This window comes from Schistocerca americana, chromosome 2, assembly GCF_021461395.2.
Source record: "Schistocerca americana isolate TAMUIC-IGC-003095 chromosome 2, iqSchAmer2.1, whole genome shotgun sequence".
Lineage (NCBI taxonomy): Eukaryota > Metazoa > Arthropoda > Insecta > Orthoptera > Acrididae > Schistocerca > Schistocerca americana.
The window spans coordinates 707,860,770-707,932,858 of NC_060120.1; the positions used below are offsets into that span (position 1 = coordinate 707,860,770).

The 72,089-nt window shown below is 44.2% G+C and overlaps 1 non-coding gene and 1 pseudogene across 1 annotated transcript; both read left to right on the forward strand.

The window, feature by feature from the left end:
- The first annotated feature begins 13,950 nt into the window (after window positions 1-13,950).
- Window positions 13,951-14,068, forward strand: LOC124597450 (annotated as a pseudogene).
- A 30,842-nt stretch (window positions 14,069-44,910) lies between these two features.
- Trnas-uga lies at window positions 44,911-44,985 on the forward strand. Its single transcript has one exon. It is a non-coding gene; the product is annotated as a tRNA-Ser (tRNA).
- The last annotated feature ends 27,104 nt before the right edge of the window (window positions 44,986-72,089 follow it).

The following is a 72,089-nucleotide window of genomic DNA, read 5'->3' on the forward strand; positions in this document are numbered from 1 at the left end:
GTCTCCCTACAAAAATTAACTCGGTGCAACAAAGGCATCTTCCCTGCAGATTAAAATAATTGTCGAAGAACTCCGAGTATAGACCCTAAAAGAGAATCAGAAGAATCTGAAGACTTACGGGTCAAACAGCTTGTATGAAGACAAGAATAAAACGCTTTGTCGTTTTTGCAAAGAGATCTAGTTGCAACAAGAAAATGAGATGACTCGGTAAAGTGTTTAAAGTGTGAGTGGTGGCCCCTAAAGAGGGTACAGGGTGAATTAAAGATAACTTGCTTGAGAGTCGATGTGTCCCATGCCTCAGACGGAAATTATAACATTGCCCGTTTGTTCTCCACAGAGTACCTGTTTTTACCCCAAGATATGGGGTTTAACCGTATTGCACAGTGCCGAGTTATATTAAATGTAATTTAAACCGTGTAAAATAAGCTCTCACAGTTCATATATGTTAATGCTTTACTTATCTTTAACTAAAATACATTTGAAATCCCAACAATGGAGATTGTCATTATCTTGCTTTATCCTTAGCTACTTGGCTATATCCCAACTTCTTCTACATCTGTTTGATGATTCAAGCACGAACATTCAGCTGTCGAGACCGTGACTCTTTAGAGGCGTACCTGTGTCTGTTACAACTGCTGTATTGTGCGTTGTATGCCGAATAAGTGTGATGATTTACGTAACACCAACACAGCCTTAAAATGAATAATTTGAAAGTGATGGTAATGTTATAAACAGAGTGAGTGAGATTTTATGTGAACGTGTATTTTATGAGCGTATAATTTTAGATATCTTCCCTTCATTTTTTAAATTATTTTAGGAAGGATCTAACGGCGCTGTAGAATCCTTCCGTCCCTCTCACCCCCCCCCCCCCCCTCCTCTCTCTCTCTCTCTCTCTCCTTCCCTCTCTCTCTCACTCTCTCTCCTTCCCTCTCTCTCTCACTCTCTCTCTCTCTCTCTCTCTCTCTCTCTCTCTCTCTGGCACACGCGCACGCACATGCACGCGTGCTGTTTGTATGGCCATCTTCCGCAGCAGTTGCTATAATCAATTATTACTGGTTTCTCCGTCTTAATCTTACTGCAAATAATTAAAGAGAATTTACACCAGATGCTTTTCGCTTTTATTTATGAAGCATTCTCCGTGGCCATTCTGGAAATGTGAATACATATGATCGTACGTCTTGGTAGTATTTCTTTATAAAGTTGGTGTGCAATTTATTTATCGTGCTTCTGTCTCTTGTTTACATACTCTCCGAACCATTCTTACTTCCTTCATTGTTAGGGGAGGCTGAGGTCGAAAGAAACTTCGTTGCGCTTTTACACTTCCAGTTTTGTGCCCTTTTTTTAAAGCACTTTTTCTTACGCTATCAAATAAGTCAAAAAACTGCCAGGTAAAAAGCACAACAAAGTTTCTTTCGACCTCAGCCTCCGCTAATGACGAAGGAAAAAGAAGTGGTTTGCAGAATATGTGAGAAAGAGACAGAAACACCGTAAGTAAATTATACTCCAGCTTTATAAATAAATACCATTTTTAATCTGTGACAACCAAATTGTACTTATGTATCCGCATTTTCAGAGTGACCACAGAAGACATTTCGTAAATAAAAGTGAAAAATGTCTGGTTTAAAACTCTCCTTCATTAACTGCCGTAAACTTAAGACGGAGAAACTAATAATAGAGTTTTTAGGCATTTACACCTGGCCTTTCATGTGTCCTTTGAACCAGACACCACCCCTCCTCTCATCTTTGATATCCTACACTTCTTCAATTGCCCAAATTGTCAATACAATGTAGTTTGATTTTTGCTTTCGTTTAACATCTTCTAGTCATTCGACGTGGGTGAGAGGACTGCTCCTTCAGATACCTATGCTGTGGAACCTCAAGATTTATGGACCTAATATCTCGTTGCAGAAATTCTGATGACTGTATGCGCGCCTTCCCCCCCCCCCTCCCCCCTCCCCCCCCCCCCCCCCCCCCATTTTTCAAGCTATCGATCAGCGCAATCGCGTCGTTATCATGGGCGTTCAAGAGGACAATGGCAGGGAAATCTTTGCGTAAAGGAGTTCGTGCTGGTTGTGTGGAGGATATTCCCTACATGCAAAACGATCTCCCTATATCGGGAGAATGAAGTAATCATCGGTACTATTGCGACTGCACACACGTATGTTTACTGTATCAGTACATAGGTTCATTATTTTAGATATGGTTCGTTCGACGTTAAGATGAAAATTTGAGAAAACCATTGTTGATTCGTGTTACACTCCGGATGGTTAGTATGTATTCTACCTCTCATGGAGCTCCTTTTCCACGAATCACAGCTGAAAATTAAATATTTTTGAATACAGTTTGAGTAATGTTCCTTAGGCCCGACCGGCTAGCCGTGCGGTCCTATTCTTGAACACCGGTTAAATGTTTCAAATTGCTCTGAGCACTATGGGACTCAACATCTGAGGTCATCAGTCCCCTAGAACTTAGAACTATGTAAACCTAACTAACCTAAGGACACCACACACATCCATGCCCGAGGCAGGATTCGAACCTGCAACCGTAGCGGTCGCGCGGTTCCAGACTGTAGCGCCTAGAACCGCTCGGCCACACCGGCCGGCGAACACCGACTAATTTTTGTTTACTAAGGCTTGAGAAACAATTAAACGGAAGAACCGAGTCCGCGTTGTTTGTGATTATTACGAAATTAAGTCCTCGTTTAGCGAAATTTTTCACGTTTCCAAGCGGGCGCCAGCACGGCGAACACACAGTTCCTCTTTGGCACGGTAAGTGCGAAAACTGCCTCAACAGCTTCAAATAGTATTGTGTGCAATGTTCTTATCGTAAAGAAGCGAAGTTGGTGCCCACTGTATACGCTCTCCTCTTGCTGGCAATCTATTGCAGTACGCGTTTGCGAGACACTTAACGAGAGACACTAATGCTTTAGCACGGCCTAGTCTCGTTAAAGTACGACCGAACAGGCCACGAAAGGCACTCGCAAAGTAAGTGCCACTCCAGCGAGTTGCTGTGTTATGTATGTAAGTTCGTGATTTTCACTTTTCTTGTTTTACGCACCTAAGTTACAATATCTTAGAGGATGTGCCTGACACTAGCTCCATGGCCACGATTACACTGGGATCATTTCATGATGCTCCTAACGCCGAAGAGGTAGAAACGTGTTCTCATTGTAATTCATGTGTATCGACGTAGCCATGCGGGGTATGAGACACGTAATTTACTTATTTTCCAGTATCCAGAGTAGCGGATATACTGACATGGAACGTTAGTCACGAGGGGGAGGAGGGCTTTAAAATTTGTTTTTCTAGTAACATTTGTATTTCGAAGTTGTTATCTGAAGACTATATGGCCCGTATTCAATTTTCACCTTCTCTGCTGCAGTATACCTGATCTGATGGTACCGAAGGCATGAACAGTCCGGACGCAATGGTCTTTAAGATCAAGCAAGCACTCATTGATGTAAAGAGGATCATTGACATAACCCCAGGAGAAGAAACCGAGGAGACGTGTGGGACCATGGACTGTTCATCGTTCCAGCCCGTGTACTGTGGAGGAGTCCCATCCACACCACTCGGCACTTCCAGTTCCTAGTGTGGCGACTACTTTGCTGCTGAAGACAGACGCTACTTTGCTGCTGAAGACAGACGCACGGTCGAAAGTATTCAACCTTTGGGAAGGCGTTTCCTGTTCGTATGACTAGCTGTGCTGATGCTCTGATTACCATATTTGGGAACACAAAAAATAGTTCAAATGGCTCTGAGCCCTATGAGACTTAACATCTGTGGTCATCAGTCCCCTAGAACTTAGAACTACTTAAACCTAACTAACCTAAGGACATCACACACATCCATGCCCGAGGCAGGATTCGAACCTGCGACCGTAGCGGTCACGGGGTTCCAGACTAAAGCGCCTAGAACCGCATGGCCACACCGGCCGGCTTTGGGATCACAGATGGTCCGTTAATGAGGTTATACACCAGTCCGCATCAGACATTCACATTAGAATATCCTAAACGCATCCTCAGTCATCATTTAGATATTGTAAACTCAGCGTTTGGACGTCCTTTGTTAGTACACGACCCCGAAATGTGAGTTTTGACTTTATTAGAGCGCCGAATGAAAGATTTTCTGAAAAAAATCTTTGATCATATCATATGTTTCAAAACGTTCTGTGTAAATTTATGTTGCCGTGTGTGGTCTGTTGGCTGCAGATCGTGCGATTTCTGCATCCTTTATATATACAGGCTGAGCCCCAGTTTCCTGGGTCCAGAAACTTCCTGTTCCCTACTTTTACAACCTTTGTGTGTTGCTGGATCTGTCGTGTACTTGAGCAAACTCTCTTTGCATCAGAATGGGGACGAAATGACTCTGTAAACCACAACAGAATTTGGGCTTCCTCATAGAAGATCGCCATCTTAGTAACTTGTACGTTTCTGGCTCATCTACTCGTGCAGACAGGAAATAAACAAACTAGAAGATACACGTCAGATCCCTGAGCTACATGTGTTGGTTTCAGATCCGTATCCCCATTAATTTTGAGTCTAGAAAAGAATTACAGTACCAGCAGGGCATCGAGTTCTTTACAACTTTGACGTGAAAAGATTGTTCGAAACCAGACGGAACAGAGTAAGGGAAGTTATATTTCTTGAATAAATTGGTTTAGTTAACTTCGCAATTAACTTCTGTTAGGTACTGTTTAGAGATGAGACAGAGAGTGACTTCTTGTACTCTGTGTGATAGCCTTTCGCCTTGACCCTTTCGCAGCGATACTCTACCCTCAGCGCCAGCACTCACTCCGTCTCCAAACGCTGGATATTGTGCATGTTAAAATGAAATTGGCCTACAGTCCTTTTTATTTTCGACCCAGCTGGTATTAATCACTGTACGGTGCTACTGGCGTGAATGAAACGGCACAATGGCAGGCTGTATGGCAGCGAAATACGAGCAGCTGTGTGTTGGGCGCTACTCTATCATTTACTCATAATCAGATAATCGGGACAAGGCCTCCACTGTCGCAATGCCTCCACTGACGAGAGAAAAAAGAGAGTAGTTGCGGGCACACGGGTCATTAATAAATGGAATATGTGCGAGCAAGAATTTGCGAACCGCCCTAGCCGGCCTCATGGGAGTCGTACTCAGTCGGGGAACTCCGGCAGTCTTCGGCGGCGGCCGCGTAACTTCGGTAGACGTCGGACGCCGCCGCAAGCCCTCGGCGTCTCGGCGAACATGCAGCCGGCCGGCTGTCAGTCAGTGTCGTGATGGCTTGCGTGGCGTGCAGATCGTGCGCGGAACTGCGCCAGCAGGTGGCGGCGCGGGAGGCCGAGCTGGCGGCTCGCGAACGCCGGCTCGCAGCCCTCGAGCGGGAGCTGGACGCACGCGATGCCGAGTTGCGTCGTCTGCACAACGAGATCGACAAGTTCCGGCAGGTGGTGCCGCTGTCGCAGCCCCAGAGGCGCCAGCAGCGGCAAGCCATCAGTGCAGAACCGCCCCAGGGCGAGGAGATGCCCCCGCTCCCGCGGCCTGTGCCCAAGAGCCCCCGGTGAGTCACCATCCCACGAATCAGCCAGTCCGACGCTTGCACATGCACCTCTGCGGCAGTCTCCCGTTCTAGAAACCGAGGCGTGCTCGACAATTCTGTCGCAGCAAACACAGGCAGGTCCGAAAAGACTATGGTGCAACGACTGCGCTTGCTAAACAAAGGCATGACTCCTCAAAACGAATTGCGTTCACCGCATAAGAGGAACGTCTAAAACGACTGCGATCGACAGTATCTACCTCCTCTTCCCCTTTCCTTCAATAAACGCAAGACGAAGTCATTACTAGCGGAATTACACTCTGGCGTCCTCACAGTCCTCGAACGATGGAGCTTTTTTGAGGGTGCGCAGTAGCTAGCCTCTCGTAGTGCGCCCAGTATCTACTGGTGTGTATGTACAACAACAGACGCCCGCAGTTGTAGCAGCCGGTCGGCGTGACGCGCCACTGGCCACGGGCGTGATCCGGTGCCGCTCCACTGCACTCCACGCCATCGTGGCCAACACCGGGATCACCGCCGCCAAGCCGGCCGCCGGTAAACAACTGCAGTCCTCACCCACGATAAACCCGCTGTCTCGACACGCTACGGGATTCACCGTTGGTAGGAAAGCGGCAGCGATTTCCTTAAAGGCTAAGAGAGAAGCTAATAATAGAGTGAGACTGCACTAAAAATGCCTCATTAGAATATAGTCCCCACGCGTCATCTGGCGGATGGGAAATTTATTCGTCCTAAGCGTCCAAGAGCGGACTACGTTACTTGTGGAGTCAAAAGCGACGCGATGCGGAGGATGCCCAGAAAATTAAATCCAACTGATGTACTGCCTGTGGTCTTTCGTCTCCGATCTCCAGCGCCCATAAGCTCCTTCGGAATTTCCGTCGGTATTTATTTAATGATTTTTCTAACGTGTCGCCAACATGACTGGATGGCATTATCAAAGATACACTCCTCGTCGCAGGTGCCAGTCAGTCACCAGCTACGAAGAGTGAATCTTTGATAGTACCAGCCTCTTGTGCTGGGGAAACGCCAGTAAATTCATGGAACAGACGTCGGCCAAAGACCCCAAGGCGAAATCCAATAGATAATACGTCAAAAAGTGTCCAAGGAAGGCTAAACAATTTTAAATACAACTGTTGTTGAACATTGTAGGTTCTGTCAATTTTTAACCCAATTGCTAGAACATCTCTCTGGTCTCTTTCTTGGAAATTTTATTTCCCAACGTTCTTCTTTTACAATTTTGTTTTTGGTCGAGCCCCACGTATTGCAATGCTCGTCTTACTGTGAAGCAAAAGGCTATCATGTTAATAGAACACTATTTCTGAACTGCCTTTATTTACAAATACCTGCTTCTTCTTTGGTATCTTTTCGGGAGACCATACTTTTAAAAGTGAATAATGTCGCTAGTAACAATGCGCAAGAATTTTTGAGAATTTCATTGCACTACAATAAAGCTATGTGTAACCTTAGTCTCTGTCATGGCGTGTGATACTGACAAGGAGCAAAAATTCTTCACTTAAATATGATATCGCAGAATGACGAGCATTACAGCCGCAGTAAGGACATGGGCTCACCTAGCTGTCGATACGACGTCCGCAGATCTTTTTCCACGAGTTCCTGTACATTAGCATCATTCCCGTCACTAAATGATTTAGTTAGTCTGGACTGTCCCCGAAGCTGAAAATACATAAAGAATAATCTTAATACGCTATCAGTGTGGACACTATTCCTCAACATTAAAGTCATTTGCTCGAAGTACTGATCTCGTTTTGAAACCTACAGAAAGTACTGTACCGCCAAAAGACTTAGTTTCCCTTCCTTTCCCCATTCTGGACTCCGTTGATACAAAATAGCCAACAGGTGAGACTAAATCGATACGAGTAAATATGGACCGATCTAAGCGTGCACACAAACAGCCCCTGGCCCATCCACACTTATTCCAAATATTTTCTGTCACCCTTCTTACTTTCAGGACTACCGTAGTACTTCCGGTTTCTCATTAATGACAAATATCCCTGCTCACAATCGTAAGTTCGCCGTAACACGGCACTCACGTACGTACAATATGAAAACACTCAGGGTTGACCAGTCAGTCGTTCAGGGCAATTTCCTCATAAATTAAAGTAGCTTTTTTCCTCTGGACAGTCAAACGTAGCAAAAAAGTTGGAAAATTTCATGAACACGAATACTGTAACTTCCTTCGGGAGATACTCTGACTGGGCTAACCGGGCACAGCTTTACTTCTGCCAGTACCTCTTTACTGTGGGAACCCGAATATTGCTTCGAGTACCTCTGCGCCATATCAGGCGTACTAATATTCTACTAGTTGACATTCCATTCGTCTAGCGTGACGATCAGCTAATTCGTTCATCGACAGGGGCCTACAGTTAGATGTGGAACCACGGTGCAAGCTGTATCACCCCCAAACGTGTTACTTCATGTATCATAGTCTTTCAGATTGATAACTGACTCTCCTGGACAGCCGCGCGAATTGGAACGTCACATTCGTGGTGGCGCGCCAGCTAGTTATCGATGAGGGCCAGGGTGCCAACCAGCCTGGAAGTGGTTTTTAGGCGTTTTCCCACGTATGACTAGGTGAATACCAGGCTCGTACCCGCGTCCCGCCCCAGTTACACGACTTGCACACGTTACGAACACGTTCACACATTTTCACATGGGATAAAACTAACAACAACAAGAACTACTATTACTACTACTACTACTACTACTACTACTAGAAGTAGTATTGCAAGAGTGGTAAGCTGTAAAACCACTTCATCCTATTAGGGGGAGAAATGAAAGGGAGGAACCTTCAGTTTCGACAGGGAAGTCTAATCCCTCGACTGACTGACAGCAGTCTCACCAAATTAAAATCAATAATCTCCAAACTCTTGTTTGCACGTGGGATAAAGAGCTTCCCCTCAATTCCATCTTTTCTCGTCCTTAGCTGCACAGCGGGTGACCGGAATCCGGATCGACATCATCAACGGCATTACGAAATCGTCCTGGAAAGTATTGCCTCCGACTTTTTATGTGAAAACTCGTACAGGTTTTTGAATATAACAAACTGTATTAACATTCTGCATCTTTATTCTTCATATCTACACAATTTATTCCTCAATACAATGCATATTTCGGCGAATAAGACGACCTTCAGATACGAAGTATAAATTTTCGTCAAAGATATATGGTTGTACCATATGCTCGTCCAATAAGACGATACCCAAACTATTCAACTGTCTGCAAATTTAGTTTAGAACAGTGATCATCTGGATAATAATACGTTCACTCTTTTGGGTAATGACCGTGAGTGTGTATGAAAGTGTCGTATTGGTTATTCATTCTTGCGCACACACCTGCTCTGTACTACTAAATATTTGCTACTGTCGCACACGTCATAAAGCAAAAGCCTCCTTCAGCATTATTACGGTTTTGTGTAAAGAAGCACGTGCCGAATAACGAACTCATATGAACAGCTAACAAGTGTTGTTGTAGGTTGTGTTGTATGCTCAGATAGTTGCACTGTAAGTGTAATCGGTGCAAAATTTGTAAATTGTATGTCTAATGCTGGAACCAACAAAAAGAAGTAAATTCAAAGCAAGATTGAAGTTACAGGTTAAAGAATCGAACAACTGTGCTACAGCAAGGGCTTTCGATATAACAGAGAAGATGGTAAGAATTGGTCAAAGAATGAAGATCCTATTTTTAGAAAATGCTTATGAAAAGGTGTTCTGTGAGGAGAGTAGTAGCTTGCTGGCCAGAATTAGAAAATAGCGTTGCAGAATGCGTACAAGAATAGAGGCAGAATTGTTATGTTGTTACAAGAAATATGATTCGGGCTTATGCACTGAAGCGGGCACGAACAAATTCAGAGCAGGGCAAAGAATTTAAAGCAACAGTAGATTTGTGCAGTCGTTTCACGAGCAGCAAAAATCTGGTAATATGGCAGAAAACAAAAACTGCGCAGAAATTACCGAAAGATCTTGACCATAAAGTTATGAGTTTTCGTAAGTTTGTTATTCGTATGAGGCAAATATACAACTTTCCACTATCTCGTTTCAGAAACACGGATGAAACACCGATGAACTTTGACATGATAAATAACAGAACTCTGGAAACAAAAAGGTGTAAAAACTCTTGAAGTCAAAAGTGCAGGCCGTGAAAAGACCAGGTTTACAGCAGTATTAACATGTACGAGAGGCGGAACGAAGTTGAAACCTGTGGTCATTTTCAAGCGGAAAACCGTTCCTAAAATAATTTCCAGGGAATTTTTTTTTTTGGGAAAAGGTTTAGATGGACGAGAATGGTGTAAAATTGTGGATGGAAAATGTGTGGCAGGGTCGATCACGTGCTCTACAAAATCAACCAAGTTTGGTCTTGTGGGCTCGTTCGCAGTCACATAACTGAGAATACCAAAAATCACAAAGCATGAAGCAACATAAGATTGCTGTAATACTGCGTGGTTGACTTCGATGCAAAACCCTTTATACGTCCATCTGAATAAACGATTCAAAGACCACATGCGTGAACAATGGAACAGTTGGATGATAAGTGGCGAAAAGCCGTATACGAAAGGCAAGTGGCTGCATCACTTGATGTTCTGTGTGACTTTGTGATCAAATCATGGGAAAAAGTGAAAGTGGAAACAGTGATAAAATCCTCCAAGATGTGTGGGACTTCCAATGCTGTGGACAACACTGAGGACCATTTGCTGTGGGACGCTGATGACGAAGAGTAAATGATTCATAAGGTGCAGAATGGGACCCATAAGACGAGCTTCTCAACAACGGAAGTGACGATGTACTTGCGGAGCTGCTTTCCTTAGATGATTTTGTGAGGATTTCGCAACGTTTTAATGCATTGGTGAGTGATTTATTTTTAATGATTTAAGTTTACGTATATTTCAGTCCATGTCTTATATCTGTCGTATAAGACGACCCCGATTTTGGGTGCTTTTTTTCATGTTTCGACTATCGTCTTTTTCTGTCGAAACATACCGTAGTCACCGTGGCGCGGAACCGTTTCTCCCGACGAGAGACCAGTTCGAGGATACTATCACAACAGAATGTTTGACTTCGTTGACGGAGTGACAACCTCACCTCTACTTGCACCGCCTCATCACTATCAAGGTGAAGTCCTCGAAGATGTTCTTTAAGTTTTGGAAACACCTTGAGGTTCGCACCACGTTTCCTTCATTACGTTCACGAACAATCGAACTTCGCACGTTACTGATGTCGATACAATCGTCACCTTGCACTTCATTATACTATGCACTTCAATTGGAGGCACGTTTTCTGCTGTTAGAATCTCTTTTACAGCATTATCACGCACCAACATAGTTACGTTACGCACTACAATTCGAACCCCTCTAGCGGCAGAGGGTGCAAATATGTAGACATGAAGAATAAAGACGTAGAATATCAATAGCGTTTGTTTTATTTAATAAGCCTTAATAGTCTCCACATAAAAAATTCGGCCTTATTACTTTTCAGCACGCCTTGATGCATTTCCCTATAATCTTTTTGTATTTTTTTAGATATTACATCAAAGACTTTACACAGTGTTTCAAATGTATCGAGGTTATCAAGCAGCCGTGTTACGGCCTATGTTAGTACCTGTCTTCCATTGGTTTCCGCTGCCTCACAACTAGGAGAACTCGCAGATATTATAAGCTCAGGTGTCCCTAAACGGGCGCCGCAGCCACACCGTCCCGAATCCCGTTTTCCTGTCCTGTTTAAAAGGAGATTAAATGGCTTGTGGCCTGTTACAAGGTGTACTAGACCGTTAGTCGCACTGAAATGTTTAATTTTTAGCCTTTCCCTTGTTCTTGTTGTACAATTAGTCTTCATCCCACAGACTGATTTAATGCAGCTCTCCATGCTGCTCTGTCTTCCGCAAGCCTCTTCTTCTGCGAATAACTGCTGCAACTTACATCTTTCTGAATCTGCTCGCTGTGTTCATCTCTTGGTACCCCTCTCCCGTTTGTACCCCCGCCCCCTCTCATTTCCCTCCAATATTAAACTCGTGATCCCTTGAAGTTTTAGAATGTGTCATATCAACCGATTCCTTCTTTTAGTCCGGTACCACCATAAATTGCTTTTCTCCCCAGTTGCATTCAGTACCTTCTCATTAGTTAAGTGATCTACTCATCTAATCTTCAGCATTCTTCTATAGCACCACACTTCAAAAGCTTCAATTCTCTTCTTGTCTAAACTATTTATCGTCCATATTTGACTTTCATACTATGCTACCCTCCATGCAAACACTTTCAGACGTTCTAGGCAAATGCCGGGATGATTCCTTTGAAAGCCGGGATGGTTCCTTTGAAAGGGAAAGGCCGACTTCCTCCCCCATCCTTCCCCAATCCGATGCCCTCGCTGTTTGGTCTCTCCCCCCAGACAACCCAACCCAACACTTTCAGAAAAAACCTTTTAACATTTAAATCTATATTCAATATAAACAAATTTCTCTTCTTCAGAAACGCTTTTCTTGTCATTGCCAGTCTACATTTCGGCCACCGGCCAAAATAGCAAAACTAATCTACTACTTTAAGTGTGTTGTTTCCTAGTCTAATTCCCTCAGCGTTACCTGATTTAATTCGACTACATTCCATTACCCTTGTTTTTGCTTTTGTTATTCATTTTATATCGTCCTTTCAAGACGCTGTCTAATCCGTTCAGCTACTCTTCCAAGTCCTTTGCTGCCTCTGATTGAATTCTAATGCCATCGGCAAATCTGAAAGTTTTATTTATTCTCCCTGGAATTAAATTCGTACACTCAATTTTTCTTTGTTTTCCTTTACTGCTTGCTCATTATCCAGATTGAATAACTTCGGGGATAAGCTACAACCCACAATTGTGACAACTAAAAATTTGGAACATGTTTCATAGTAAGTGATATTACTGTACATGTACACACTAAAGGACTGCGTTTTCTATTTACATGAATTAATTTTTGGATTTAATCAAGTATAATCCCTGTGTGCTTACACAAAATTTAAGACACACTCAATAACCCGGCACCTCCGCTAATCAGACACCCCTAAGTGCAAGGAATGGCCGGATTAGCAAGAGCTTAGAATAGACACACAAAAACAGTACTACAAAATTTTTCACATAAACGCATCAAATTTATTGGCATGAATTAATCCTAGCCAATTTCGTAACATTTATCCAATTTCACCCCCAGCTCGCTAAAGGTTCAATTCTCTGCCCTGGGTCTTCTTTTAACAAGTCCACACTCACTAATTCACAAAGAGCACTGATGACCTCGCTGTTTAGCGCCTTAAAACACGAACCATTATCATTCTAATCGGCAACACTCGCCAAGAAAAATGGGAAAGTACCTGAGCAGAATCAGATGTGCGCACACGGTTACGGACTTTGGAACGCTTGGTCAGCTTTCCGTACCGGGAAAGTAACCTCGTTGACCTCGAAGGATCACTAATTCCAGACTTCCGAAATGATAACCACAAACTCCGCACCAGAAGACCCACGATGTGCCACCTCCGCCCCACAAGAGCTACAGTCAGAATTCTCGATTTCGTGAGCTCCAAACCACTGCACGAAATTATTATATATTTAGTCGTTTCAGAATCAGAATGTAGGCATAATCATTGATCATTTCCTGCTCCCTCTACTACATCTTCCGCATAGTGCTGCTTCCTGCAACAACTTTAAGAAGTTTCGTGTGTTTTTTTTTACAACAGCTGTTGATAAACATATGTCGTCACGGGAATTATTCGCCCTTGACATGAGCCTGTTCGAGGATTACACCCATGACCTACATGCTGAAGAAAGTCTCTCTCCCACGGAACCACGCAGTCGTAAACAATAGCCTCAGCAAGAGCTCACCACACGGCTAGGGAATGAGATGTTAACGCTATACAGCAGCAGTAAAAGTGGAAATAAAGGGTTTTCTTCATCTCCTTGAGTTGGCTGTTACTGGCAAAGCGGAGCTATGGCCTCATCTTTACAGATTCCTCTGGTACTAAAGACGGGACGCAGGCAATATTACACCAAGCGCATCTTCACCTCCAGCTAGACTTTTTTTTTTATTTATCTGGACACCAGATGTAGTCTACGTGGCAAATGTATGAGGCTAGTGATTAGGATGCTAGAACATTGCTTTACTGATCCCTAAAACGAAATTACAACCTTCTCGTGACGTCCTTGGCCAGTTGGGGCACATTTTGTGCGTATGTCAAGACAAATCTGGAAGACGCCACAAGTGCAGCAATTCCCATCTGCACAATTATTACCTAACACTCGACTTGATATTTAGGCACTGAGTTGTGCTATACAGAATCGCCGGAATACATACTCAATTTATGTTTTGAGTATACAAAGTTGATTTTGATCTTCGGCGATTATTGGATAAGAATATCTAGCGCGCTGCAGATATTACGTATCTATTATACGTTGAGGCAACGGCCTTGCCGCAGTGGATACACCGGTTCCCGTGAGATCACCGAAGTTAAGCGCTGTCGGGCGTGGTCGGCACTTGGATGGGTGACCATCCAGGCCGCCACGCGCTGTTGCCATTTTTCGGGGTGCACTCAGCCTCGTGATGCCAATTGAGGAGCTACTCGACCGAATGGTAGCGGCTTCTGTCAAGAATACCATCATAACGACCAGGAGAGCGGTGTGCTGACCCCACGCCCCTCCTATCCGCATCCTTAATGAGGATGACATGGAGGTCGGATGGTCCCGGTAGGCCACTCGTGGCCTGAAGACGGAGTGCTTTAACTATACGTTGTGTGGCACGCACTGGCGGTGCCCTTACTAGAAGAATGGGATTATCTTACTATGAAGGACACTGACACCACCATTAACGGCGTCGCATATCGCTGTGTGAGCTGCGATGTTGCAAGGAGTAATCACACCCCGCACTGATGACAATTCTGATATACTAAACAGACGCATCTATTCTTCTGGGCTTCATAGAAGTTGCACATTCTTTCCCTGGAACTATGTCCCCATGTTCTATATGCACCGTTTTGTAAATTCTGCCAATCGAGGTGGAGCAGTGGTCGTACATTGGATTGGATTTGCATTCTGGAGGACGCGCTGCATATCCCATTAGGCCATCCAGATTTGTTTTTCCATAAATCGCATGAGGGAAATGCCGGAATGGCTCATATGGTTAGAACACGGCTGATTTCGCTCACTAACCTTCGCCAATCAGAGTTTTTAGTCCGCCGCGCTTAAGATCTCGTCCTCGACGGGACGCTGAACTCTAAGCCTCCCCCCCCCCCCCTTCCTTTATCGTGTGTTCTACAGTTCGGTTAACTATCACCACACTAGTCACCAGACGTCTTGTCCTTATATTTGTGATTTTTCTATTTTATTTCCGTTCTGTTCTGATAAATCGTTTAGTCCCTCTGGTGTGTATAGCGTGGAAATGACCGCAGACACTCTTCCATACTTTTTATGGGACTCAGGTTCTACATCTAATGACAAATATAACTGTCTTTAATCGATTTAAAGATACTACTACCTGTAACCGAGAATTCAGAAATTGTAAATACAGTAAAAATGCTCAGAACGCCATGACACCTTCTCGCAAGCATTCCATTGCAGCAACCGTGTTTCGAACAGATGTCGCTGCTCATTTCTTCGCACATATTCTGGTGTTTCCGTCTTACAGTAAAACGTAGACTTTCCTCCGAAGCCTCTACTCACACTTCAAGTAAAACTGTATTTTACACATTCGCCTGCCTCGATAAATGAACAGTTTATAGAAGTGTTATTCAGACAAATGCAATTAGAAATCAGTGAGGATATAGAGTTTATCAAAGACATTCGTGTCTGAAGTAATCTCTAGCGCGATGATAACCTTTCTTCGTTTGAAATGTTGACCGCTAGAGACTTGAGAGTCGCTTCAGTGACTTTCTGAATACGGTGTTCAACGGATCATATTGCGCGACCTTCTCTCTTATTTGATGAAGCAAGTCAGTCCCTACGTGATGAACGTAACACGAAAACATTCTTTTGGGTTTAATGTTTTCGCTAACCCGTTATGCTAACGTCTCTCTCTACTAATTAAATGCCCTCGAATTTGGTCATCAGTTAGTCGACATGGCGCAGTTATAATACGCTGAAGTAATACTGCCAGAAGGATTTAGTTAATTTTGATATTAGCTGCGCCCATATAGCATCCTCTTTCCCAATCCGAAATAATTGTGGCAGTTTCTCTTTGCTATTAGTACGCAGTGGGGAGGGGGAGTTATGTAGGCTGCCCGTCGGCGAATCTTATAAAATTTCGTATGCATGTTATCGTATTTTTACTGCTTGTACTTGGAACTTTCTGAGGCGTAGTTTGCAGACCAATTTGGCATTTACCCAAGCGAAAACAACTTAAAAAAAAAACCACTCGGCCTTGCCTGTGTACCAGACCAACGGACGTTCCTCCTGCGCGCGGATTCGATCAGGGTGTAGGTTCGCTTCCCTGTCTCGTAAGCTAGTCCACTGCGCAATACATTACACAAGCATGTCACGGGGATTCCCCTTCTTCTTTTTAAAAATACCCATTGTTGTACTATTGACAGCTGTACTATGTGACTTCGCGTGACATCACCACTTCCACAGCCTGGGGTAGTGGTAGATACTACGGCTGTCGCTATAAACACTTAAGATCGTACAGCTAGGTTCCAAAGATAAGAGTATATATATATATATATATATATATATATATATATATATATATATATATTAAATCCAATGTTTGACTGACCTAAACATATCGAACTACGCAAGTTATACTGACGTTAGCTAAAACCTCTAAAGAATACTCGCACTGATGTAAAATGAACACAAAGGTGGTATATACCAATAACTTTACATTACATTGTACATGTTTTTTGTATAGTTAAATATGTTTAGGTCAGTCAAACGAATTTATACTCGTATCTTTAGACTCTAAAACAATCAGTATATCCTTAAGTTGTATTTATTGTTCTGTATCCATGTCAAATTAAAGCTTTCCAACTTCGTGTTTTTCGTATTGATAAACAATCTTTGAGTGTCACGCATTTCGCTGATGTGTGTGAAATGTCTGTTCAGTGTTCAGTTGTCACGATGCACCAGAAAGTAGAAAGCCGGTTCACAACAAAATATAAAATAAACATTATTACGGAACATTATTGCTGTGTGTTTCAATCTTTTAATGTATCTATGTTCCTCCAAGCACTGAGAGAACATTTCATAAATGTTAATTAACCTGTTAATAAAATTCATCTACTGTCTTTCCCAAAGCGTTTTTTACTTTGCGTGTATTTCTTTTCGAAGTCGCAGCTTCATTTTTAAGGAGTCAGTTGTTGTGTAAGGAGCTCCAATGAGACCCTGATGATGAAGCCGTGATTTCCGAACGTAAATCCGCAATCTGCAAAGTAAAAACGCTAATGGAAAGACAGTAGACAGCAATAATAGCGACCACAAAAATTAATTAACCTTATTTCGTTGGCCAAAGCGATGCTGGCGACTCCTATTAAAACAATTTCACCCGCAGAACAATGTATGAGTTTGACCGAGATCCGCCAATACAATAAAAAGACTCATTAATAGACCGAGGCTTGGTTACGTAGCGTAGCGAAGTCCTATGCGTCTCGCTTCGCTTGGAGCACGTGGATGGAGCCCAAGGTCGATCTTTCCACTTTGCCAGGTGAGAGAGAGAGAGAGAGAGAGAGAGAGAGAGAGAGAGCGAGAGCGAGAGCGGAGAAAGAGAAAGAACATCACAGTGTTTGTGATTGTGCTACGGGAAATAACCTTCATCACTCCTTACCCCTGCTACCTTGTCGGATGTATTCACTCTTGCGAAAGTAAACGTGGTATGGTGGATCAATTAATATTTCTGATGCAGTTGAGAGCTGAATCGACTCGGGCTGCTACTACACGTAATCACGCTACGGGTTGCAGAACGGTCGCTAAGAATTGCGTTGTCGGGTCTGGCAGAGAAACTGTGAAGAATGCCCGTCTAGAGAGTGGTGAGCCGAGGAAAGCCATGAACCACACACACACACACACATACACAAGCGCTTGCGCGATACTTTTTGCTCGCGTTGCTGGTCGTGACGTCACATCGGCGTGGGCGGCGGCATCTGTGTCAGCGTCTGCCCTGTGGCGCTACGCTTTGTAGAATTCGCACATCGAGCCAGCACAGGTATCAGACAATGCGAGAGGCGTTTTGCAAACTGTGCGAAGCAGTGCTGTCCGGGATAACAAAAGGTATCCACTTCTGTTAAGTTCAATCCGAAAGCGTCAAGTATGTGCTGAGAAAGCTCTACGTTGCTACAACATTTTAAGTTTCTGTATTTTACTAATATCGGCGTCGGGCCGTTGTCGGATTTTCTCCGTGAAGAGCTAAGTGTGATTTTCGTGCAGCCCATTGAAGAATAGCTTGCTATGAGAACGTGGCCTTAAATAGTTAAACGTTTCTATGTCGTCAGGTTCTGTCAATTGTTGGTGAACTGAGTTTTGCAGCATTATCGTCGTTTTGGCCAGTGTTCATTCATACAATTCCGTTGAATTTCTCTTCTAAAACTGTACTAGTGGACTAAATCCCTGAATGACCATTGTTCCACTATGCCTATAGCCATTTATACGGTATTAGCATTTCTGTAGGATTTTTAATCACGTCCTCGTATGATCAGCCTGATTAAGTTTCTTATTTGATCAGTATATGATTTTATAGTATTCTGCGAGTTGAAGATTATCTTGCTTAAGATTATCTCTGATTTAGTCTTTGAGAAAGCCTAGGCTAATTTCTGCTACCAAAACTTTTCCCACTGTGGTGATGTTGACTCTGCCATTACTCCGAAGTTGACAAATAGTTCAGGTGAATTCTGTCAGTTCCCCTGCACCTACATCAATGTCGGTTAACTAATAGAATTCTGTTTTTTGACTATGCTGTAGTGACGATGTAGAGATTAACTTTAATATAATAAGTGATACGAAAAAGCAGCAGTTACCATCTTTTGCAGAAGAAAACAAGCCTCACAAGAAGAAATGTAGCGAATTTTCATATTGCAGACATGGTTCTGTATTTATGTATAGGATGTTCATAAATTATCTTTGCAACTTCAGACTTTAATACCTTTAAAACCATAGTAGATATTGACAAATGGTTTTCAACTTGTGATAAGATAACTCATAAATTTTTGTTTCATCGTTTGTACACATCAACTTTTACACCCTCAGCGGCACGGATAATGTGTATTCGGAATTACATTTCTCTCCACGTAAGATTCAAGACGTTCAAGATGTTCAAATGTATACCGTCAAGTCCTATAGATTTCTAGCCTTAGTCCGGTACACTATATCCTTTACAAAACCCCATGGGAAGAAGTCTCGTTGTAAAGATAATTTATGGACACATTATTTTATTGCATATATTTCTTGACTAAGAAAAACTTGATACCAAAACCCGAAGTGAAAAATTTTGTTCCCGGGTTCGATTCCCGGCGGGGTCAGGGATTTTCTCTGCCTCGTGATGACTGGGTGTTGTGTGATGTCCTTAGGTTAGTTAGGTTTAAGTAGTTCTAAGTTCTAGGGGACTGATGACCGTAGATGTTACGTCCCATAGTGCTCAGAGTCATTTTTTTGAAAATTTTTGGAGTTCAACTTGTAACCTACAGTCTTGTTAAATTAGGATTGCACAGAAATATGTATCCTGAAACATACCCTAAAAATCTGCCCTCTTCGGAGTAAAGTTTACACCCAAAAAATATAATGAATGTATCTGACAACAATTTTTCAAATGAATAGAATAAGAGAAGGATGGGTATAGACTACCTTGCCCAACGTTACCATAGCGGTCGTAAACAAACATCTGCATGGATTCTATGATAGTACTAATGTATGATAAGCTTATAGTATGAATTGAAAACGTATAATTGAGCTTGTAGGCAAGTTAAGTGCAGTGAGCATCCTTGGTTCAATCTGTTAATCCAATCAATCTGTTATACAAAATAATCATCTCCTATGTAAAGTGATAAACCGCCAGCTCTCTCTGCAACTCTAGCTGACTACTCGCCTTTGGTGTGCAAAACATGCAGAGAAATTACTGAAGCGTACTGCAGTTTTAAGAATCGTGTATATTGATTGTAATAGTGACTCAGTAGTACTGGTATTTCAGGTGAAGGCAGAAAATCTATAACATTATGAGAGGCAGCTCGATGCAGATTACAAAGTGAAAATTGTCGTAAAAATATTAGAATCTTCAAACATTGACAAGGGATCACGAATAAACCAGGAAAACTGTGATTCAAGATAGTATAATTTCACACAAAGCGCAATGAAGTACCCAATCGTTCGTGCATGAAACCCACAGTAAAATACATTACCACAAAGGAAAACTTCAAAGTCCTGAAAACAGTTCGGTAGACGAGATGTGATGATAAATGAATGGCCCTAGTATTCGGATCGACTAATGTTACCTCGAAACTGTGCCATGCAACACGAACTGGACACCACACCGAAAAACGAACGTCAAGTTTGACAATAGATAAATGCACGCTAAAGATGTGGTAATGCTGTGAATGTTGATACACCAAACGGCACAATGCAAGCTAGAATCTCGACACACATTTGTGACGCGAGATCTGAGAACGATCAACAGAAAGCGATTTCATTTCTGCTTAATACGTTACTCGTGCATAGCAGCCCCTCTGCATTCCGAAACACGCCGAGCGGAATCCAAAGCAAGACTAGACTTCCCTCTGTCCGTTTAACCCGCAAATTTCCAGTTGAACAGGCAGATGGCTGCTTCTTGAGGACAGCGATCTTGGAGTGCTCGACCAAATTATGTCTATAGCACCTCCTTGTCCGCACTCGCATCAGACCTCCTCCATCCCTCACTGGGGCGGCTCATTTGGGAGAAACTGTTGATCAAAACAAAATGGTTCAAATGGCTCTGAGCACTATGGGACTCAACTGCTGAGGTCATTAGTCCCCTAGAACTTACAACTAGTTAAACCTAACTAACCTAAGGACATCACACACATCCATGCCCGAGGCAGGATTCGAACCTGCGACCGTAGCGGTCTCGCGGTTCCAGACTACAGGGACAGAACCGCGCGGCCACTTCGGCCGGCTGATCAAAACACAAGAATCCGCAAAAAGTATGGTGGTGAATGGGAGAAGCTAACTTTAAATTTTAAATTTGTTAGTTCAGGAGCTAAAAGATGAAATGTTCGACTCGGAACTTCTATTGTATAACTTTCGTATCCCTATGTTCGTGTATCATTCTAATTGTATAATGCTTCTGCATAATATCATGAATGTAGAATTGAAGGTCTAATAGTGATTATTGTTTAATCTCTAAGCTATGTAGGCAGGATATTTAACACCAACGCAATATGACTTTACTGGTTTCTGAATATGAAATGTGCTAGTACATATATAATGTGGATATATAATGAACCAGAAATTTCTGAAAGCAATATTCTCAATGCAATAGGGAGTTTGACGTAGCATCTGTGACTGTCAATTTTCCAACAATCAAGACTGCGATATTAATTGACGTATAGAACAACTATGTACAGTTACTGACACGAGTCTGAATCTATACAGTAATGTTTAAATGTTCACTGTTCCCTGAATAGTCTGAATAAAATGTTGTCTTGGCGCTAATGTCAATGCTTATCTGCGCAGCAAAGATAACGGAGCTCAACTCTACTCTGCCATCCTACCTGTAATGTAACGTTCCGCTGCGTCCTGAAATAAACACGCGACTTTTGCTAAAACCACCTTATTAAATCACGCAATGTGCAATGCGTTACGCAGGCGAGCATGTTATGAATCACGCAACAGTGCAATGCGTGTAAGCATGACAGTTCTCAGCAGGTTTTTAATCAACAAACGGAAATATGAAGATCCGGCATTAATTAAATAAAAAACTCTGTTTCAATTAAACTACAGTATTTTAACTGAGAACGCATGAACTATCAGCAGCTTTAGTATTTGCTAATATGTGCACGTCTCTTATTAAATTCTGTTGCCACTGAAAACCACTAGACATGAGTAGTAACAGCTAGCACATGTGTTAAATATATTTAGAAAAATCTTATTTCTGCATTGAGTGCATTCAAAAGGTTGAAGAGTGATGTAATAATTACCTGAGTTCATGCACGGTAATCACAAAATAGCGACCCAGACAATGTTATGTTAACAGGGAACTAAATTTCTACGTTATAACTCGCGAAATGAAAGTCTTCCCCAGCCACATCGTTCAAACGGTTGTAATTGCAGCAAACAGAAATTCACTGGCGGAAATTACCTCATTCAGCGTACTCTGAGAAGGAGAAAAATAAAACTCCTCACCATTACTGACAACAGTACAACCCCTAGCAAAGCACACTCCCAAGCCGAAGCAAGACAGCCACACAAGCGTCATCGTCTATCCACGACAACAATAATTCTGGAAGTCCAAAGAGATACCTGTCGCACATGTACTCAGGAACCAAGCTCCCAGTGCCAAAGATCACAGAACTACTGCCACTTCCCCTCACAAGGCCACCTTAGAAAGTTGGCGTCGCACGGTATTTCAAACTTCAATAACTTATTAAAGTTAGTGGAGTCAAAACATAGAAGGCTCAACGGATTGAGAATTAGCTGGCTCTGCTTCGTTGGAGAGCAAGGATACGGGGATAACCTTTTTTCGACGATCGGAACTGAGGCATCAAATGTGAAACTTCTGTCTTCCAAAGACAATGGATATGGGCTGATTAAAGATTAACGATGGGTAATGTTTTGAAATAGAGCTACAACGCGTGAGCCTACAGCACCTTCACTTCACAGGGTACATCAATAGAGACCTGAACCAGAGATAACTACTATCGACATAAAAACATACAAATGATGTTTAAACCAGTTTGCTAATTAATCAGGGACCACCTGCAAGTGCTTTCCACTTTCGAGACTGGACAGGGTGCCAATTTCTCACAGAATTTTCGTGTTTCCTTAGCCTGGAGGCCACAGCAAGCACTTTAGAAACTTCTGTCTAGAGGTGGCCGCTAGCAACGGGCAGGTAATACATTGTCCGTGGGACATGTGCCATATTTACCAGCAAGCTTCATTGGGTGTGGCAGAGGAGTCTTGAAAACCAGAGGGACTGTAGCAAACGTGTAACCTAGTGATAAAGGTACCCTCACCCGATCAGTGGAGTCCAGTAGTAGCTTTATTTGTTACCAAAATCGCGGAGATACCGGTATTTTCCGCGGAGCTGGATGCGGCGCGGAAAGTCCCCGCGGACAGAGAGGTAGAAAGCCCGGTTGGGCTGGCCCCGCCGAATCTGTCGGAGTCTGCTTTATGGCGCCCTGTACCGCGCAGTCCGCTTTCGCTGGTCCACACACCTCGCACTGCCTGAACTTTCATTGAGCGCCGTCGCCGAATATCGCCCGCGCTGCCTACACACTTCAAGCAGCGGCGCGCCTCATTCTCTGTGTTGACACGAGAGAGAACGACGTCCCAATGTGCCCTCTTTCGCTAATGGCGGTGCTTCTTTGACGACTGCCGTTGCTATGGCAACGTACTTTATTACAGATGACTCCCATTGGGCTGCTCAGTCCCCCGCTGAAGACTATTTAAGCCGTCGTCGCACGGACTGTGCATTCGAATGACAAAGTTGAGTTTTTGACGCCATAGCGTGAAAAAACCAGGCTGCGGAGCCTATCCGAACGTGAAAGGCAATGTCAAATATTCTCTGTCTACCTATCTATCTAGTACTACAGAGTTGGGAGACGCCATATTGGATTTCAGTTGAAGCCCATATTATAACTTACATCCTATGAATTCAAACCGTTTCAAAACACCAGCACATTTAAGATCTCTCGCAAAACGCGTCGTTATTGGTATGATTTATTGTAATAAAAGACGAGGAACGTCATATTGGTGGTTAAAGATATTTCTTATTTAGAAGTTTTCACATTATAAGTTGCGTGTTATAAAAGTATGTTATTTCAAGGCACTGGCCCAATGAAATCAATCAAAAACGCTTCATTTTTGATAGGGTTCATTATAATGAAATGTTAGTTTATAACATATCGACGATTAAATCTTCAGGAGAGTAACAAACAACAAAAGGTCATGCATTGTGTAAGTTCTGCATATTATAATGAACAGAAACGCGGCTTATGAATTGCTGTGTGTGGTTTGCAGCTGGTTCGTATCTTGCTAAAACCAGAATATTTTTAATTACCTTTGCGTTTTCTACAAGATTCTGGGACTTTTCCTATTAACTTAATAGTATAATGTTTTGTAATGTTCGATGCTATGTAAATATAAGTGCCATGAGAGGTCACATTACTTACCGTAAGATATTTTGCACCCTTGTTTCAAGTCTAGTATTTCACAAATTCTAAAGACTCTGCTGCTGAACAGTCAGTGATAAAGTAATAATGACCGTAGCATTTTACTAAAAAGTAGTATGATGAAATATTTTTTTTGTTATGAAGAAGACTGTTATAAATTTGTATCGCACTATTGTAATGAGATTTCTATAAGCTGATGGCCTTACTGACTGGACATGGAACATCCTTCTTGCCTTATGACAAGTTCATGGAGATCAAAGTTTTTATTTATGTATACTACGTAACCATCATAAGGACAAGGAAGAAAATGTGCGTTTTAATAGAGCAAACGTAGGTGTTTTACACGCGTCCATTTCGTAAACAGTGCATGTTATTTGAGAGCCAGATATCTGCCACTGGAAAGCGCTGCAGTTGTGTACCGTATACACAAGCACGATCGTTTCTGAGCACTCACCAGTACGGTGGAATGGAAGTCACCAAGATGTACGTTGAATACCACTACCGGGTGACGATGGTTTTACGAAGTTTCGAGCGTACAGAATAGGTTCACGGATGTGGGGATGACTCGAAGATTTTTTAAGTAGTAGAACCCAGCGTAATGTCCTGGACGGAGGATGTTCATTGCAGATACAGGCACCGTCAGGAGTGCCCGGGGAAGTGTGACAGAACCATTCTTATGCTCTATATACATAAATGATCTGACAGATAAGGAGCTGGCCGTTGTGACCGAGCGATTCTAGGAGCTTCAGTCCGGAACCGCGCTGCTGCTACGGTCGCAGGTTCGAATCCTGCCCCGGGCAAGGATGTGTGTAATGTCCTGAGGTTAGTTAGGTTTAAGTAGTTCTAAGTCTAGGGGACTGATGACCTCAGATGTTAATTCCGATAATGCTTAGAGCCATTTGAACCATTTTTGACAGATAAGGTGGACAGCAACCTGTGTCTGTTTGCTGATGGCGTTGTAGTATAGGGCAAAATGTCTTCGTTCAGTGACTGAAGGAGGATGCTGGATGACTTGTACAGAATTTCTGTCGGCCCTAAATGTGGAAAAATCTAAGTTAATGCGGATGAGCAGGGAAAAATTCTTGCCGTGTTTGACTAATTTAATAGTTGTGTACTCCTTGACAGAGTCAAGTTGATACACTATGTGATCAAAAGTATCCGGACATCTGGCTGAAAATGACTTAAAAGTTCGTGGCGCCCACGATCGGTAATTCTGGCCTTGAGTATGGTGTTGGCCCAGCCTTAGCCTTGATGATAGCTACTACTCTCGCAGGCATGCGTTCAATGAGGTCCTGGAAGGTTTCTAGGGGAATGGCAGCCCATTGTGCTGCACTGAGGCGAGGTATCGATGTCTGTCGGTGAGGCCTGGCACGAAGTCGGCGTTCCAAAACATGCCAAAGGTGTTCTATAGGATTCAGGTCAGGACTCTGTGCAGACCAGTCCATTACAGGGATGTTATTGTCGTGAAACCTCTCCGCCACAGGCCGTGCATTATGGACAGATGCTCGATCGTGTTGAGAGATGCAATCACCATCCCCGAATTTCTCTTCAACAGTGGGAAGCAAGAAGGTGCTTCAAACATCAATGTAGGCCTGTGCTGTGATAGTGCAACGCAAAGCAACAAAACGTGCATGCCCCCTCCATGAAAAACACGACCACACCATAGCACCCCGAATTTTACTGTTGGCACTACACACACTGGCAGATGACGTTCACCGTGCATTCGTCATACCCAAAACCCGCTATCGGATCACCGCATTGTGTAACGTGATTCGTCACTCCAGACAACGTTTCTCCATTGTTCAATCGTCCAATGTTGAAGCTCCTTACACGAAGCGATGCGTCGTTTGGCATTTACCGGCGTGATGTGTGGCAACCGCTCGACCATGAAATCCAAGCTTTCTCATCTCCCGCCTAACTGTCATAGTACTTGCAGTTGCTCCTGATGCAGTTTGGAATTCCTGTTTGATGATCTGGATAGATGTCTGCGTATTACACATTACGACCCTCTTCAACTGTCGGCAATCTCTGTCACTCAACAGACGAGGTAGGCCTATACGCTTTTGTGCTGTACGTATTCCTTCACGTTTCCGCTTGACATCGAAAACAGTAGACCTAGGAATGTTGAGCAGTGTGGAAATCTCGATTACAGATGAATGACACAAGTAATACCCAACGGTAGGTGGCAGTACAATGCGCCTAATATGAAAAACGTATGTTTTTGGGGGTGTCCGGATACTTTTGATCACATAGTGTATATATTTAAGAGTAACGTTCCAAAGCACTATGAAATGGAAAGGGCGTGCAAGACTGGTGTTAGAGAAGGCGAATGGTGAACTTCGACTTATTAGCAGCATTTATGGGAAAGTGTACTTAATCAATAAAGAAGACCGCGTACGGTTCGCTTGTGCAACCCCGCGTTCGGCAGGACGACTGTTGAAATACGCGTCCGCCCATCCAGATTTAGGTTTTTCCTGGGTTCCTTAAATCGCTCCAACAAAATGCTGAGATTTTCGTATGAAAGAGCACGGACGATTTTGTTCCACATCCGTGAAACAATCCGAGCTTGTACTCCGTCTCTGAAGACTTCTTCGTCGACGGGACACTAAACTCTAATCCTCGTTCCTTCCACCTTGTGAAACTTGAGTACCGCCGAGGTGCGGTTATAGGAAGATATCGAGGCAGCTCAGAGGCAGGTTCGCTCAACACGCCAGTGTTACGCAAGCGGGAATCTCTGAAGGGAAGACGACGTTCTTTTCGCGAAAACTATTGAGAATTCCATTTGCGAGTGGAGCGGGACAGGGAAGGAGCAGCAGTAGTACAAGATACCCACTCTACGCACTGTATCGTCGCTTGCAAAGTACGTATGTTGACGGAGATTCTCGTTTCTGCTATTGTTTATAAACTGTTTTTATACCAGTTGTATTCATGATTATTCGTCGCAAGTTTTTTGTTTGGTGGTGGCTGGAGAAGTTGATGGCTTGTCCTCATGCACGACTGCTACCGCTTGAAAAAGGCGTATTAGCCGGAACCGAACAGTAGTGGAAAAGAAACAATTCTATTCGATGGCGGAAATGTTGTCATTTCAGAAATGTCGTACCACTCTCAAGCTCCCATTCCACTATACACAGTGTACCCGTTGGCTACTTAACTCACGACGTTGGCACACAGTCTAGTTATCAGAAATTTTACGCCACTGCCTGGCGAAAAATGTTTCTTCTTGAACAGACTAGGCCATGGAAGGGACAGTGACGATATTGTAAACGAAATTTTGTTTATTGTATTTTCCAGTCTTAAAGTAAGTACCTTAATGTTGTACAGTTAGTAAGTGTTATACTTGTGCGACCGCTTGAGCTCGTTATTCTTACCATTCTTCATTCTGGTCAACGTGGACCTTCTCCCCGAGGAGCAATACGCTGATACGTAACTCGTGGAACCTTTTTCTTGCGCCGCGATAGGTATTGTAAATTCAAATGTTTTGAACCGGTGCTGCGGAACGAGCACCGTGTGTGCGGGGCCCCCTCTTTTTTCTGTTTATTCCTGGTGACATCTCGCAAGACCTGTGAGCAGAGACAAGTTCCAGTTGTCCATCTGTCGGCTTCTTGTCTGCTGAAACAAAGGGACCAGCCAGATAGTTGTGGCGCTGTGTCACAGCTGCAGAGTTCTGTTTCGATTCTCTGTACAGCCATGGCGTCACACATCTTTCCAGTTATTCTTGTTTTATTTTTCTGGGCATTTACGAGACAGTTCTGCGCTGTTGCTTGACAGTTGCCGTCCCTCCACAAACGAAAAATTCGCGCCGATGCTTAACTGTTGCTCCACGTCACACCGGGCACTCCGGACCACTTGTTCATTCAAGTCACATCGCCATGTTGTATAACTACGGTCTACATGAATTTCAGATTTGTAATGGAAGTATTTGTAAACGGCTTGATTAATTGTTGACCGGTTAAATTGTCCTCGTGGTCTCCGATTTTACTTGCGAAGCTGCACTTAAAATGAAATATATGACTTGACTAATTCACTTTATTTGTCTGCCTTGTGGCAAGTTTGTGACGACTTGCGTGCTATTGCTGTGACGTTTCATCTGTCTATTGCACCATTCGGTATTGCTTGTGTAACTTATAGTGCTTAGGATGACGTCAGCCTATGAGATTACTGTGATGGCAGTCTTGTAACGGGATTAAACAACCGAAAGAGGATCCTTTTACATAATCAACACGAGTCTGTTTTCATTCCCATTGTATGTTTAAAAATGAATATACAGGATGGTCGGAAACAGTCTGAGAAGCTTGCAAGGGTGTTGGAGTGTATATTGTGCTGCGAAATGACTCTTAAGAAAGAGATTCCATACGTTCCGAGATAATTAGCATTTAATTTAGCCAATCATGACGTTGCGCGCGCAAATTTGAGCGGCCCGCCGGATACGATTAGTGTCATTTGTTCTTATAGCATAGATGATAGCGCACGAGACGGCTCAGCCTTTGGCTCGGGTTCAGTCCTTACTACCTTCCCATATCGAATTTTCCTGTCGGTCTCTTGTTCAGTTGTAGGAAACCAAACGAAAAAAACGTTTCGCAACACCGTCTCTGGTGGGCCACTTGAAATTGCGCTCGCAACGTCACTATTGGCTAACATCAGTGCTAATTAATTTGGAAACGGCGCAACGTATCGAATTTTTTTCTTGCCAATTGTTTCTCAGCTTAACTTACCTTCCATGCTTTTCAGATTGCTTGTGATTACCGTTGCATTATACATCAACCGCATGCCTGAGTCAACGTCGTAAGCAACAACGTAATACGGTTTATCCGTAGCCGCTCATTCGCTTATATTCACTGGAGTAAACGTTTATGACTGTGGCAGCGTGCTCTACAAAACCTATACTCGTCCCCCTCCCCACGTCCAGAATTAATCAAAGTTCTCCTACTCACAAGGGACCCTCGGCAATCGGATTTTTGTAATTTTTTTATATTTATGTCACGTGACGTTCAGAACGAAAATATACCTATCCCAAAGCAGTTCGATGCACCTCTCAAAAATTCTCGAGAAAACAAAGTTTGAGGTTTTCCGATCAACCACGTTTAATGCGCTAAAATATGATAGATACTTTTCGACAAACGATGTGGCTCTGTAGTAGAGCGCTGACTGGCTGGGGGGAGATGGAGGAAGGGAGGGGAGAGCATTGCCATAAATCGTTCTCGTTAATTGTGCAAACTTTTAACCAACCACTCTGCACTTTTCTCGAACAGTTTCACCATCTATCTTTCCAGCCTGGACATCGTACCATAGACATAATAGGATAGATCGTACACGCGCTGTACTCTATATAACGCAAGAACTGTCAATGCTACTTATTGATATTTTTAGGCACAAACTCGAATCCTCTGCTGCCAAAGTTACTAACGTACGCCACTGCAGTGGCACTCGACACGGACATAGCGGAATCCTGGTGCTGGAAGACATGTACACCTCCAGTATTTGACCGGCAAGAGGGAGAGCTGTGCTAGCGTAAACTTCCTGTCATCAGACTTCGCACCAATGTCTTGGATAAGATTCCAAACCTCTCGTCAGTCTCTCAAGGAGTGATGGCATGTGACATCGATAATGATGATCCACTCATAAGATGGGGACGTGCAGCTCGGTGGCCCCAGTGGTGGTATTCGAGAGGCGCAGGCCTTGATGCCGGCACCAGGTTTCATGCTTTCCCTTCTCTCATCAACATCCAGTACAAACAAGACGCTACACTACTTACAAATGCAGGGTGATTCAGGTGTCCCTACCAACGACGTTTTATGCAACCCGCAATATTGTATCTGGCCTTCAACAAACACCCGCGAAATTTTCATATTCTCTCGTGCGCAATGCGCAAACTATCGAATTATTAGTCCTACAGAAAAAATGAATAGAACATTTTTTGTAGTAAATTTAATGTAATTACATTTTGTACTTGGATACGTTTTCCCTAGAGATCGTAGTTTTCGAATTGCTAAAGAAAAATATACAAATGTGACCTTCAAGCGCACCTCCATTCCCACACTCAGCTCCCACTGGTCAGGATTTCTAGGACGTTGACCATGGCGTTCTCCCCTACTACTGCACAAAAATTTGCGACTGTACTAATTATTTCCCATATTCGACATTCTTCTTGGTCTCCATTGGCTGGCGATATTATGTCACAATCTTAGTCGAGCACTTAAAAACTGTAAAATTGACGTTTTTATAAATTTTACGTAACAATTTAGTGAATTTTAGCGGCATAAAACAAACAATTACATCGTTCGTCGGGCCTTCTGCCTACGAAAGTGCTGTGCTGGTACTGGTCAACTCTGTATAGGCCAGTTAACGTAATTAGTTTGAGTGTAACGTTTACAAAAGTCGTTTTCCTTTTATTATCCTCACAGGCACGATTACATTAATGCTAACGAAATGGCCGGCTATCCTGGTCAAGAGAGACCAAAAAATGTCGAATATCGGGAATAGTTCGTCAAGTCGCAAATTTTTGTAGATGAGTAGAAGGGAGTGTCACGACCAACGTACTAGAAATCCAGACTGGTGAGGTACGAGTGTGTGAGTATAGGTGATTTGAAGGTCACATTTATAGTTTTGCTTGAATAACTCGACAACTAAACCGTGGCCTCCAGCGAAAATGTATCCCAGTAAAAAATTTAACTTCATTAAATTTCTTACAAAAAGGTCTCGTTCATTTTATCTGCAGGACCAATGCTTTCCGCGTAGCGACCGAGACAATATGAAAATCTCGTAGGTTGTTTTTGAAGGCCGTATTAATACTGCAGGGGCAAGTGACACATTGTATGTTACAGTGACCTACGCTCGTGAGATCCACTTAAGATGCAACTCTACTACAGTGTCGAAAGGGGGAGGAAAAAAATCCTTTCCGATAAGACTGTAGAACGTGTTCCTGGGAGTCTGCCAACCGACGAGTCTTTCTTTTCGAATCCACCACGGTTTCTGATGCCATATGGCAGTTAATGGAAGGTTTCCCCTATTTTATCTTGTCTTATAGATTTTAGAAATTACGACCATTACCAGAATGTACTTCACGCTTAGTTCTTCCTCTTCGCTTGTATTTGCATTACGATGGAAACCTTTCAAAGATTTCATTTGATTCATTTCCACAACGCCATCGGTTAAAGGCGCTGCAGTCTGGAACCGCAAGACCGCTACGGTCGCAGGTTCGAATCCTGCCTCGGGCATGGATGTTTGTGATGTCCTTAGGTTAGTTAGGTTTAACTAGTTCTAAGTTCTAGGGGACTAATGACCTCAGCAGTTGAGTCCCATAGTGCTCAGAGCCACAACGCCATGGTTCGCTCCTAACTCTAGAGTAGAACCTCGTTTGCTTGGCCATCATTAATACCAGTCTCTGTTTTAGCCGGATCGACTCCTCTTTCATTGCAGTAACTGTTCACAGTTTTATGATCAGAAAATAATAGCTGCAACATTCCACGACGGTAATCATTAAATTTAAATTTAGACAATCGCGACACATGCATCCTGGCATTGTATCAGTTAACAGGTTAACGTTGAGTTATGTAGTACTGTATTGTCCACGTTTGTTGTGAGCGTAGATTGGATTAGATTTACTCTCATTCCAATTTATCCTAGTCAGGATGTCCTCCAGAATGTAGAACATGTCAGAAAAACAATAATACATGACAAATATTTACAGCTGAAACAAATAAGCTCTTTCACAGGTCCCAAGTGGAATGATCGTCATTTGTTTTAATGAACAGTATATGAAAGGATCATTTTACAACACTCATTTCCTAAGATCGCATTAATGCACTGATTTTAAAATTTTAAAAAATGTTTTTATTTATAAGGTAATAAACATATGATATAACTACTACAATACTCATTTATAATGAACATATTATTGCACTGAAATGGTGCAGAAGTTAGATTTTACTTTAATATATTATATATACACACAAAAATTAGTTGGTTCTACTGAGAAATTCATCAATGGAGTAGAAGGAGTTAGTCACCAATAAAGCCTTTAGCTTTCTGTTAAACTGAATTTCATTGGTTGTTAAGTTTTTTATGGCTGCTGACAAGTTATTGAAAATGCGTATTCCTGAATAATGTACACCTTTTTCTACAATAGCGACTTTAAATCCTTGTGAAGATTATTCTTATTTCTAGTACTGATTTCATGACCTGAGCTGTTGGTTTGAAAAAGTGATAATTTTTAACGACAACTTTCATTAAGGAATAAATATATTGGGAAGCAGTAGTTAGTATCCCTAGTTCCCTAAACAGGCTTCTGCAGAATGTTCTTGAGTTCACACCACATATAACTAGTATTGCTCGTTTTTGTTGCTGGAAAACTTTAACTTGGCTTGATGAAGACCCCAAAAAATAATCCCATATGACATTATGGAGTGAAAGTAAGCATAGTACGCCAGCTTTTTCATTTTTATATCCCCTATGTCTGACAGAATTCGCACTGCAAATAGAGATTCGTTAAGACGCTTCAGCAGCTCAGTAGTGTGCTCCTCCTAGTTGAATTTATTACCAATCTGTAATCCCAAGAATGTAACACAGTCCACTTCTTCTATCATCTATCATCTAAAATGTTAGGCATATACTCGTGGGAATTAAAAGTTGTGAACTGCGTGTAGTGTGTTTTTTCAAAGTTTAGTGACAAAAAATTGGCTAGGAATCAGTGATTAATGTCTACAAATGTTTTATTAGTCGATCTTTTAAGATGACACTTGATTCGCTATTTATTGGAATGTTTGTATCATCGGCAACCTCAAAGAGAAACAACGTCGTTATGTCCTCGAAGGAAAAGATGCAGTCCGTGTTATGGACAAAGGAAAATTGTTCGAAAACATTGTTGCTTAAACTGGTTGTAGAACTTCAGTGGGGTCAGATTCGAAAAATAATCGGTAAGAAATGATGATTTATGATGATGAAATTATTGCTGTTTGTTCGTCTGCAGAGAATGATGGTAGTGATAGTGGTTTAGCTGATGTTCAAATGGTTCAAATGGCTCTGAGCACTATGGGACTTAACATCTTAGGTCATCAGTCCCCTAGAACTTAGAACTACTTAAACCTAACTAACCTAAGGACATCACACAACACCCAGTCATCACGAGGCAGAGAAAATCCCTGAACCCGCCGGGAATCGAACCCGGAAACCCGGGCGCGGGAAGCGAGAACGCTACCGCACGACCATTTAGCTGATGACTTCGGTGCTCAATCTGAGGGCATAATGAAAACTACAGAAGCAACAACGCAACTGGAAGAAATAATGGTTGATTTGGAATGGTCAGCCGGAAACAACCGCCACCGTTGTAACGTGAGGTCACCAAATTACCCAGTTTATCCGGATTCCACCCGCTTTTTGATGTTCTACTTCAACCCCAGATAGACAGTTTATGAAACAGTAAAAAAACCGATTTTTGAACTTCCATGTTAAGCTGTCGTCTGTGATGTGAAGTGTCATCTGGCGAACAGAAAAGTTAGGCATAAACTGGGAGAGATAAAAGAAGGTTGGCAACACTTCGGGTAATCGTCTACTCTCCTGGGGCGGTGACTTGATTTTCTGATGGAAGGAAGATTGGGTTTAACGTCCCGATTTATCTCGACGTCATTAGAGACGGAGAACACCTCTGATTGTGTCGGGGTTGCCCTTTCAAAGGAACCATCCCGGCATATGCCCGGAGCGATTTAGGGAAATCACGAAAAACCCAAACCTGGAAGGCCGGACAGGGGTTTGAACTATCGTCCTCCCGAATGCGAATCCAGTTTACTGAACACTGCGCCACCTCGCTCGGTTTGATTTTCGGCTTCGCTCCTCTAGAGTAGCGCACCGCCCATCGGGTCGGTCATGGGCGTGGCGTCGTAGTTGATAGGTGTTTTAATTGTTGGGAATGTTTCGAATAAGTCTAAAGATTGATGAAGCGAACTGCCTAAAAATGTTTCTAGGTTAACAGACGAAATCGTAAACCAAATCAACATTTTTAGAGAAAACTGTATCTGATAGGTGGCGTGATTTCATGGACAGTCGCTCTGGAGATCAATATCCAGAACTTTTGAAAATTGTGCAATATTCTTTTAAATGCCTGCCTACAGGGAGCTGCGGAAAGGATATTTTCCTTATTTAATATACATTTGACTGATGAAAGAGAGAGACTTCTGTACAATGTGTAAAGAATTAGTTGTCAGCTACACCTATGAGGATCTTACTTGTCAATAGTCTGATAACATCAAATCCATGAAAGAATTAAGAATTTTCGATCAACCGAGAAGTATGCTTTCGTAAAAAAAAGGTTCACGTAAAGACTGTTTGCAATACCTCCACGGTTTTTTCATTTGGAAATATGGCAACCCTAAACTAATGTCGGCGAAACGCCCACGTAATCGTAGTGCACATAAACGACATACGAATCTGACTCAGAGGAAATTTAGTGATTATTTTGTTTTGTAAAAGTCTCCGGCTCCTTTCACGCCGCTCTGCACTACCGGGGCACCACGGAGTCGCCGTATGCGTCCTGTGTGAGCGAGCACACGGTGATCATATGCGCCGCAGCACCTTTCACTTGCCCTGGCTACAGCTCCCACAACGGACACGCGTCGCGGTGTTCTCTTTGCTCGCCCCTTTCCACGGCAACACCTGCTTATGCTCTTGTTGGTCCATACGCCTGCCAGGGAAGCAACAAGAACACGTATCTGGCGACCGGACGTAGTGTTGCGGTGAAGCCCAGATAATCTCAACGCGCGAAAGAACACGGTTGGAGCGCGAGGACAGAGACAGATCTGCTAATCAAAACCACATCATCCTTCCAGCGCGAGGAGACGTGAAAAAAGAGAAGCAATTTCGAAGCGAGTCCTTTATAAGGAAGAGCGCAGCGCCACCTGCAGGCTGCTACCGTCGTGGTCTTGTTGTGCCTGGCGCCAGGCTGTACACCTCTCCCGTCTGCAGCCTCTGGAGAGAAGGAAAGGATCCTTCTGCCGCAACTGCACGTGCCGGAACGTGGACTTCCTTAACAGCCAGTCCCTGCGGGAACTCCACAAACTACTATCAACACTCAGCCGATAAGCACACTGAACAAAATATTAGTGATCCCAAAAGACATCATACTAATGCCGTGTAACAATGCCTCTAGCCCGATAATGGCCTTAATTCGGCAAGAAATGTATTTCACACATTTTTTTTTTACATTTGCAGGGGATGGACATTTCTTCAGGTATGCAGGGGGTGAGCAAAATACACTACTGGTCATAAAAAATTGCTACACCAAGAAGAAATGCAGATGATAAACGGGTATTCATTGGACAGATATATTATACTAGAACTCACATGTGATTACATTTTCACGCAATTTGGGTGCATACATCCTGAGAAATCAGTACCCACAACAACCACCTGTTGCCGTAATAACGGCCTTGACACGCCTGGACATTGAGTCAAACAGAGCCTGGATGGAGTGTACAGGTACAGCTGCCCATGCAGCTTCAACACGATACCACAGTTCATCAAGAGTAGTGACTGGCGTATTATGACGAGCCAGTTGCTCGGCCACCATTGACCAGTCGTTTTCAATTGGTGAGAGATCTGGAGAATGTGCTGGCCAGGGCAGCAGTCGAACATTTTCTGTATCCAGAAAGGCCCGTACAGGACCTGCAACATGCGGACGTGCATTATCCTGCTGAAATGTAGGGTTTCGCAGGGATCGAATGAATGGTAGACCCACGGGTCATAACACATCTGAAATGTAACGTCCACTGTTCAAAGTGCCGTCAATGCGGACAAGAGGTGACCGAGACGTGTAACCAATGGCACCCCATACCATTACGCCGGGTGATACGCCAGTATGGCGATGACGAATACACGCTTCCAATGTGCGTTCACCGCGATGTCGCCAAACACGGATGCGACCGTCATGATGATGTGAACAGAACCTGGATTCATCCGAAAAAATGACGTTTTGCCATTTGTGCACCCAGGTTCGTCGTTGAGTACACCACCGCAGGCGCTCCTGTCTGTGTTGCAGCGTCAAGGGTAACCGCAGCCATGGTCTCCGAGCCGATAGTCCATGCTCCTGCAAACGTCGTCGAACTGTTCGTGCAGATGGTTGTTGTCTTGCAAACGTCCCCATCTGTTGACTCGGGGATCGAGACGTGGCTGCACGATCCGTTACAGCGATGCGGATAAGATGCCTGTCATCTCGACTGCTAATGATACGAGGCCGTTGGGATCCAGCACGGCGTTCCGTATTACCCTCCTGAACCCACCGATTCCATATTCTGCTAACAGTCATTGGATCTCGACCAACGTGAGCAGCAATGTCGCGAAACGATAAATCGCAATCGCCTACAATCCGACCTTTATCAACGCCGGTCAACTGCTGTTTGTGTATAAGAAATCGGTTGGAAACTTCCCTCATGTCAGCATGTTGTAGGTGTCGCCACCGGCGCCAGTCTTGTGTGAATGCTCTGAAAAGCTAATCATTTGCATATCACAGCATCTTCTTCCTGTCGGTTAAATTTCGCGTCTGTAGCACGTCATCTTCGTGGTGTAGCAATTTTAATGCCATTAATGTATATAAACACCAAAAACACAACATATTACCTTGCCTGTTACGGTGTAGGAAAACAGTTTGTGTTCAAATCAGATTCCATTCGTATCTTAACGGAAAATAAAGGTCTTGTACGATTTTCGAGGGAAATACTGGCAAGTTCAGCTTACGGTGATGGAAGTGGATAGCGATCGCGCACCCTTCTCTCCATATTCGACAACAAAAACTCAATGATACTAAGATATGTTGATAGCGATGGCCAGGATAGGCTCGACAATTCATCTTCGTGCTCAGAAAAACCAGTCCAATGCGATGCGAGCTGTGTGAACAGGGGACTTGTTCTTCTGGAGCACCGGGTCGCCATTGGGAACAAACATTGTACCATGCTATGGACCTGATTAGCCAAAATGTTTACATAATACTTGGCAGTAATGTGACCCTGCAGAGTACACGTGGAGGGCGTGGAATACCATGATAGCGTTGCCCAAATCGTCACCGAAACCGCGCAATGTTCCACTTTCGGGACGTAAACTGGGCCAGAAGTTAGAAACGATGTGAAACAAGACTCATCTGACCAAGTGACATTCTTCCACTGCTCCATGCACCATGTTTTGAAGCTTTGGTTGCACGATTTGTGTTACGGGCAATTGCTTCAATTATGAGTGATTTTGGAACTCCAACTCGGCTTAGCCGGCCGGTGTGGCCGAGCGGTTCTAGGCGCTTCAGTCTGGAACCGCGAGACCGCCACGGTCGCAGGCTCGAATCCTGGCTCGGGCATGGATGTGTGTGATGTCCGTAGGTTAGTTAGGTTTAAGTAGTTTTAAGTTCTAGGAGACTGATGACCTCACAAGTTAAGTCCCATAGTGCTCAGAGCCATTTGAACCAACTCGCCTTGCAGTTCGCTGCTTAAGGAGCTCTCTTCGTGTTGTTTCGGTGCTAACGGGGTTCGCGACTGCGGCCTTCAGTTCTGCACTGACCTTTGCAGCAGCAGTTTCCTTATTTTTCGTCTCCATCTCCTTTAATGACGGTCCGTGTCTATCACTTAACACACAGTTTCGACCGTACTGAGAGTTAGGGGATGATGTTTTTCAGCGTTCCCTGTATGCATTATAAATTTTCGATATGGTGCCACTTGGAACACCAAACACTTTGGCTACTTTGGTTAAGAATCCATCCACCAAAGAAGCACCAACAATTTGCCCACTTACGAATTCACTGGGTCCCGACATAATGCACTCGCAACTACGCAGAACAGAATATGATTGACATTTACAACGTATTGGGGACATTGCACAGGTGTCATTCGTGCTCAAATGCAACGGCGCAACCTGCAGGCTAGACTAGGATCTGCATTTATGTTCAAGCATGCACTTCTCTCGCTGATTCCATATTTTTGTTCAACCCTTGTATCACATCCATCTATTAAATGGTGGGGTTGTTGATTGCTGTCTTTCACCCGCTGATTCAACAAGCTCGAGGCATTTTCTTTGGGATCAAAATTGGATGATTTAATGAGCCACTCCAGGTGCAGTACGGTGCGTTGGTGTTCGTTAATCCAAGAACATATGCGTACAGCCTTGTTAATAAGGCTGTTGACATCTTGGAAGACGAGAATGTTCACTGCATACTCATGGTACAGATGTGGGAAAAGAGCAACAGTTCGTCAAGGAGAATGTTTAAATAAATATCCTAGTCCATCCTCACAGTAACCTGAATGATTGAGCCCAAGTCATGGTACAAAAAACAGCATCGAAACATAATATAATCATCGCTCCTTTGAATACAAACTTCATATTAAGCGCGTTTTTGGGCTGTCGGTACATTCAACGCCTTGCGTAGTTTGAAAAAGAGGCAAAAATCAGTATTAATCAGACACTATTACAAGGTCCCAGTCAGATGTTCTCCAGTTTCTTCGTCGTTTCGCCTGTTACGAACGTCCAGCCCTACGTGGCAATGTGAGCAGTGCCCTCTGCAAGGTACCAAACTTCAAATGTCCATTGTAAGCAGTTCCATCGCAGTGTTCACTCTGAAGCTGTTTCAGATGGATCTGCATCCACCGACAGTTGTGATCGACGAGGCATGAAACTCGCCCTTGTTCCCTATCGGTTAGATTCCTTTTACAGCCACTGTCTTTAAGGCGTGTGAGAATGGCAAACCGCCGCGCGGGATTAACCGAGCGGTCTACAGCGCTGCAGTCATGGACTGTGTGGCTGGTCCCGGCGGAGGTTCGAGTCCTCCCTCGGGCATGGGTGTGTGTGTTTGTCCTCAGGATAATTTAGGTTAAGTAGTGTGTACGCTTAGGGACTGATGACCTTAGTAGTCAAGTCCCGTAAGATTTCACACACATTTGAACAATGGCAAACCTTGTAGAGCCGGCCGGAGCGGCCGTGTGGTTCTAGGCGCTACAGTCTGGAGCCGAGCGACCGCTACGGTCGCAGGTTCGACTCCTGCCTCGGGCATGGATGTGTGTGATGTCCTTAGGTTAGTAAGGTTTAAGTAGTTCTAAGTTCTAGGCGACTGATGACCTCAGAAGTTAAGTCGCATAGTGCTCAGAGCCATTTGAGCCAAACCTTGTGGACACGGTGAACAATCGGCGTTGATTCGTCAACAAATCGGGCAACTCGATTCACGATGTTGACATGGGAACGTCTGAATACGATAGTTCCTTCCTGCCATTCCGTCACGCTTTTCATGTCGACTAATTTTACTGCGCTGATTCCGTACAATCGACAGGAAAATACATACCGCTTCATTGCGACGACTTAGGTCAGCCATGGAGGGTCACATTATCACCTGATGACAGTTCTACAGCGCTACAAAGCTCACAGTGTGCACATTTAAGGAGTTTACTAACAGTTTGCCTAGTGGCCTTAGGGTGCAGTAGCACAGCATCATGCCCAAAACATCCTGTTGTCGTGCAGTAGGTACAAAAATAGTCAGTTAAATTTTATACCACTACTCACAATTAACCTTCTCCTATCCGTTTAAGGACGGTGGAGGAGACGGAGTGGCTCCGTAATGTTTAAATCTGGCGATTGTAAAGACTACGGAAGATATATTACTCCATTTTCTTGTTCATCGTGCATATCAATCACTTCCAGTTGTTCAGTTGGGACCTTATCTCCTTGTATAAGCGACAGCAAAGAGAAAATTTCCCAGTTTCGCTGTACCTCAGGTGAAAATACCACTTATTCACCAATATAGCACCCTCTTTGACTAATAGGCTCTTTGTTTTTCCAAAGTTTTTCTAATAATTAGACTACTTCCTTGAAGCAGCACTCTGGAAAACCCGTGAAATAGCCATTAACGGCAAGTATAACATCTTCATTTGATTCAAAACGTTGTCCCTTCATAAGTTTCTTTAAATGTGGGATGTTAAAATCAGGAGTAAAACGTAAAAGTTCCAATTATTCAGTTTCCCAATTGCCAAAACACGTATGGGTGCAGCTGCATTGTCGATACAGGCTTCATTTTGCGAATTTTCTCATCCATTTCCATGAGTGTAGAGTAATATCGGCCAGTAATACCAGTTTTAATCTGTCAGGAAGTTTCAGTGTCACCAGGCTACTGTTTCTTGTATCCTTGTTGTCAATGATAATAACCCGTTTGACGCACGCCTCCATAGCTGAGCGGTCAGCGCGGTAGATTGCCATGCGAGGGCCCTGGTTCGATTTCCGGTAGGGTCGTAGATTTTCTCCGCTCGGCGACTGTCCCCTGCGTTGTCTTCATCATCATTTCATCGACGCGCAAGTCACCGAAGTGGCGACATCTATAAAGACTAGCAGCAGGTGATTGGTCTACCTAACGGGCGGCCCTAGCCACACCCCTTTGATATCCCAGGCAACATTGCCTTCTGTCTTTCCAGTAGACGAAATCAGATTTCACTTCCTTTACTGGCCGGCCGGGGTGGCCGAGCGGTTCTAGGCGCTGCATTCTGGAACCGCCTCGGGCATGGATGTGTGTGATGTCCTTAGGTTAGTTAGGTTTAAGTAGTTCTAAGTTCTAGGGGACTGATGACCTTAGAAGTTAAGTCCCATAGTGCTCAGAGCCATTTGAACCATTTTTTGCTTTGATGCAGACTTCAGGAAAAACTAATTAATAATTGGTATACAGTAGAATTTATTCTATTTTAGAGTCTGGGTTGATCTGAATTCTGATGTCGATATTGCATTAGACCAAAATTTCTTAACGACAAGAATTTCTTAATGGCTCACGGCACATATGACTAATCATCATGTTGATCGTAAAGCGGCGCATATTTAGCACTCGGTGCTGATTCCGTGGCTGTGTCGATACTTGATACAAATAGCTTAACAACCAGAGGAACGAGTCCGGAGCAACCGTCGCTCTGCTAGGCGGCGAGGCGTGCGAGAACAGAAACAGCCCGCAGTGCAATGGGATCTTGCGTGTTACGTGGAAACGGCAATGCGTGAGCGGAATACGTCCTCCCTGCGGAATAACGATGTGACACACCCGCCGCAGACTCGGAATTTAGCGGCGCGCTGAATTGGACTGGGATTGTTTGATATTCCGTGGAAACGTGATAGCTACTGCGACTGGCTGTGACAAGCCAGCGGACCTGTCGCGGCTGTTAGAGCTGGGAGCTGTATAAGGGAGGCGGGGTGCGTGACGCGGCGCCCACACAAGGGGGAGCCAGTGACCCGGCTGGGCGGCAGCCTTACTGCTCTTAATAGAGGGAGGATCGGTCTAATTCCTCCTCTAATGCTGTCTTTCCTCTTGAAAGTAGCTTAATGTGTGCCTGTGCCTACAAGGGAATCGCCACAGCTTTTGCTCATCTTGTGCATCACTGTAGTACATACTTAGTTGTAACACATGCTGTTTTAGTATGGGCTTCTAAATAATTTCGGAGAAACTGGGTCAAAACTTTTACGAGTCTTTTCGTCCGTGAGATCCCGAGCGCAGTAGACATCGGCGCCCAGGTTGATGCCGTGTTCCTTGGCTTCAGGAAGGCATTTGATAAACTTCCTCACTGCCGTGTAGTGAAGAAGTACGAGCTTATGGACGAGATTTGTGATGGATTCAACACTTCCTTGCAAACATAACACGTCCCTCTAAACGGAGCGAAATCGACAGTACCCCAAGAAAGTTTAATGGCGTAATTACTGTTCAAAAATGGCTCTGAGCACTATGGGACTTAGATTCTGTGGTCATCAGTCCCCTAGAACTTAGAACGACTTAAACCTAACTAACCTAAGGACATCACACACATCCATGCCCGAGGCAGGATTCGAACCTGCGACCGTAGCAGTCGCGCGGTTCCGGACTGAGCCCCTTAACCGCAAGACCACCGCGGCCGGCGTAATTACTGTTTTCAACATATAAATGATATAGTAGAAAGCGCCGGAAGTTCTTGACGGCTGTTCGCAGATGATGGCGTTGCTCATGAGAAGGTAGCAATGCCAGAAGACAGTAACGATCTGCAGAGTAATATTTTTGAAAACATTATCAGCGATCTTATATAATATAATCAAATATATATAATTAAAAACAGTCTTGATCGCAAATTTCTTTTCATTGGAGTGACGGTTTCAATCCTCAAGGATCATGTTCAGACTCCAGAACGGCCGGTGGACTTCCATGGAGCAAGCTGCGCCGACCCACGACGCGTAGGTCACCACGACCTATCCACTGTTGCCCTAAATCGCTGGTCCAGATGATCTAGTATGGCACGTGGGAAATGATATGATGCGACATCGTGCTAGAACCACATGTTTGAGCCACATGTAATGGCACATCTTTAATAGCTCATGCGGTGCGCCGTCAAGGAATGGCAAGTACGCCGCCCTCGTGAGATGTAGTGAAAGAAGATATGGCCGAATGACACATCCACCCAGGAACCTTACAGAAATATTCAGACCGTATCGTTCCTGAAACTCATGGAGCGTGCAGCGTGCGGCTTTTCACCAGCCCACACATGACTGTTGTGGGAATCGAAAACATCTTCCCTGCTGAACTTGGCTTCATCCTTGATAAGGACTGCCGTGGGAAGGCAGGCTCGTCCAAACAACTGTGCGACGACCACCAGCAGAAGAGCGCTCGCGATGCAAACTCCTGTGGCTGCAGTGCCTTTTTGGGGGTAGCACGAGTGTAGCTGCTGCTCATCCAGGACACGCCAGAAAGTTTGGTGATGCGCAGCCAATATACCTGATAAGTTTCTGGTACTCTTCGTCGCGTTCTCTTCCACTGCATGGAGTACAGCCTCTTCCAACTCGCATGTGTGGAGCCGCCGTGGAGCACCACAGTCGGCGGTGTGGGAAACGCTCCGCATACAACTGACGAACTGCCCTCCCATTGCTTCGGGCTTCGCTGTGCAATAATACCTTGTCAGCGTATTCTGCATAAGTGTAGTTCCCCATGCTCAACAGCAACACACTAAAAATGATATGTACGTGTAGCTTGCTTTCTGTACTATAGAATACACTATGAATACTGTGGAAAACAATATGGACAAGACAACAGCAGAGGGGCTGACAATCAGGCAGTTCAGTCCAATTAATCTACAAACCAACCAATCAACCACAACAGCAGGTACAAACCCCTCTGGTCAGATCACAAACTGAGTGGCATGTGAACAAACCTGTTTTGGGCGTGGGACATGGGTTCAAATGGCTCTGAGCACTATAGGACTTAAACAGCTATGGTCATCAGTCCCCTAGAACTTAGAACTACTTAAACCTAACTAACCTAAGGACATCACACAACACCCAGTCATCACGAGGCAGAGAAAATCCCTGACCCCGCCGGGTGGGACATGGGGTGATCGGTGAATGACGTAGGTAATACCTTAGTCAGTGACGCCGAAAATGCGGAGGATTCGATAGTGTGTTGCGTGTATTGGGAAAACGGTACGTTTCCGGACAGATGTTCTTACGCTAAAAATTAACAGTCTTGGTCCAGACTACAAGTCATCGATGTCTGCAAACGGAATTTACGTACACCATGTACTATTATATTAGTTTCTTTTGTAAAGTAAATCAGAGGGTGACGAGCAGTATCAGCATAGCAAAATTAGTTTGGACCGTGCTACAGAATCACATTGTGCTGCGAAGGATAAAAAATATAAATCTGTATAACACAACAGGTATTTACTAAAACCCAATGCAAAGTGACTGTAATAGAAAGATGAACAAACGACAAGAAATGCAGATTACTGTAGGATAACAATAAAGTACGAAGGATGTTTCTAAATTGCATTTTGTACTCCTGTAGCATGTCAGGGGTTGAACTTGAGACCCTTTACTGCCTTCTCAAGAAAGTGGTAAATTATCTTGCACTTGTTTTTTAAGTCGTAAGCCAATATTTTTAGCCGGCCGAAGTGGCCGTGCGGTTCTAGGCGCTTCAAATGGTTCAAATGGCTCTGAGCTCTATGGGACTCAACTGCTGAGGTCATTAGTCCCCTAGAACTTAGAACTAGTTAAACCTAACTAACCTAAGGACATCACAAACATCCATGCCCGAGGCAGGATTCGAACCTGCGACCGTAGCGGTCTTGCGGTTCCAGACTGCAGCGCCTTTAACCGCACGGCCACTTCGGCCGGCTCTAGGCGCTTCAGTCCGGAACCGGTTCAAATGGCTCTGAGCACTATGAGACTTAACATCTAAGGTCATCAGTCCCTTAGACTTAGAACTATTTAAACCTAACTAACCTAAGGACATCACACACATCCATGCCCGAGGCAGGATTCGAACCTGCGACCGCAGCAGCAGCGCGGTTCCGGACTGAAGCGCCTAGAAGCGCTCGGCCACAGCCGGCCGGCTTACAAATTACCTGGAGAAGACAATGAGGATATGGTTAACCGAAGAAGCACACCGCAATTACATTTAGTAACGGGTTCTCTGAATGAATACAGTGAAATAGGGGATCGGAACAATTACGCACGCACCACTCAATAACAAGAACCACGCAATCAAACTCGCGGCGAACAGCAAACGAGGGAAATGAACTGACAGGAAACGCAACTGTTTTCGCAAGTGGATGACCAGATAGCCTTTCATTTGATGACGACTTGAAGGATAGCAGATATGTATATGACGGTAGTATCTGTTCCCGAAAGAACAGTTACCGTGGATGACCATGCAGCTTTGCTAGAAATGAAATGATAATTAAATGGACGCACACGCTATGCCCGAACTCGTACGGGAATTGGTAGATTAATTTGCCACGAGCCCGCATCTCGTGGTCGTGCGGTAGCGTTCTCGCTTCCCACGCCCGGGTTCCCGGGTTCGATTCCCGGCGGGGTCAGGGATTTTCTCTGCCTCGTGATGGCTGGGTGTTGTGTGCTGTCCTTAGGTTAGTTAGGTTTAAGTAGTTCTAAGTTCTAGGGGACTGATGACCATAGATGTTAAGTCCCATAGTGCTCAGAGCCATTTGAACCATTTAATTTGCCACGAGTAATGAGTATGATGGGCAAACATCTATTAGGCGCACTACGAATGTAGTGGTTTGGACATGTTGGGAATGTGGATCTCACGGGGAGCGTGCAAGGGATAAGTCCCTATCGTCTGTGCCCGCGGTGGCTCAGATGGATAGAGCGTCTGCCATGAAAGCAGGAGGTCCCGGGTTCGAGTCCCGGTCGGGGCACACATTTTCGACATGTCCCCAATGAAGTACATCAACGGCTGTTTGCAGCTAGGGTGTCCATTTAATTATCATTTCATTGATAGCAGATATATTTCTGAAGGCAATAATGATTTCTTCATTTGTTTGGCTGTCATTCGCAATGACATCGAACTGGTTTTCGCTTATGCATTAAATTATTTTCGTAACAACACATACTATTCACCACTAATCTGAAATTGATGAAAAGTAAGCTCACCACATCCTTGGTGAGCCTACCAATGACAACTTGCTGTTGTGGTATACTATACGCCCTCTCAAGTAAAGCTCGAGGAGACACAAGACCTTAAACTTCTATTACTATGTTCTCTACTCTCAAGTGTTTGTCAGTCAACCACATGCATCGTGTTGGCACTCAAAAGCAGAATTATCATTGCGCTGACCATAACAACTGGCTACAATGTTTCAGATTATTTTGCGCTGATTTCACGATACATCTGTAGAAAGTGTCATTAAAACATCAGGCAAATGCGATTAATTTTTTTAAAAAAGGCCGACTAATAGCTTTCGTACAAATACTGGACAACTACATTTTCTCTCGATATAACAAACGATTGCTTCGCCCTTGCAGACATTATGTTGAATTTATCTTTTTCTCCACAGAAATCATCAACTGATTTAATGTGTAAGCCAGATATGTGTCACGCACGTCATTTCCTTTTCCCCTCATCCACAGGATACGGAACAGGATACAAAAATCCTGGCTGTGATATCGAAGCGCGAGTGCTACTGGTCAACGAAGATGTAGAAGGTCGTGGAGGAAACGCGGGAAGTCGTGCGCATCCGGGAAGTGGACAGCATTACTTCCGCCTTACTGGCGACCAGCTACTGAACACACACACGTGGCTGGCAGAAGATGTTCTCCTCGTTCCCTGAACGTGACGCTGATGGGATTCCTTCAGACTTGTCTGAAATCGGACGTTTTGTTTACTTGAACTAAGAATACAGAATAGCTCTCTGTGTATTACAAACACTAAAGCACAGAAGTAGTATGACCGCCTGCTTAATAGTGTTTTGGTCCACTTTAAGAACATAATACATCAACGGTTCTTCGCTGCACGGATTCTACAACTTCTTGACAAGTTACCGGAGGTAAGTGGCAACACCCGTCTACACTCAGGTCACAAGCTTCCGGGCCTGGAGCTGGCGTATGATAGCATCCCAGCTGTGTTCCGTCGGCTTCAGATTAGCCCTATTCGAAGTTGTGCTGCCCTTCCAATAAACTCGTCATCGATAGAATAAACCCTAAGTTTCCCCTCTTCCTTCCTTCCTTCCGGTTTAACCCTTTGAAGACTCTGGTCTGAGTTATTTTCGGATTGTTGAATTACACACGTTTTTGAAATAAAACAAGCTATCGGCGTACTGTTTTCTCAACCACTCATTTTATTCTTTTAATTACTTTATAAGTATTACATGGAAGCGTAAAAGTTTTTATTGAGGTAAGGATTCAGTAATGTAGTTGCAACAGTTCCAAAACACCAAGGCTACAACGTCTTCAATTTCTGTACCTCTTGCTATGTACACTACAAAATCTGGTTTCAACATCGCTCAATGTACAATATTTTGTTCCAAATCTGTGCCTGTTTCTTGGTATCTACTGTTTGGAAATAAACCTACCTTCGTCAATGCACAAATCTCTGAATGGATTTAGAGCTGACTAGAATTTCACTGTCAAAAAATTCGCTCTCTTAACGTCCCCCAAAACGCCTGTGTTACTAAAATATAATACTCGAAGAACTATCAGAAACAGGCATCAGTTTCGAATACCTGTAATGCTTCATTCCATTCTTTCTCTCGTCAGTCATCAGCAAGGACACTGCTAAAAATTGGTAGATCTCGTCTGCACTTTTATCTGTCAACTGTATTCCCCTCGAAGGTCCTTGACATTGTTCAAAAAATGGCTCTGAGCACTATGGGACTTAACTATTGTGGTCATCAGTCCCCTAGAACTTAGAACTACTTAAACCTAACCAACCTAAGGACAGGACACACATCCATGCCCGAGGCAGGATTCGAACCTGCGACCGGAGCGGTCGATATGACATTGTTCATTCACTACTTTGTAAAAGCTGTTAGTTTCCTATCACCAAATTATTGCACACTGTGCTCAAGACTGTTGATTCGAGGTACTGCAATCAAAAAAAAAGAAACATCAGTCAGTACATAAGCGTACATACGGTCGCGGTGAGCTTTCTGGACGCACTTAAACGCCTGTGGTTTGCAGCAAGTCTGAAAATTTCACGAGACACAATCAGCCAGGGGTGTGGAGTTTGCCAAGAGGGTTGGTATCAAACAATCTTACCGTCGGCTCCTCATTGCCTTGTTGTCAGCGTTTGTGGGTGGCAGAAACTTTCGTCTTCGTTGGTTTTGGTTTGCTGAAGTCCAATCTGTACCACTCACCGACATGTCGGCGTCTCTCTGTCTGCTTGTACGTTAGCTCCTCTAAACCCGAAGGTTAAGCAACTAACGATAAACCTAGATCGTCAGTGTCCAGGAAGGACACTCGTGCGTTATTGAGGAATCAGTCCTAGCAGACTCCCGACTGAATTTTCGATCTTGTACGCTTAACTTCAGGTCTCCAGACATCTCGTTACGCTCTGCGCGGACCGATGGAGGTGACACTGTTCGACACACTGGATTGATTTCGTCAGAAGGGATTCAAATCGACGTCCCGCTATTCTGATGTAGCTGATCTGCAGTTTCCTTACACTATTTCAGCCGACTGCAGGGACTGTTGCTTACACTAAGTGCGCCACAAGTCTGACCCACATGCGGCTCCGCCGGACAATGTCGACGAGATATTAATTTCTAACTCTTCACTCATTGGCTGAAGACAGAGACTGGATACTTTTGTATGTGCTTGAGCTGATGTTTACTAACGCACGTTTTAGGTACACATGTAGCATGGTTCAAATGGCTCTGAGTACTACGGGACTTAACATCATAGGTCATCAGTCCCCTAGAACTTAGAACTACTTAAACCTAACTAACCTAAGGACATCACACACTCCATGCCCGAGGCAGGATTCGAACCTGCGACCGTAGCGGTCGCGCGGTTCCAGACTGAAATGCCTAGAACCGCTGGGCCACAGTGGCCGGCCATGCAACATGAGCGTTGCACTTAAGCAATGTCTTATTGTTGCGACTGCGGACTTGTGCGGAGCCAAGGGAAGCCCGTTGTGGTCGCCTGCGCCGGCTCGCATTGTGAATGGCGTAATCTGTAGGTGGTAAGTCTGTGGAGCGCTGAGTCGTCGTAAAAACTCGTGGCCGGTGGACTGAAACGAACAGCGTTATATACCAACGTCCCTAAAGACAGACAGCGTGTTTTTGCTACGTGGGGACAAACTGCAGGAAACGATCCCTGACAGAATGAAGAGCAAGCGAGTCCTGTGGACATATCGCCGAAAATGTGTTACAAATGTAGTACACCCACTGGAAGGGGGAAATAAAAAGTTTTTGACAGCGACCCCAGTACCTGCACCAGACAAATGGTCCGTCAGCGTGAAGCCAGACGAAAGTGAGAAACATTCTCTATGAAAATTGTCACTATTCGTATCAGTTACAACGCGTGCAGGCCTTATTACCTACGGATTTCCTTCCATGACAACCGTTTTGTCGCTGGTTCATCGCAAAGTCCACTTCGGTGCTGGCATTTCAGCTATCCATCCTTTTTATATATGTGTGGTTAACCTCACAACACTCGCCTATGGGCTACGAAGAATCCCCATGGTACAGCGGCAGCGAAGCATCAGCATCGCTTCAGCCTCGGTGTGTGGGCAGGGATTATTGACGACTGCCTTGTGGGCATCAACAAGCGCTGCATATCTGTACTTCTGCGTGTGGCCCTGCCTCCCATGCTGGAAGACGTGTCCTACGTGATATGGAAGGTAATTTGGATACTTCATTGTGGTGCTCCAGTTCACTACCCAATTGAGTGTGGAGCTAAAACTTTAGTACATACGGAACATTCCCACTTGCGTTGTGTGTCCTGATGTGTGCTTTGAATCATTGAAACATACGCTATTAAACATCTTTTATCTCCATCTTCAGGTGGGTGTATCTGCCTTGCAACGCATTTCCAACCATATGTTCATATGACTTTTTTCCTCCTTATCCTCTCAGGGATTGATGTAATTATGCAGATGAACTATGAATGAAAATTTTTACCAAGACTGGGATTCGAATACGGGTCTCCTGCTCACTAGGCTGATGCGCTAGCCACTACGCCACCCTGGCACAGTCATTTTCCACAACTGCACGGACGACTCCAACACGCCTCTCCAAATTCACATTTACGCCTCAACCCACTTCATATTCCTCCTAAACTCGAATAGTATTGCAGAGGTTCTCCAATTGTATTGGAATAGCACATCGGCGTCGAAAGAAACGGATGATACTGTCTGCAACTCAGGCGTAAAGCTTTAATCAAATGAAACTATGGTTCCACATGATATGCACATCATAGATGTTCTCTGGAATCAATTTCATTTGACTCCCAGTGACTGTTTCCATCAGATTGCCCACATTTAGCAAAATCATCCTGTATAACTTAGTGGCTCAGTGGTTAAGTCGAGACAACAGATAGAAAGGCCCGGGGTTCGATGCCAGGTCAGTCTTAGGTTAAGGCAGTTCAAATGCCAGATGCAGGAAATGGCATATCAGCTCCAGTAGAACCGTGCCTAGTAAAGCACAGTGCTGCTCAAACGAGGCTTCTGGTTGGTGACTGCTTTACCTTTTCTTATCTTCCTACAAATAGAATGGGCTGTCCGAGTTGTGATCGGGTTGGGGATTTTCTCTGCCCGGGGACTGGATCTTTGTGTTGTCCTCATCATTTCATCATCATCATCATCATCATCATCATCATCATTCGTGACAGTGGTTAGACTGGCCTGTGTACAAAAACTGGGCTGTGTAAAATTGTGGCTTTGTACGGGTGCTGATGACCCCACAGTTGAGCGCCTCACAAACCAAACATCATCATCGAGTTGTGATCTACAGCAGAGTTAAGGTATTTCCAACCAGAAACCTGGCGCGGTTCCGACATTTGTTTTACAACCAAGAGAAACCTCCTCAAAACTCTGCTCAGGACCAAAAATGTAATTCTGGGAGAATATGTCCCAGACGAAACAATTAAACCTTAATGTCTGCGTAAATGTGTTTGTGTGTGCAAAGACGTGTGGAGGAGTATAGTTGCGTCGCTTCCGATCGCAGGCGCGGAGACAGAAGACCACTTACATGACTGGATGTCCTGACGATCCTGAAGTGTTCGGTGTGTGGGCCACGTCCTATATAATTCATGATGGGCGTTGTCCACGTGACTCGTTACGACTGGCCACATTCGCATGGGTGTCGACGGCGCTGTAGCGCCACTCGTAACAGAGAGGATTCCGGCAGCTCCTCCTTCGTATCGCGCGTTGAAGTCAGCGCCCAAACACCAGGTGTGAGTTTGGCCACGCGCGCGAATTTTTGCGGTCAGCGTCCTTGCGACTGGTGCTCTACCTCGAGTTGCAGGCGCCGCTGCTTGCGCAACATTCCTGCCCTGGCAGCTCATTCTCGGGTCCAGTGAGTGCTTCTTACAAAGCAGTAAGTCGCTAGTTGAGCAGACAGGTGGGGCGACGGCTCGCTCGGTGCTGCAGCCGCGCGGCTGGGAGAATGTAGCCGGCCGGCTCCAGCAGCAGGGTGATGGGACCTCGCTGGAGGCTGGGAGCGCGCTCGCTGGAGCCCTGGAGAAAGCTTTCGCGGCGCCCTAGTTGGCGCGACAATTTGCCGCCGCGCCGCGCCGCTTGCCATGACTGCGCACTACGGGCAGGCTGCTCTACTGCGGCTCCCAAACCGCAATCTCTGTCTTCCACGCCAACTCGTGACGCCACCTCAGTGGTCTGGTAGTTAGGGACGCTGGAAACTTAGATGGAGGCCACGGGTTCGATTTCCGGTGACCGCCATATATCTTTTTGTGGTCCAAAGGTCTAGAAGAGGTCCACCCTGTCTCGTGACACAAAATGACAAATCTGTTTGATAAAATTAGTAGCGAAACTGACACGCAAGCGGTCGAAGTGGCGTCACCCACAACACATTTTATCTATCAACATAGATTGCTCTCATCATAGCAAGAAAACCAGATGCTCTGAGTAACAGAACGTGACCCGCTGGAATTTTTTTGTAAACTCTCAAAGGCTTTTGCTTGTGTAAATCATGGAATTGTTCTAGATAAGCTTAACCCACGCCATACCAAGGGGCGGAGGGGGGGGGGGGGGGTGTTATTTTGTGCCAACCTTTTGAAAATATTGCAATCTAGTCCCTTACTTTATATTTTAAAAATCTGAAAGTAATTTTTATTGTTTTCAATGAATTCTTCTCCCAGATTCATAAATATTTTTAATTTTTTCTATGTCGTAGTAGTACGAGGGTTGACTGAAAAGTAATGCCTCTATCTTCGTAACTCTTCAACAGTTGGCAGCATTGATATGCGGTAGGTACTGGCTTGTTCCGTAGCCTCTTGTCTACAGCTCCAGTTGGCGGGAATCCTTAGCACTGAACAGTTGTTTGTTACCGTGTTGAGTTTGGAACCCTGCGCAGACGGTCGGTCAATGCGATTTAAGCAACTTGCAATTATTGAATTCCTGACAGCAGAAGGTGTCACCCAAAGGAGGTTCATCAGAGAATGAAAGCAGTTTATGTTGACTGAGTTGATGTGAGTGCGGTGCTTCGTTGGGCGAGTAAGTTTAAAGATGTTGAGGCGGGAACATCTGACCTGCGTGACAAACAAAGAGTTGGACGTCCTGTGACAGCAACCACCTAGTTTCATAAGCAAAATGTCGACAGATTGATTCAGGACGATCGTCGTATCACTCAGAGAGAAACTGCAAGCACAAATGGCATTTCACAAGAACGTGTGGGTCACATTATTGCTTTGCTTGGCTCTCGGAAGATCTGTACACGATAGGTCGCCGGATGACCCGCCTCAACATCCTTAAACTTACTCGCCCAACGACGCACAGTAGTCACAGCAACTCAGTCAACACAAACTGCTTTCATTCTCTGATGAATCTCCTTTGGGGTGACTCCTTCTGCTGTCAAGAATTTAATGACTGCACGTTGCTTAGATCGCACTGGCCAACCGTCTGCGCAGGGTTCCATACTTTACACTGTAACAACATAACCGTCCAATGCTAAGGCTTCCAGCCAACTGGAGCTGTAGAGAAGAGGCTACGGAACAAGCCAGAACCTGCCTCATACCAATGCTGCAAACTGCCGAAGAGTTACGAAGGTGGAGGCATTACTTTCCAGTCAACCCTCGTAAATGTCATTTCCCCAATGAATGTCATAGTCAATATTTTCAAGTTCAAAGCCTTACGTATACATCAATATCCCTCTAAAAAGTATGTTGTGAGTAAAAACCAACAACAATTAACGCAATTTACATTTGTAATTTTTTTAGGATGGGCATAAATTGATTCCCCATTGGTAGCACACGTTATTGAAGCTGGCTGATGTTGCTTTGAATGTGCTAAAACATATTGTCATGTTCAGGTCACTACTAGCACATCTGTACATCTTTAAAAAGTATGTTGTTAATGTAAGTCAACAGCAGTTAATCAACTTTGTATTTTTTCTCAATTTCCTTAGGGTGGAATCCCCCCTCTTGGTACAGCGCGTTATGGAAAATGCTTTGGTATTCCAGGAGTTAAGTAGTCCATGTTGTAATTTTAAATGTCCGAGCGGCAGTGGGTAACTGATGTGTGGCAGGAGGAGCAGCCGGGGGGAGGGGGGGGGGGGAGGCGGCTTGCCCCCTAGGTGCCATTAACGCGGGGGTGCGTTTTAGTGAGAAGCTAAAAAAAGACGAAGGACAAAAGAAAGGAGGAGGAGAAGCTGAAGGGAAAGAATTGGAGGGTTCGGGACTAAAGAGGAAGAGGGGGTAGATGTACTGAAGGAAATCATGAGGAGATTCGGACTAGACTGTGTTGAACGACAGTTCCTTAAGACCGACATTTCCCAGTTATGGAGATGTTCGTGTCTTGTTACAGCTCAGAGACTGTCCTTGCCTAGTGTATCCATCGCCGGGGTTCGAATACTACATTGGCTCCCCCCTTCCTCCCCCCCCCCCCTGCTGATGTTGAAGTTAGGTTGACTAGCTTAACCAGCCCCAGTACTAAAAAAATTATTGAGAGGAGGTATTCATTTCGTTGCAGACTTCACAAAAAATTCATTTTGTAGGATACTCACTTATTATTACACATACAACTTTGAAAAATATAATTAGCCATTCAGTTTTAAAAATAACAAAAAAATGTTTGTAGGTGACTTATTTTCCGAGCTTTAGTGTTTGCAGGATTCTTAACAATGTCGCTAACTTCAATTTAACTTAATACTAGAGCCAAGTAAAAATTTGCATTGTATTTGGAAGCCTGTCACTCATATGAAACGTGTCTATGGCCCATGTTAATGTGTAAAAATTAGTAGTATAGCAGTCTTGTGTATAGATCGAGCTCTGGGTAGGGCTACCAGGTACAGCTACTCTCGTTATGCCAAATGAACCAAATCAATGGATGTGTAAGGAGTACATTTTGCACTTGTTCTTCTTACGATTTTGTATTGTCTGACAGCGAAAAATGAGAACGGGTTTGCTTTATTGTTCGAAGCAATGCGACTTCAGGACTGTGCGTCTTCCATGTTTTGAATGGTATCATAAAAAGAGCTTTTGAAATGGGTACTTTTTACTGAAATGAACGGACAAGCAGGCTAATCAGCGATGGGTATTAAAAAAGACGAAAGGGGATATGTTGGCTGTAGTGGTAGACAGGTGGAAGGGGTTGGCACGGATACCGGTAACGCTAGTTACTCGATTATCAAGGGGTGGGGATATTCGTACTTCATCAGCTGGAGACACGTTTCGGACTATCGCTCACGTTTTTGCCGCCGTTTTATCGACGGCGTTTCAAATTCTGCGGCTGTCTTGCGCAAAATACCAATTCTTCTAGCGGGCCTGTTTCCCGAGTCGCATATTAACGGCTAAATTACCGTCTAGATGCGCTCAAGTTAGTACTGCAATAAATAGCTCCTAGTTCTAGTAATAAGTCGGCGAATTGCAGCGCTGCAACACTAAATATACCTAAATTGTAATTTACACGTTAATATGAGGCTCGAAAATTAGGGTGACTAAAGAAGTTGTTAGTTTGCGCATGACAGCTGCAGTTTTCAAAATGCAGTCAACAGAAATGATGGCGTGTATATAGCTGCGTTAAACCGACTGTAGGTAAGTGGACATTCAAAACGCATCTTGTCATAAATTAAATTTTAAAATAATTCTGATTGCTGTATCTCTTCAACTGATTTAATCCAAAGCTACGGTGCTCAGTCACCATTATCGTGGATAAAATAGCGGTATTTTATTCGTAATAGATCAGCAGGAATCCGCGACGCTTCTGGATAAGGCGACACATTAATGGCAGCACCCGGTTACTTATTCATTCACTATTTTATTTCAGCCAAACCGGTTGCGGTCGCTACGGCCAACTTTGTACCTCGCAGTGTTTATTTCGCACTGCTAGATAGTTGGAAACGTGCAGCAGTGGTGTCAGATGGCGCATTCACTTGGTGCTACAACTGAATGATAAAAAGATATCATAACACTCGCTTTACGTCATTGTGAAGGGTAATGCACAACACACTTTACGTGTTTGCAGCTCGAATGAAAAATATTTTTAACTGCAGCACGCTCTGAAGACCACATTCTAGAATATAAACTGTGCTGTCTTCGTTAAATACAGGGTGTCCACAAAGTCCTGCCGTCATTTCAGAAAGTCAGAACTTGTAAACTTTGGAGATAGAGCATCGTTTAACAACTCTCAAAATTTTTTCTGTTATGCCGTTAAACTTAGGTGACAAAAGTCATAGGACACCTCTTGATATCGTGTCGGACCTCCTTTTGCCCAGCATAGTGTAGAAACTGGACGTGGCATGGACTCAACAAGTCGTTGGAAGTCCCTTGCATCAATATTGAGCCATGCTGCCTCTATAGCCGTACATAATTTCGAAAGTGTTCCCGGTGCAGGTGGTTGTTGACCAACTGACCTCTCGATTATGTCCCATAAATGTTCGATGGGATTCATGTCGGGCGATCAGAATGGCCGAATCATTCGCTCGGATTAGCCAGAATGCTCTTCAAACCAATCGCAAGCAACTGTGGACCAATGACGTGGCATCGTTGTTTGAGAACATGAAACGTATGAATGGCTGCAAATGGTCTCCAATCAGCCGAACAAAGCCATTTCCAGTTAACGATCGGTTCAGTTGGACCACAGGACTCAGTCCATTCCATGTAAAAACAGCCCACATTATTATGGAGCCAGAATCAGCTTGCACAGCGTCTTGTTGACAACTTTCGTCCATGGCGTCATGGGGTCTGCGCCACACTCGAACCCAACCATCATCTCTTACCAATTGAAATCTGAACTCATCTGACCAGACCACGGTTTTCCAAATGTCTAGGTTCCAACTGATAAGGTGAAGAGCCTATGAGAGGCGCTGCAGGCGATGTGCTGTTGGGAAAGGCACTCGGGTCAGTCGTCTGCGCCGTAGCCCCTTGACGCCAAATTCAGTCGCACTGACCTACCGGATACGTCCGTCGTACGTACGACACTGATTTGTGCGGTTGTTTCAAACAGTGTTGCTTGTCTGTTAGCAGTGACAACTCTACGCAAATGTCGCTGCTGTCGGTCGTTAAGTGAAGGCCGTCGACTTCTGTGTTATCCGTTCTGAGAAGTAATGCTTGGAATTTAGTATTCTCGGTACACTCTTGAAGCTGTGGATGTCGGAATGCAAGTGTCTAGCTCCAACTGCCATTCAGCGTTGAAAGTCTGTTAATTCCTGGCCATAATCGTGTCGCTAACCTTTTCACCTGAGTACAAATGACAGCCCCGCCAACGCACTGTCCTTTTATACCTTGCGTACGCGATACTACCACCCTCTGTATATGTGCATATCGCTATTCCACGATTTTTGTCACATCAGTGTATTTCAGCGTGTGCGGAACTCTTCGCTTGTTGAATATCAAGGCGATATTTACGTTCTGCCAATGTACAGGTTAGCACTGCAGCATCGACTGTTCTGACTGTGTCACTCATTCGAGCAAGAAGGGTAGCAATCTCAATGACTGGTATTACGTAACCCCACAAGAAGAAGTGCTAGGGTGTGACATGGGGAGGGCGTGGTGGCCATGCTATTAGAGGTCTTCGACACTGACTATCTCTTTAAAATTGTTGAACCACCTCATCGTTTGTTGTTGCCGGTAATGCCCTCTCATATTGGTGTCAACAATTCTGCAGTACCGCAGTCACAAAAAATGGTTCAAATGGCTCTGAGCACTATGCGACTTAACTTCTGAGGTCATCAGTCGCCTAGAACTTAGAACTAATTAAACCTAAGGACATCACACACATCCATGCCCGAGGCAGGATTCGAACCTGCGACCGTAGCGGTCACGCGGTTCCAGACTGAAGCGCCTTTAACCGCACGGCCACACCGGCCGGCCCGCAGTCACAGATTTGGGTTCTGCACACCAGATGACACATTGCCCCTTCTCTTGGTCTGTCACCATTTTGATGCACTTCAAGTTAAATCTGCAACAAAGGACAAAGTAAAGAAACTGCTCTGAGAGCTGCTTTACGTTTTACAGCCAATCGCGATTCTATATCTGTAATTGTTTCCAAGTTACGAGTTTTTGAAACAATAGCAGGACTTCAAGGATATCCCGTATATCGTCTTGTAGCAAAGGCGTTACACACTACGTATGAGGACAAATCTTCTCTGATTAGAGAATTTGTACCAACTTGACAATATTTCAGTTTAGAAATGTACATTATTACCAGAAGTTCGTCTATACTCAGTTCATATTATCTACCCTGAGTGCCACAACACTACAATTTTATGATATGGCAAAAAGGTGAAGCAGTCACCAAACCCATGGTTGATTTGAACACTGCAGTGTTTTACTAGGTATGGTCCTATTGGAGGTTGTTCCACTGGTCTTCGTCCAAGTTCTGAACTGACTTACCTAGCCAGATATAAGAAGACCACACTTTACGTGGACACCTAACCGTGGTCCAACTTAACATTTTTCACTTTAAAAAACATTGCCAGGTTCTATCTTGTACGTTATATGTATCTACTGTATTACATAATCTCCCTGCAATCCGTACGAAAGGTCCAGATTACTGAGATATCGTTTTGCAGTAATACGAAAAAAGTTGTTGGTAATGCATACTTCCCCCATTTCTCACATTGCTTTGGACTACATTCGAAAATGGTAGTGGAAAATCAATCTATTTCTATGCTGGTGTTCCCTCCATAACTTACTGTTTTCGAATGTTCTCGCATCCACGCCGGCCGCTGTGGCCCAGCGGGGTTCTAGGCGCTTCAGTCCGGAACCGCGCTGGTGCTACGGTCGCAGGTTCAAATCCTGTCTCGGGCATGGATGTGTGTGATGTCCTTAGGTTAGTTAGGTTTAAGTAGTTTCAAGTCTAGGGGACTGATGACCTCAGATGTTAAGTCCCATAGTGCTTGGAGCCATTTGAAACATTTCGCATCCACGTTCGGAAGGAATACCTTTAACTGATTTCACATTATAGCATGAAAATAAATTCCCGCTATTGTTTTCTCTCAGTTCTTATTTATTCTTGCCACTTTGGTTACGGTATTCTTATCAAAAAGTATGATATAGACATGCGCTAGACAGACAGAAAACAACACCCAGACGCGAACCAGAAGCTACAATCGAATTTTACATTATCTACATGAATAATCCGATAGATAGTTTTCGTTAATTTTTTTCAGTGCCCTATCTCTGACATTCAGTAATGCTGATTTTAAATGTTATTTGCTACAAGTTTACTATACGTTCAGTAAAAACCTCTGGAAAGCACATTTCATTTGGGTAGGCCAGGGAGAAAATAAATTTCTAATACTGCCATGAAGTTAAGGACATTTAAATGGTGACCTGTATCAGAATTACCTTTACAAACTTGGGGAGCGTATTATTCAAACGAAAACCAGGAATATCTACTGTATATAAACATATTTCCTCAAGTGTGGTCGAAAACCGATGCTTTTTCTTATTAGCATGGTCACACCCCCTGCGAAGTCAGAAGACTATTCTGAATATAGCCCTTGTTGACAACACCTGCAAGAAGAACTGGAAGAACATTTATAATCTTCCAGACCGACACGTGGAAGTTTGGTAAACACGGTAACCTTACCCTACTGGTAGTATCTAGCCCGAATTGTATTGATAATGGGATTCGATCAGCTAACACCATGAATTGTAATTATTCGACACAAACTTCATTTTTGGATTTTACCGCGAAAGCTGTTTAATGTGAGCTTTCATTAAATCTCAGAAACGAAGGATCTTTGAAAAAATCTTTATTTCAACTTTTTATCTTTTGTTCGTGCGAGAAATTCCCACAAATCTTATAAAAGTAATTTTGCTATGTCGTGTATGATATTTTATGTACAGACTGTTAGAGCAGGAGTATATTTTAAATTGGATTTGTTTCATTATACACAAATCAGTTTCTTAACAAACTAAATTCAGTATCAACTGCTACTGTAACGTTTACACAGATTTGCTCTGAGCCCTGCGAATTGAAGTGAAAGGTTGGAAAGAAAAGAGAGAGAGAGAGAGAGTTCTATAAGAAGCACGTAATGCAGTTTTGTATCTAGCTGTGGGCTTCGTTGTTGTGGTCCTGGTAGCATCATAGAAAGGAGAAATCTCGTCGGCGTTAGGGATAATTTAGAATGATTAGCTACGGTCAAAGATTACTCTGCGGTCTCCCGAGGACGTCTTTCGCTCGTCCTTTCCCAGTCTGAGGCTCGTGCAAAAACGTGCACTGCCTAATGCTCTCAGTTGTCAGTTAAAAGCACTAGACCCAGAAGCACTTTATTAAATTACAACTGCATGCTGTCGCAGTCCTGTTATTTGACGTGACCTTTCGTGACTTAACTGAATTACTGCAGGCAAGCGCTCGAACAACGCTCGCGAACAAGGCTGCATTATCTTTATGTTGTGGTCGTTAAGTGCACAAGACTTCAAAACACAACACGAAAATACGTATTCTTATCTTGACGAAACCTAGTAGGGCGATTTTCTCACATGCAGTAAGCACGAGTACTTCATGCGAAAGTAGGAGACGAGGTGTTAGCGGAAGTAAGCTGTGAGGACGGGGCGTGAGTCGTACTTGGGTAGCTCAGATGGTAGAGCACTTGCCCGCGAAAGGCAAAGGTCCCCAGTTCGAGTCTCGGTCAGGCACACAGTTTTAATCTGCCAGGAAGTTTCATGCGAAATGTGATTATAAATTTGCGTACGTAAATGTTATTAAAATTATTTGCTGGGACTTTGGTAATCTTGTTTTAAGGTAACTGGCTTTTGTTCGGTCGTAGAGGTCTGCTCTAAACAATTACCACGAACAACGTGAGCGTGATTAACAGTTCTGCCGCAGGTTGTTGACGCCTGTTTTCTCGGATACATTGCACATCCAGTTTTGGTTAGGTTAGGATGCGATCGTAAATTCAGAACTACAAAACGCGTCGTCTGCCGCAGTACAGCCATTGGTCAATTAAAATCAACTGTGGCCAGTGTCCCTCGCGTTCCCGCTATACCTGACAGCAGTCGTTCCCAACACTGCTCCGCGTTACACGAACAGCGGTTCAGCACTTGTGAAGCGATCCGCTGTGTCGCCCTTGGTTCAAATGGTTCTGAGCACTATGGGACTCAACTGCTGAGGTCATTAGTCCCCTAGAACTTAGAACTAGTTAAACCTAACTAACCTAAGGACATCACAAACATCCATGCCCGAGGCAGGATTCGAACCTGCGACCGTAGCGGTCTTGCGGTTCCAGACTGCAGCGCCTTTAACCGCACGGCCACTTCGGCCGGCTGTGTCGCCCTTAACCGAGCGTCAGCCGATGTGACAATACTGTAATAGCAAGTCAAAGATGTCAGCTGTCAAGTAATTTTAATCGGACTGTAGCAACAGAAGACTGTTACACTTGAGGCTGACGACTTCTTGGAAACAGATGCGCAAAACTTTAAATCAAACCGGAGTGGAAACTGTAATCTAAAGTAACACTGCTATCTTCTACTCTCCACCATTTATCCCTCCAACCCCCCCCCCCCCCTTCCCTCGCTTCCCGTCCCCCCTTCCCGCACTCCGACCTCCATCTATTTCAGTCGCGCGTAAGGACTCGAGTTCTTAACGTTCTACCGATTTTAACGACACGTTAGTTTAGCAACAAAGGTACTACCGCCTCTAACAATAAATCACTAGAGAAACCCACAGGGCTTGCAGCGGTAATGGTGCGTAATTATCGTACGAGTGAGGTGCTGAAACACGACATGGCAACATGAGTCAGCCTCTGGCCGGGAGTTTGGCTCACTGTCAGACATTAAACTGCCAGTCCCGACGCCTCAGCGCGTGGGCGTGCTAACTCCCCAGTGTTACCTGCCGGCGCACGGCTTATTAATGGAGGTGCACAGTTATATCGAGCTGCGCAAGTACGAGTGAATAACGAGCCACATCAGCAGGCGGTGGGCACTGAACGCTGCCTGCTCCTGAGTGCTGAAAGTAGAAAAAATCTCTGCTATTTCAGAGTATGGCTAAATCATCGGCGGCGCTGTGAACAACACACGACGCAGTAACACTGTGAAACCACTACTACTTTGAGAAGGTTAAATGTTGAGAGAGCAAGAAGAGGCTGCTACCTGGTTAAGAATCTTGTCTAACATTCAGTGAGAACTACGTTCAGATACTCCTCTTCCCGTCCTGATGTAATGTGATGTGACAGCGCTGAGAACATACTATGGGGTCCCTTGAACGAGGCGACTCCCCAGGCTTCTCTCCATATTTGTGCAACTAGCCTATGCTCATTGAATGTAGTCACTCCGCACATGACACCTAAAGCTATTTATTGCGATTGCAATTTTGACAGTGCTATTTTCATTTTTCATTGTGATTGTTATTTTTACCAAAAGACGTAACAATTGCGATTTGAAGTATATGAACTTATGTATGTAGATAATACCTACTTTCAGTTTGCATTCATTGCTTTTACTCTTTATATTCTTTTTACAAAGCCGGTCCCAAGCCCGGTTGAGAAAGGAGGAGGGTGAGGACTCACATCTCGTATAAAAATTCTTGGTTCATCTGCCCCGGGTGATGGTACCTTGTGAGGGTCCCTTGCCAGGGTAAAGGTGAAGACCTCAACGGCAGTGAAGACGGAGATGAAGATCATCAGTACGGCGGAGCTGGCGGAAGAGGCGGCCCTGCTTTTAGGGTTAATATAAAAGCAAACGATAGCAAACCCAGATGTGTCTGAACCCATAATGGGCGGCTTTCTGGTCAGTGTCTGTTCCCCATGTTAGGGGCGACTACTAACCCAGTGGAAACATTGGGCAAACAATTATAAGCTATCATGATTCGTGAAAGTAATAACAACATTATCCTAGGTGGTACTCTATCTACCCGCCAACCGGCGGCAACCGGGTCTTCGGTGTCTGGGGGACCTGGGCAGTCACGAACACCGAGAAAATCTGAGTTCTCTGACGGACTTCCATCCAAAACTATCACTTATATAGGCACATTTAATATCAACACTCTAATTCAACCGGGAAAATTACACAACCTAGTACAGGAGTTGATCGACAAAAAATTCAGATTTTAGCCCTTCAAGAAGCACGATTCACAGACGAAGCCACCGTAGATTATGGAAATTTCCGCATCTTTAAGTGTTAAACAGAAAAACGTATTTCTAAAGGTGCTCCACTTTTGGGAATGGCTGTTGTCACACGTCAAAATATAACAGATTCCATAAGAGATGTGTGCCCCATTTGCAACCACCTTATGACAATGTGCATGCAGTGCGCTAACAAGAAATATACCATCATTAATGTTCATGCCCCCACCGACATTGCTAACAGAAAGGATCTACAGACTGTGGAGAAATTCTGGACCGATCTTTAGAAAGTAATGGCTACAATTCCAAAGTAAGACATCAAAATCTTATTGGGTGATTTCAATGCTCAGATAGGAAAAGCAAAACAATACTGGAAAACTGTAGGATAATATCCCGTCCATAAATTTACCAACAAATATGGAAAAAGACTTATCGAACTATGCCAACAATATATATATGGTTCAAATGGCTCCAAGCACTATGGGATTTAACATCTGAGGTCATCAGTCTCCTAGACTTAGAATTACTTAAACCTAACTAACCTAAGGACGTCAGACATCACACACATCCATGCTCGAGACAGGATTCGAACCTGCGACCGTAGCAGCAGTGCGGTTCCCAGACTGAAGCACCTAGAACCGTAGGTGACAGCGGATTACATTTTCTAACGTAGATACTAATACCTTACTGCTTTCAAAATAACATACTGTGTGTTTACACTCTCGTTATTATAATTACCCGCCATCTAGCTACACGAGCGATTCATTTCGGTGTTGTTAGGGATATAATTTTTACTTCCATGCAGACTGATTGCTGTCATTTACATCTACATCTGTACTTTGCAATCCACCTTACGGTGTGTGGTGGAGGGTACTTTGCATACTAATGTCACTTCAACGCTTTGCTGTTCTGGTCGCGTATGGTTCGCGGGAAGAACGATTTTTTGTAAGCCTCCATGTGGGCTCGAATTTCTTTAATTTTATCTTCATGATCTTTTCGCACGATATGCATAGGATGAAGCAATATATTGGTTGATACGTCTAGGAATGTATGCTCTCGGAACTGTAACAGTAAACCATACGGTGATGCAGAACGCCTGTCATGCCACTGGAGTTGGCTGAGAATTTCCTGACGCTTTCGCGCTTACTAAACGAACCTGTAACGGAAGTCGCCGCTCTTCTTTGGATCTTCTGTATTTCCTCCATTAGTCTTATGTGGTACGTATCCATAGTGGCGAGAAATATTAAAGTATTGATCAAAAGAGCGTTTTGAAAGCTACTTCCTGTGTTGATGGACTACATTTCCTGATTCTTCAAAAGAATCTTAGTTTAGCATCGTCGTTATTCGCTATTAATTTTACGAGGTTGTTCCACTTCTAATCTTTCTGTACGGATACTACTAGATGTTTTATGAAAGTAACCACTTCTAGCGATCGTTTTGCAATTGTGTAATCATACAATAAAGGGTCTTTCTGTTTATGTATTCGCAATACATTACATTTGTTTATATTGAGCGTCAGTTGCCACTTCCGGCACCGAGCGTCGATCCTCTGCAGTCTTTCTGCAGTTCGCTACAGTTCTCTAGCGTCGCGATTTCCCTGTATACAAAATCATCTTTCGCGAAAAGCGTCTTGGAACTTGCGACGTTATCTACTTAGTCATTTATGTATATTGTGAAAAGTAGTTGTCCTGTAACACTTACGAAGTTATTATTACATCTGAGGACTTCTCTCGGTTGAGAATGACGTGCTGTGTTGTGTTTGCTATAAACTCTTCTATCCAGTCACACAGTTGGTCTGATATTCCGTACGCTCGTATTTTGTTCAATAGGTGGCAGTGTGGAACTGTATCGAATGCCTTCCGGAAGTTAAGGAGGAGGAGGATATTAGTGTTTAACGTCCCGTCGACAACGAGGTCATTAGAGACGGAGCGCAAGCTCGGGTGAGGGAAGGATGGGGAAGGAAATCGGCCGTGCCATTTCAAACGAACCATCCCGGCATTTGCCTGAAGCGATTTAGGGAAATCACGGAAAACCTAAATCAGGACGGCCGGAGACGGGATTGAACCGTCGTCCTCCCGAATGCGAGTCCAGTGTGCTAACCACTGCGCCACCTCGCAGGAAGTTAAGGAATACGACTTTCATATAGGCACTTGTATTTATTGCTGAATCCAAGACATGTCATAACACGCGAGCGTAACCAAAACTTCAAAATTATTGTGTGTCCTACGTGGCTCGTGTCCGGAAGAGCGGGTATAATTACACAAAAAGACGTATTTGGATTCAGACAGCTGGGAACTATGTCCCAGCATGTCACGACCTAACGCTGTAGAATGGAATTCAAAATCCGACGTAAGTACATATATACGCTCAGTTTTGGAGGTCTGTTACTCCTTTTTTCTCGAACGAATATTATTTGGTGACAATTTTTACTTTCAGTATGGTTGAAAATTACAAAATGCAGACACTGGAACCTCAATAAACATTTTTAACAGCCATATGCGGAATTACTGCATTCAAGAATTACTTTAAGACTGTGGACCCAGTCCTTATCAGAATGGTGCACTTACGGGTTGTTCCCTACAGATTTCTATACAGACGCGACATTAAGGTTTCAGTAAGAAAGACAACAGTATTTCATGAATTGTAAAAATTACTAGCGTTATCAATCTCTTAGTAGTGAGGAAAGGGCAGAGTGCTAGATCAGTTGTTCACAATTTAATGTCCCGCCGACGACCAGGTGATTATACACATAGCACAAGCTATGACTGGATGACTGGACAATCCTCTGATTCTCCCGTCATGAACATTTCGCAAAATGAACGTGGGAAGCAGAAATATAGTATGATCTGATCCTTCTCATATTTGATGCTCTCTGAATTTCAGTAGTAATTTTTCCCGGTATGTGCGACGCCTTTCTTGTAGAGTTTGATTCTGGAGTTTTTCACCATCTCCGTGACGCTCTAGCGCCTCTCAAAAGATCCTGTGACTCGCGCCGCTGAAAGATGTTAGAAAGACGAACAACACTCAAAAATCGGTTGAATGAGGATTTTGTAAGGCGGCTCTTTCATGAATGAATTACAGCTCCTTAACACGCTTCAGATGGAAACCCAGTTCTAAGCAAAGAAGGGAAAGCAGAAAGGTGGAAGGAGTATATAGAGGGTCTATACAAGGGCTATGTACTTGAGGACAATATTATGGAAATGGAAGAGGATGTAGATGAAGATGAAATGGGAGATACGATACTGCGTGAAGAGTTTGACAGAGCACTGAAAGACCTGAGTCGAAACAAGGCCCCCGGAGTAGACAACATTCCGTTGGAACTACTGACGGCCCTGGGAGAGCCAGTCCTGACAAAACTCTACCATCTGGTGAGCAAGATGTATGAAACAGGCGAAATACCCTCAGACTTCAAGAAGAATATAATAATTCCAACCCAAAGAAAGCAGGTGTTGACAGATGTGAAAATGTGGTGTCACACACACACACAAAATGTCGACAGATGATGGTCGAAGTAGAGAGGATATAAAATGTAGACTGGCAATGGCAAGGAAAGCGTTTCTGAAGAAGAGAAATTTGTTAACATCGAGTATAGATTTAAGTGTCAGGAAGTCATTTCTGAAAGTATTTGTATGGAGTGTAGCGATGTATGGAAGTGAAACATGGACGATAAATAGTTTGGACAAGAAGAGAATAGAAGCTTTCGAAATGTGGTGCTACAGAAGAATGCTGAAGATTAGATGGGTAGATCACATAACTAATGAGGAAGTATTGAATAGAATTGGGGAGAAGAGAAGTTTGTGGCACAACTTGTCCAGAAGAAGGGATCGGTTGGTAGGACATGTTCTGAGGCATCAAGGGATCACCAATTTAGCATTGGAGGGCAGAGTGGAGGGTAAAAATCGTAGAGGGAGACCAAGAGATGAATACACTAAGCAGATTCAGAAGGATGTAGGTTGCAGTAGGTACTGGGAGATGAAGAAGCTTGCACAGGATAGAGTAGCATGGAGAGCTGCATCAAACCAGTCTCAGGACTGAAGACCACAACAACAACACGCTTCTAATAGGTCTATGTTCTGTGTGCTTTTACTAAGGCTGTCGAGTGCAGTCGCGCCAGGCTACAAAACCAGAGAATAGACAGAGACGCACATAACTCCATTAAGATATTCTTTCACTTTGGAAGAGTTTTGACATTTCATGGAGAATGAGTCCAACGAATCAACTATGTATATGCATGGGATGGCCAGCAAACGTAATTTTTCTTGTCAGGGACCCATAAACCTGTAGGTTTCACGACAGTGGTGCATCGTATTGCAATATTTACTATGGTACGACTCGTTACTGATCGCACTATCAAACTTCTTTTTTCATGTAGAACAAAAATCGTTTGCGGTTGATCTGATCTGCTGGATCTAATATCTCAATTACACCTCTAGCAGCCATTTTCTAATAATATCTTGCACCCCTGCGGTGATAAATTTCCTAGGCAATGAACTGGCGGTTGGTAGAATAGATCAGTGCCATAGCTTCCCGTACCCCCCCCCCCCCCCCATCTCCCCGTCACCGAGCTCACATCCTAAAAGTATTTTCTAGAGTTACGTTGCAACCAGTGTTTACCAAACCCATATCACAGTCATCGACGGTCTGGCGGTCTGAATCGACAATTCAGTTACTTCTGTTGATAAAGAGGTTTTCTGCTGTAAACACAGATTACATGCTCACAGAATGGGACATTCTCTCTGTAGCGGAGTTGCGGTGTATTGAAAATTCCCGGCAGCTTATAGTTGTGTGTCGGATCGGGACTCCAAACCGGAGACTTGCGATACGCAGGCAATGCTGTTACCGACTGCGCTATCCAAACACGACTCGTGAACCGTCTTCACAGCTTCAGTTCTTTATTTCGTATGTGCAGTGCGGTGCGATGCACGGTGGAAGGTACCTTGTACCACTGCCAGCCATTCCGTTTCCTGTTCCAACTCACATTTGAAGCGAGGGAGAAAAGACTGTCTCTGTGCCTCTGTATAAGCCCTAATTTTTCTTGAAATTATAATTAAATCAATACTTTAAGCTGTCGACAAGCGTTGATATACATCAACGGGGACAGTTGAAAATGTGTGCCCCGACCGGGACTCGAACCCGGAATCTCCTGCTTGCATGGTAGGCGCTCTATTCAACTGAGCCACCCAAGGCACAGAGGATAGTGCGACTGCAGAGATTTATCCCTTGCACGCTCCCCGTGACACGCACGTTCCCAGCCGGCCGCGGTGGCCGAGGGGTTCTAGGCGCTTCAGACTGGAACCGCACCACTGCTACGGTCGCAGGTTCGAATCCTGTCTCGGGCATGGATTTTTGTGATGTCCCTAGGTCAGTTAGCTTTAAGTATTTCTAAGTCTAGGGGACTGATGAGATGTTAAGTCCCATAGTGCTTGGAGCCATTTGAAGTGGCAGAAATGATGAGCATGAAACAAACAGAGCCTTATGCGTTGACACACGAGAACCTCGTCCAGTGACTATCCGTCGGAGAGCTGTGACTGCACTGTGAAGTTATGCTGCCGGCAGGGTAGAGCTGCCGATATGACAAGACCATAGGAGGCGCCCGTGTGGACCGCGTGCAGCCGCGGCCGCTCTGGGCTGGGCTGTGTTGGGCTGGCCGGCCCACAGGAAACCGCAGCCCCAGCCGTGATAAGTCGTGTGCGCCAGATCTGCCACACCATGCCGAGCTGGGCTGTGGCGAAACCCGCAGGCCGCGCCCCTTTGATTTACGCCGCTATTTTCACAGGCGCCGTTTTGCATATTCTGTGGGGGCACCCGTCACTGCGCTCGTTCGGTGTGGTCCTGACAGGGCAGAGGAATGTGGACAGGTTGGGCGGCGCGCTCAATTCCGTTTCTGCACGAGCTCTAGCTCGCGGGGGCCACGCGAGTGCAGAAATTTTACCGCGGAGCCGAGTCTCGAATGTTCTCAGAGAGGCACACGTCACGAATAGAGTTATGCGCTGGCAGTGATGCAGCAAACAGGTTAGGCCGAAGGATTTGCAAAACTCATGGACATCGTGCCGTCTAGTAATGAGCACTGCTGCATATTGACATATATCAAAGGAGGATTCGTTCAAGGAGTTACCCCGGTCTTGACCAGAAACGATTGTTAAATCTTATGGGACTTAACTGCTAAGGTCATCAGTCCCTAAGCTTACACACTACTTAACCTAAATTATCCTAAGGACAAACACATACACCCATGCCCGAGGGAGGACTCGAACCTCCGCCGGGACAAGCCGTACAGTCCATGACTGCAGCGCCAGAGACCGCTCGGCTAATCCCGCGCGGCACTAAAGATATCGGCCAAGTAGATGATGATGATGATGATAATAATAATAATAATAATAATAATAATAATAATAATAATAATAATAGATTTAGTCAAATAAATAGGATAAATAGGCTTAACAATACGAGTCAAAAGAATAATAATAATGCGCCAGACAACATAAGATATAAGCAAAAAGATGAGATTTCTATAAATACCTAAAGCAACCATTGACAGTTTCATCAGTTATGTTTCCCCGTATGCATCTGAGTGGCTCATGCGTAAATCATTTGCGTGCACAGCATATGCACATTCAGACGAGAGAAACACGAAATACGAACCAGAAGTATATTGAAGATCAAAGATGACAAACGCATTGTGTAACCGTTATTTCATTTTGTTTCCTTTAGACCTACTCTATTCATATACTAGGTCATGTTTCTAATATTTTTTGACATTGTTGCCAATTATAATTTAGTAAACAGTGTAGCACACTGAAGCACCAAAGAAACTATAGTTATGGTTATTCAAATACAGAGATATGTAAACAGGCAGAATATGGCGCCGCGGTCGGCAATGCCTATATTAGACAACAATGTCTGGCGCAGTTATTAGATAGGTTACTGCTGCTACAATGACAGGTTATCAAGATTTAAGTGAGTTTGAACGTGATTTTATAGTCGGCGCACAGGCAATGGGACACAGCATCTCCGAGATAGCGATGAATTGGGATTTTCCCGAACGATCATTTCACGAGTGTACCGTGAATATCAGGCATCCGGTAAAGCATCAAACTCCGACATCCTGCGGCCGGAAAAAGATCCTGCAAGAACGGGACCAACCACGACTGAAGAGAATCGTTCAACGAGACAGAAGTGCAACCCTTCCGCAGATTGCTGCAGATTTCAATGCTGAGCTATCAACAAGTGTCAGCGTGCGAACAAATCAACGAAACCTCATCGATATAGGCTTTCGGAGCCGAGGGTGCACTCGTGTACCATTGATGACTGCACGACACAAAACTTTACGCCTCGTCTGAGCCCGTCAACACCGATATTGGACAAAAGGCGCACAAGCAGTCATACTTTTCACGCTCGGTCTTTGAACGGAACGGGAAGAAACTTTAATGTATGGCACACGCATTTCAGTGATTCGCAGAGCACAATTATTCGTGTAGCATTCATAGGGATGTAGTACTCCACGAAAACGTCCTGCTTCCTGTTCTCCCCTCTGTTTTGTGTTTACTACAGCATCGACTACAGTATATTTCGAAACACACCGTCGTCCGCCCGTCCCACGAAACGTAGGACGTGTCTCCTAGAGTTTAAGTAATGACAGACCATTTCCGATACAGTCAGGGAAATTCAGCTGGTTTGCAGCGATGGACCCTCGTCATCCCCAGTATTGTTACAGCGATCACTGAACTTGTGAAGTAGACAGGAATTTGGTTCCGCCGTAGTTTATTTGGAAGATAAAAGTGAGGAGCTCTCGAAAGCCGGCAGTTAAATGTATGATTCGTTGTAATAGAATGACAAGAACACTCATATTCGTGGTAAAAGATCTATTGTAACTTGCGTATTATGAGAGTATGCCATGTGAAGGCAACGGCATGTTGAGGATCCATTAAAAACGCGCTGTTCTTGATACAATTAGTTATAATTAAATGTCAGCTTTAGGGACATGGTGACACGCTAGATATGGTTGACACACATCGCTTTAACGCAATGAATAGCGTCATAGGATCGTGATGAAATGTGTGGAATCTTGGTAATTCGCATCCCACTACATGCAAATATTTTTTTCTATCCTTCGCTTTGTTAATAGGTTCTGATACTTTCTTATTAGATCAAAATAAGTATATACAATAATATTCGATGTTATTTAAATATAAGTGCGTTCCTTTTTAAGGAGTGTGTGTGTTCGATTGGCTTAATCTACAGGACACCTTGCGCTACTTGCAGTAAGATATTTTGCCTTTTTTTTTCTTTTAAGTTCCGTAATTGTCATGTTGCGGAGGTTCTGGTGCTGTGTAGGAACAGTAATCAAATAAGAATGACCTTAGCGTTTTACTAAAAAGTGAGAATGATGAAATAATTTTTATCTTATGCGGAGAACAATTTTAAATTTGTGTCGTACTAATTGTAATGGAACTTTTATAAACCAATGTCCTTATTGACGACATGGTACTTACCTTTTTGTCGTATAATATTTTCACGGATATTGAAGTTTTTATTTATGTACACTACAGACAAAACAATTTGATTAGCATATCGGCAACATTTTAACGCCCTTCCATTTCGTTCAAAAATGGTTCAAATGGCTCTGAGCACTATGGGACCTAACGTCTGAGGTCATCAGTCCCCTAGAACGTAGAACTACTTAAACGTAACTAACATAAGGACGTCACACACATCCATGCCCGAGGCAGGATTCGAACCTGCGACTGTAGCAGCAGCGCGGTTCCGGACTGAAGCGCCTAGAACCGCTCGGCCACAGCGGCCGGCGTCCATTTCTTAAAAGTGTGATTTACGACCCCGATATAGCCGACAATTACCGCTGCATGGCGTTGCGATCGCGTATACCACGTTGGGGACCACGTACCGTGTGCACAAGTCGCATCGTTTCTGATCGTTCAGCAGAACATTGAACTCTGCGTGCTCAACGAACACGTTTGACAGTACCGTTCGTGTGCAGACGGCTCAAGGTTCGGCTCGCAGGTTGATCTGTGTGGCTTACGGGGACAGGCGATAGTGGAGGGCGCGGAAATGCAGTTAGTGTTCCGGCGGGCGGGTGCGCGCTTGACACGTGTCTGAGTGACCACGGAGGGTTACGAGCAGCGGAGGTAGCGCTCGTGGCGCCGAGCGGGCGTATCGGTTTGCTGCCTCAGCCGTCGGCTCTATTTTTACCGCGGTCGCTGCGTCAGGAAGGAAGACGAAACCGCAGGCTCGCCGCCGACAAGTAGTCAGCAAACGCGCCGGTACCCGGCCCGGCGCTGCTCTGGTCCCGTCTGGTCTGCGTTAGGCTGCTGCGCCCACAAAACCGCGGCTCTCGCGGTCTGTGGGATGCAGAGCTGCCTGATGCCCGCCGTCGGTATCTCGACACCCTGGCGCGACAGGGGGGGAGGGGGCTACCTACGTAGCTAGTTCGCAGGTTGACGAATAAAACGATCAGTAACAGGTTTTTTTTCATTTAACCACATAAGTAGTACTCGATAAAACTCAACTACACGTTTTAAGAGAGAACGATGTCCTAAAGTTGCTGACACATTTGTGATATTCGTAAAATAAAATAAACACTTTGAACAATGGGTCTTCCCCGTACATAAAATCGTCCATTTCACACAGCGCAGCTGCGCAACAGGCCGTGTCCTCTTCTTCAGCTGTGGGTACCAAGAGTTTTTCTTGGTGTCCAGAACTAATTGTAAGCTACTACGCCCGAGGTGCCACTGAAAACGCACACCTTATTTACGTATATAGTTCCAAAGATCTCTTTTGGCCACCCTCTAGCTAAGTCCAAAGTGCTATTAAAATTCTGTCCTGTTGTCACTCATTTGCATATTAAGAACACCGTTGATTTTCTTCTCGAGAATGGCTGTTTCTAATTCTTCCAGCGAGTCGAGTGTTCTCGCTTTCTGTCCACGTGCAGAATTTTCGTTTTTCATTTTATTCTATATTATTTTAATTAATGAACGGCTCAAAACGTGAGTCAACAACCTGGTGACAGCAGTGTCTCTTGGAACAGGTAGCTGAATTGCATCAGGTATTGTTAAAGTAGTTTAATGCAAATAATTATCGCTAATATAGTATGACTCCTTAACGTGCGTATAGAAAGAATACTAAAACTATCAGCACTAAGAGGCGACATGAAATGGGATGAACACGTAAAATCAGTATAAGCGAAGGCGAATGGAAGACTTCGATTCGTCTCAAGGTTTCTAATTAACTGAAGTGCATATACAAAGGAAATGGTGTGTAATACGCTAGTGCGAGCAATTCTGAAGTATTGTCCAAATGTTTGAAGCGTTCATCAGGTAAGCATG